The following is a 53,822-nucleotide window of genomic DNA, read 5'->3' as shown; positions in this document are numbered from 1 at the left end:
TTTGCTACAGGCGAGACCGTCAAGTTTTTCTATATCTTGTATAGTTTTTGCGGCATCTGCTCTAGAAGGTCTGTAAATTGGAAATTTAATTTTTGTCTTATATGTTCCTATCAGGAGAAAATCGACTAAATCAACATTGAGCAAACACTATAGACATGCAGGAGCATGTTAAGCCTAGTTCCAGGGAGGGGACTGCACTGTGCGTATATTTATACGAACCAATTGGAGCCACTTTTGACTCCTCATCATTCAAAAACTACTGTGCATTAACTCTTCAAATTTGGCTCATGTATTGAGACTTGCAAGATATACATCAGCTTTAAATTTCATAAATATACCTCAAACGGTTATTTAGGTATTGACGTTCAAAAATCGACATTTAGAACACTAAAATCTATCTATCACCTGTGAAATGTTAAAATTTACTGGTTTTTTATTTGTTCCTTTGTATTTACATAACTACCTTTCTGGATGCCAAATTTGAACCTTCGAGGTCATCTGGAAGTGGTTAGAATTTGTTATATAGGTCAGACATGTAGATTTTTGGACGTCAATACCTAAAGAACCGTTTGAGGCATATTTATGAAATTTGAAGCTGATGTATATCTTGCAAGTCTCAACACATGAGCCAAATTTGAAGTGTTAATGCACAGTAGTTTTTGAGTGATGAGGAGTCAATAGTGGCTCAAAGTGGTTCGTCTAAATATACGCACGGTGCAGTCCCCTCCCTGGAACTAGGCTTAACATGCTCCCGCATGTCTAGAATGATTGCTCAATGTTGATTTAGTCGATTTTCTCCTGATGGGAACATGTTAGACAAAAATAAAATTTCTAATATTACAGACCTTCTAGAGCAGATGCCGCGAAAACTATACAATTTAACAAAAAAGTTGACTATCTCACCTGTAGCAAATTGAATATGCTTTTTTTGGTTCATAGTAGTCATGTCACTAGGACGCATAGTTTCCGAGGATTAAAAGCGAAAAACCGAAAAGTGGCACCTTTAAACCCCCCTCTCCCCGCCGGCTCAAGGGCTAAGGACGGGGACTTTTGCTATGTTCACCTCCTAACTAGTCTAAATAAAGTCCTGAAGTCAGAAATTGTGTTCTACAGTTTTCCATCTATAATGCTTTATTGACTGGACTATAAGTTCAAAAGTTCTCTGATTAAAACAGCATTAAACGATAAATGAGGTGCACTGATATTTAATACATATCTACAATCTACAAGTATTGCATAGTAGAGTAAAAAAGTAAAAAGTAAAAGTAAAAAAGTATTTATTACTAAAAGATGTCACATTGTACAAATTATTCTGGCGGTCTCTGCACTCAGCAGGAAAGCTTATATCGCAGAATATTATCGTATTATGGCATCGATGGGTTAACCATGATCTTTTTGCAATGCGGTTCATCATTTTGTCTACCCTTTCCGGTAAACTAGGGCCAAATACCTAGAGTTAGCATAGCATAGCAGTTTAAATGGGACAAGTTAAAAACTTTCGTTCGTTTCAACCGAATGACGCCCACTGTTGTACAAAGGCCTCCCCCAGGGATTTCCACAAAGACTGATCCTGCGCCGCCCGCATCCAGGCACCTCCCGCGACCTTCACCAGATCGTCGGTCCACCTAGTGGGAGGCCTGCCGGCTCGTGCATGGTCGACAGCGACACTCGAGAACTTTTCTGCCCCAGCGGCCATCAGCTCTGTGCGAGCTGTGTGCCTATGTGTAAATAAATGTCATGATTTTTTATGGGACAAAGTCCCATCACCACACCATAGCTTATTGACCATAGTGTGGACAGTCATTATTATGTCAGAGGCTCTTGTGCAAAAATATGACGTACGAGTTGCACAAACGTCTCGATGATTGCGGACAAAAACCAGCGCGTGCGCGCCCTGAGGTAGTGAGGGGACATCGATGCAGTCGATGAAGTTATCGAGATATCGATGATCGGTGACAATGGTGAAAATATGATTGTGCATGTATGCCCAAAAGCAACGGCAACGATACCAGCATACTCGTTTGCCAGCAGTACAAAACAGATAAGGTAAACGGCTACTATGTAGTTCGTGATAGTACGTAAGTTCGTAAGTTTTTTTTCTAGCTCAAATTATAAGCAAATGGAATATTATTTATAAAAATTCTTCATTACTACAAAAACTCTATTATTTAACCTATCTAAAAAACCAAGTACCAACATTGTGTCTCCAAAAATGAGAGCAATACGAAGCTTCAAACTCACAGAGAGCCAAAAATAACCGTGCGGCGTGCAAAGGTTGCTCTCACCCTAAGGTTAGAACTCCAATTTCTTAAGCTTATAGAAAGGCGAAGGAACGCCCATTTGAATAAAACTTGTAATAGTGGTTTCATGTGTTCCTTGACAATTGATTTGGCTTAGAAAAAAGTTATAAAAAAAAGTAGAATTCCTTTAAAATTGCGATTAATTGACTCACGAAATAGCATACATATTATTTTTCGGGTGTCCCCTATTTCGTGACACTACCGAATCAAGGATATTATGGATAACATTTTGATGCTTGGTTTTTAAATAATTATTTATGATAATTTAAATGTAAGTTATGAAACAAATAATGCATTTATTTAAGTTTCTCATGATCTAAATTCGGTATATGTTTCGTTCACTAGAATTTATATGACACGAGTTTGAAGTTCACATAAATGACTAATTTTAAGATAAATTAGCATAAGTACTACCAGTGCAATTTTGGTTTTAATTCGATTTGTTTTATTTATCTTTGTTTATTTGTGTAATATATGGGATAGATAATAGTTAATTGACACAATTTGACAAAAATCCATGAATTTTACTTGTTGGAATAATCAATATCACGAAACAAGAAACCGTACCTATTAATGTTTCTTTTTTCCAAGTTCGTGATATATAAATGTATAGTGTTAGGTACTTTTATGATACATACCATCAAAGAAATCGACATATTTTTTAGTTTTTTTTAATACTGACCTACCTAAAAAAATTATTAATTACTTACTTTTTATTATGAATCATTGGCGTATCTGGGGTTATTTTCAGGGGGGCTACCCTCACTTGAAGCAGCTGCAGAGATGGGATTAGGGGAAAGGGGGGGGGCAGCCCGCCCCTCCCCCCCTCCACATTTCTAATGGATTGTATAAATATTTTCACATACTTATCGTCAGAAATAACAAATAAAATTTCATGGGTACGAAGGGGGGGGGGGCAGTCCCCCCCCCCCACATTTCTAATGGTTATATAAATATTTTCACATATTGTTAGAATTAACAAATCAAAATTTTATACGTAGGTACGTACCTAGCTAGACTCACATTATTTCTCATAAATATTTCAGGTAAGTAATATCGTCAATTTCACACAATTCATTTATTCTAAATGTATATTTTCGTATTTAAATTTATTAAACCTTTAATCATTATTAAAATATCCTAACTCGATCCATAAAACCTTATCCCGAAATAGGGGACATGAGTTCACGAACTTAGAATTAGAGCAAAATTTTATCACGAAACAGGATCCAAACAAGAGGTCCACAGAACATTAATATTTAAAAAAGTTCAAACTATATAACTTTTATTTATGTATTAAGTTACTGTCAAAAGACCAAAGTTTAGCACACAAAAGCTTTCATACTGATATCATGCTTGGTTATTTTTAAATAAAATGTTAAAGTCGTAAGTGCCTTAATATACCGAAGTAGGGGGCACTTACCTTAATCGTGTTTTTATTCTAACTTTGTAAATTATGTACTCGCATTTAGATTTATGTATTTTATCACCTTGCGCCTATGTGTCTAATTAACCAAGTCGTTAACCTGATCTACTCTACGTATTCCGTACTAACTGCTCTAATCTCCTGCAGTAACCATTGTTTCCGGAATTATCTTCTGAAGTTGATCTTCCTGTCGTTAGATACTTTTTGTCCTAAACCCTATTTCTGTTCCCAAACCCTTTTTATACGTGCGGTTCTTTAGCCATTCTTATTGATGCCAGCAATTTTCCATCTTTCATGTCATGGACAAACTCGTTGAAAAATAACGTAATACCATCACTACAGCAATTTCGCAACCTCACTCGATGCATCACAGCAGTCAAACGGTCGCCCGAGAGAAAACGAACGTTCGACTCGAGGCACTTTCCCCGCACTAGCCGCGTTTAAATTTTAAATTTTCATAAATAGAACTGAACTTTATGGTGCAATTCAAAATAATAGCGCACTTCCGCATCAATTTAGTGTTTTATTGATTTCTGTTTTTGTGTTGTCGATCAGTTATTAAAACCTGTTAGTTGTGAAAATGTGATCGATTTTTTTTAACAGTATTGTGTAATCGTTAAGACAATGTGAAAGTGAAATCCGTGGTTTTAAGAAAGGTAGGTGCTTAACGTGTTAACCAGTCAGTACTTAGTACTTGGTAGTACTGAGAACTTCTCCCACATGCCACATTTTAAAAAACGTGCTTGTGCTTTATCCAGTCGTTTGTCAATAAAGGCTCGGTTTGTTTGACCCAGACTGGAATCGAACTAGTGTCCACACATAAGGTGGCGCCCGCGCCGTTTCCGCGAACTTTCTTTATGTGTGCATTTACTAAGAACATACATTACTTCATGTTAACATCATCTTTTTTTTTTTTTTTCGTCGAAAATACATTGATTTGTATACCCACCAGCCGCGGGGGCGGTTAGTGGGTTATGTGGGGTTCTCCCTGCCAGAAGGGCAGGGCCTACCCACTAAAAACCTGACGTTGCCCTCGGTAGCCATATGAGTCGGGAACGCGGGCCATCACTATCGGCATTTTGCCTCAAGCATTCGTCCGCGTTCCCTGCTCGGCATTTCACTCGCTTAAACCAAGCCCAGCCCAACCAAGGCGTTATTACGCCTTCAACCTCCTGCGAGCGGCACGCAGGACACGTGCTGCGCCGTCGCGGCCTCTTTAGACGCCACCAGACACCCCCGTATCTGATGGCCGAGGCCTATTAGGAAGGGGCAGATGGAGGTCATAGAGCCTCCTTCTTTGCCCATGACGTCGGCGGCGGGCAATGGGTGCGTCGGGTGATGCTTCCCGCTCCCTCTCCGCCGCTTCCTTCTGTGAAATGACTGCTTCACAGAAGGTGAGAACTCCACGCCACGCCTCCTCTCCGTTGGTCATATGGTGGACTAAGACCGGTAGAGAGAGGTTATTTCCTATACATATATTGAGGGCCGCACGCTCATCCGCCCAAGCTGGGCATTCTTGGAGCGTGTGCTCAGCTGTATCCACAGTGTCAAGGTTGCAGTGATGGCAGCCTGGTACCTCTTCTCGGCCTATTCTGTGAAGGAAGGCCCCGAAACACCCGTGGCCTGTCAGTAGCTGGGTCATCCGGTAGGTTAGACGACCATGCCGACGTCGCAGCCACTCCGCTAGGACAGGCAGAAGTGCCTGCACAGTGCGACGCCCGACTTGACTAACGGCCAAGCGTCCTCTCCAGCATTCTAGGGCCATCTCCTCCAGCTCTTCTTTTTTAGCCTCATGTTAACATCATCCCTGAGGGAGGCCTTTGTCCAGCAGTGGACATCATTTGGCTGGAACGAATGAATGAATAGGTGTAAGCTCCTGGAGCCTGGAGCTTTTCGGCCTGACACGCATAATTCGTTCATATTTCCATGACAAAAAATGCTTTTTCAAGTTACTCCTTAACACATATAGCCAGGATACAGAAAGTCCCACCAATATCGGTACAGCCGTTTCGGATTACGAACATAAACACGGAGAAAATAGAGATAAATAGTATTTTTACAGAACTCCAGTAAACATGTTCCCACTATGCTCTCCACCAGTTTATAGCTTTTTTAGTAAAAGTAATGCAATGCAATCCATTTCAATTACTCGTCGTCCAAAAAAGGACATCTACTTACTTAGAAATCAGCAATCTAGAGTTTCCGTAACACTGCATTCCATAATTAATTAAATTGGATTCAAATACGTAAATATTAAGGAGAAATGGGACATTTATTGCCTTCTTTAGAAACTCGTGCGTGTAAAACTATTCGGACCATCCTGTACCTACTTGCACATAAAGGCACATATTATTATTATATCTTCAATTGATTTTGAGGCTTATACTGCTATGTCAAAAGGTTCAAAAGACATTGGGGAATACCACAATTATGTGACAGTTGACCTGCAGCCGACAGTAACATACTTAGTTAGGCACTTGTAACACCATTCCTTATCGCAATCACTAAACTGTTTTTGAGTAAGTTTAAAGTAACTTTCAATAACTTAAAAGCTTTGTGATAACGTTATTTGTTTTAATTCAGCTATCGCAGACTGACCAAATACCTAACCTATGCATTTTTGGTCTGTAAATAATTGAAAATCCAGTTCAACAGTTAATTAAAATTCAATAGTTATTCTGCCTGAAGTAAGTACCCCTACTAACACATTAAGTACCTACATAAACTAAGTTCTTTTTTTATAATAAAAGGAGACCGGTTTTATAAATAGTATAACTATAATAGAGTGATAATTAGGTTTTTGCTCGAATTATACAGGTTGAATGCATTTTGGAATGTTAAAAATATACATTTTAAATCGTTATTATTTGCATTACACATTTAAGGTGTAGTAATTAACTGGATAATTAACTACTGGAGATTTAATTGTGCATATACATAAAATGCAGAATTAACAAAATAAATATAACCTAATAAGCGACGATAGCCGAACGGTGAAGGTGTCGGACTAGCCGACTCGTGATCCGAGTCTATTCCGCTTTGACTAGCTAAGTAAGTTGTAGAATAATAAATAATAATAATAATAAATAAATCTTTGGACAATTTCACACAGCGCCAGCTAGCCCCAAAGTAAGCAACTTAATGCTTGAGTTATGGGTGCTAGCTTAACGGATATACTACTTATATACTTTTTTTTTTTTTTTTAAGTAGAAGCAATAAAGAACTTCATTTATTTATTTGATCACCTGGATTTGATCACCCGGGTGATCAAAGTGGACTTTGATCGCTTGAGTGATCAAATCCAGGTGATCAAAGTGGAATAGACCGCATATTTACTCGTAGCATACCACGAAGGGTTAACGGGACTATTAGGAATTTGTGCTACAAATTCTTAAAAAAAATTTAGATAACAGATCCCAGTAAAATTTTTAGAAAAGGAAACAAGCAAAAGATGCAGTTAGCAATCTTGTAAAGTAATTTATCTGTCAGCGATTTGTGATTTGCATAGGTACCTACAATTTGTTCAATCACCTTGCCCCGTGCCTTCGGGCGGATCTATTGTTTTATCATTTTTACTACATTAATAACCGTGTAATTATCTAATTACATGATTGCAAATACCTAGAAATGGCTTGCTTTATTGCAATCATCATCTTAGTACTTGTTGTGAACGCCGATTTTCAGTGTCATTATTACACAAAAAAAAGTTTGCGTTCACTTCATTGTACTATTTGTTAAAATATTTATCAAATACCTAGTTTATGCAGTACATAGGCCCTGTCCAGTAGTGTCCAGACAACTTACACGTCCCAAATATGTATTATAGCTTGCCCTTCCACCACTTCGGGACTTTTGCGCTTTTGACATTTTGCGCCTAAACCACAGCATTTTAAAAGGGCTGGTGCTGAGAAGAAGTGGCGGAAGAAACCAAAAGATAATACACATAAAAAATAAAGTAGAATTTGGGCAGTTGATATTTTTAAGGAACAAACACTTTAAGGAACAAATTCCATGAAAACTCTTCATTTTAAACCTGAAAATATTAGATTAGATAAATCTAAGATGAAAACCCAATTAATATTCAGTTAATAACAGTAAAATTAAATTATTTAATTTTTGAAATAAAATACACCGTAAAGTTCCTATCAGTCATGATAAGTAAGTCATTTGAATATTTTTTGAGTACTCAGTTGTTAACGTAAATTAAATATTGAAATAAAAATTTACCGTTTGTCCAACAATGGAACTCGTTGTTAATGTAGGAGTTACTTAGCGGTTTTTCTACTCTTCAAAGCGTGTTTGCTGTCAAATAAAAAAAGAATTACTTACAAAGCCGCCATTGGCCAGTTATAAAATCTATGTATCTATCTATCTTCTATAAATAAAAATGAATTGATGTTCGTTAGTCTGATTAAAACTCGAGAACGGCTGGGCCGATTGAGCTGATTTTGGTTTTAAAATGTTTGTCGTAGTCCAGGGTAGGTCTAAACGGTGAGCAAATACGCGCGCGATATTGTTTTTCTGTGACAGACAAAATTCCACGCGGGCGAAGCCGCAGCGGGCGGAAAGCTAGTAAAAAATAAAAACATGATTTCCGTATCTGAGAAAAATATAATAATTTATAGAATTTTGCTGTTTTAACCGTTTTAACAATAGCCCTATGAAATATTAATTAGGTATCTACTTTATAGTGAAAAAATAAGCACTTCTAGGTGCCAAAAAGTATCTGACGATATTACATACAAGTAATCGTTTTCTAATTTCCTACTGCGTGAAATTATTTCAGTAAACAATTATAATGATTTCCTTATAAACACAAACTTAGCATTTCCCATAATACTACGTGCCGGAATGTAAGCTAGTTAAAATTGACAAACTTACCAAGACCCCTTGTTGGGAACATCCGCCTTAGAAACCAGAGGTCATCTTAGGCGGAATCCGCCCAAATTAAATTAAAGTATGAATATGTCATTCGTGGGCAGAGACCTTTTGTAATTGGATCCAGTATAAATAGATCTTCATGCTTTAAAAGCTTCATACATTTGACAGGTCTTATAAGTTTGGAAGTGTTCACCAGTATAGTTGGAGCTGTGCTTCAAAACAGTTTCATACAAAATGAAGGCCAATTGGAATTGGTTTGAAACCTATCACCAATGTCAAGGTTACTATGAGGAAAAAAAATTGCAGCTTAAAACCGTGATCGCAGAACGTAAATGGTTTAGTCTACAGTCAGTTCTGTATGAACAAAGTTAAAATAACTAAATAAATAAATATTAATTAAAGTTGAGTAGTGCCAATAAAGTGCCTGTGCTAGTGATCAAAAGGTGTATTTTTATTTGGTGAGATGCGAACTTTTAATTATTTAATTAGTAACATATGAAAGAGTTAATTTTAATTCAGGCTTTTATTTTTAATTACATTCTAAATTAAAGTTTTCATTTAAATTTGAAAGAAATTAAACATTAGGAAATCTACATAAATATTTATCATTTTATGTAGGTACAATAATTTAGTTTATAATAAAGCATGTTAATAGGTAGGTACCTAATTTTATTTCTACCAAAAATATTTTAAGCTTCAAGAAAAACTTTCATTCATAAGAATTCTAAATGAATTAGGTAATAATTAATTCAGAGTAGCCGCATTTGAGCAATTACAAGTCGATAGAATTTATCTTAACCCATTACTTCCCAATCATCGAAAACTTTGGATTTTTTAATCAAATTTTGAAACTAAGTTCATAATAAGCTAAGAAAAAATATATAAATACAAACAAAAAAATAAAAAAGTACCTTTAATGCTGAGTCAGCCTGTCCTATAAATATGACAGTGGGGACATGTGATCAGAAGTAATAAAAGATAACAATTAGGTAGATACATAATAAGAAAAAGAGCTGACCTATTCAAAAATTTGTCCGTAAACAAAACAGTCTTAAACATAAAGTTTTAGGAACTTATTTTGTATGGTAAGGTATAAAACAAGAGTATAAGGTATAAAATAATAGCGCAAAAAGTAAGAGTTTTTTTTACAATCTTGTCCCTGGCAAAGCCTCTATTTGTCCCTCTTCGATTTTAGTTTACATTCGTGTTGTGGATGTAAATACTTCTCAATCAGCTAGGCCTAGTATTCATCTAATAATAATAAAAAATCAGGCATGTAAGTTGACTATTCGCGAATCGCGCCACAGTGACCAAATTAGCACAGAAATTTAAAACAATCATAACTCGAAAACTATAAAAAATCGCGGAACATACATGGATGGGGATGATTTAGATAGCCCTAGTGATGCTCTACCTCTGGGCTTGGGCTTGACACTACTTTTTGGGACACCCTGTATGTATAGTGAAGTGATCAATATTGTCAAACCTGACAGGTTGTAAAAGGCGTTCTGATGTACTGGGTGTAGGTTTGCCTGCCTTGCCTTCCGATTTTTTCATCCAAGAAACACAAAACCCTACGCATGAAATCTAGAATAGGGATGGTCCATCTTTATTTACCTCGTTGTAAATAATCCATGCATTCAGTAGGGACATGGCTAAAACACGAATGGCTGAGGCCAATACCAATTTTTGCCTTTGAAGCGGATCGTCATCGTCGATCGTCTTCCTCGTCCTCATCACATAACGTCGTTGACGAGTGAAAACCTCGTAAGTCGAATTTTTACCAAAAACATTTTAATGTTCAAGTAAGAAAACCTTACATAGCTCGTAGAGACGATGACCGTTGGGGCAGGCCTCCTACTAGGTGGACCGACGATCTGGTAAAGGTCGCGGGAAGAGCCTGGATGCGGGCAGCGCAGGACCGTGCATTGTGGAAAACCTTGGAGGAGGCCTTTGTCCAGCAGTGGACGTCATTTGGCTGAAACGAACGAACGAAGAAAACCTCTCTAACGCACATTTCGAGCTCACCTTTAATCGAAAGGAATGATTGATTGATTATAGTGCCATCTATTGCGTTCAATGAAAACCTTATAAAAATATTCAGGGAACGGTTTTTTGTCTCTTCTGAAAAATTTTGTTTTTGGTACTCCCGAGCTTTTCACTCATCAACGACGATAAAAAGTTCTCGAATATCGATAGAACGAAGATTTTCCGTCCAACTGCGTACTTAATCATCTTTTCCGTGTTTTGCGGAATAAAAGTAATTAATAAGGCAATAACCCATGCGCAAAAATGCTGTAATACAGTTCTGTGTGCTAAAGGTATTGTTATTCATATTTGTAGATGTCATAATAAATAAGCGTACACCTGCATGTTTTCAGAGATGCAAATGAAAACACAGCTGCACAGTAATGATGTCATTTTGTTACCAACTTGTTCGCCAACTGCTGGCTACATTTTCGGGGTAATCTATATATATAAAAATGAAACCCGTTTCGCGTTGTCACGGCATCACGTGTGAACGGCTGAACCGATTTCGATAATTCTTTGTTTTAAATGTTTGTGGAAGTCCAAGGATGGTTCTTACGGAAAAAAATATTAAGAAAATCTCTACGCTAAGGCGGTACGAAGTTCGCCGGGTCAGCTAGTTTTATATATTTTCTCAAATAAGCAGTTGGACAAAAGTTTAGCTATCTTACATAAAAAATGGAATAAAATGCCAAGCCGTTAACCGTATGATACCTAAAAATTTTCCGTTTATAATGCATGCATGTGACTGTGACCGACCTAAAAGCTGTAATTTATTGTTCGTTAAATTTCCAGATCGAGAAGCGTAATTTTTTAAATTGTGCTTCATCAAATTCTAAGTTGAAAAGAATTTGCTTAAATTAACCAGTGCTTCTCAAAGTTTTTCATTAATTTCAGTACCAATACCTACCCATCATTTTAGCTACAAGACGTCTACTGCTGAACATAGGCCTCCCCCAATGATCACATCGCCCGGGGTTGGTATATCTATCCAATCATTTAAAATTCAATCATTGGAAAGCTAATTTCATTGACATGGATTTATTGGAAGACTAGCTGTGCCCGCGACTTCGTATGCGTGGAAATCAAATCGTAATTTTACCATTTTTTCTCACCGCTTAAACCTTCCCTGGACTACAACAATTATTTAAAAACCAAAATCAGCGATATCGATCCAGCCATTCTCGAGTTTTAGCGAGACTAACGAACTGCAATTCATTTTTATTATACAGAAGATTTACAGAAATTCGGAAATCTTTGAATGCAGTTTTCTTTCTGTTAAAAAATGAAGGGATGTTTTCTTTAAGTATTCTATCTACAGTATTAAGAGTACTTACTTTCCCTAATGGTAGCATTACAAAATTCCACCCTGTATAGCTTAGTACGAAGGGTTAATAGGATTGTTAGTAATTAGTGCAATACAAGGTTGTTAGTTATTATTGTAAAGAAAACGTAATAACTTTTAAACTAAGCGGTATATCCTGATAAAATAAAAACAGTAATAATGCAAAATAACAGGCGATACTAAAAAAATACATGAAATATACAAAAAATGCCAACAAATAATAAAAAATTGTACTTTTTGAAAAAAATCTGCTTTTAAATTCGTGTTTTTTTGGTTATTTGATAAANCAAGACTGAATAGATGGCAAATATTACAGTTGGACCAAAGATGCTAGTGGCTTGGACTGAATATTGGAATGCTACGTGAATTAGTAAAAACCGAGGGAGAGAATTTACTGGAATACCCCTCCTCATGAACACAAACAAAAAAAGCAAGACAAAACATCTGATTATGACCTAAGTCGATTGCAGATATAAAAAGGGGAAAAAAAAAACTTCTAGCACGGTCTGTGAGCACGTAGAATTTTGTCCAATGACCCCAAGCTACCCATCCTTATCGGTCGCGCGTAATAGACATGTTGACACCACCACTCAATGAGGGCTATCGTTTTTATACTTAACAGTTGGCACCCCTGGCGATTGACAGGACCTCACTCTACAGTGGCGCCATCTTGATGAGTGCAAATGCGATAGTCCTCCTACCACTTTAGCGCTCACCAGCCGGCGCCACTGTCTTCGCTACTAGCAAGTGACAGGACCTTACTCTACAGTGGCGCCAACTGGTGAGCGCTAAAACGATAGCCCTCATTGACGTACTTTTTAAAACTGTCAAAACGAAACTCTCCCATAGATTTTGTATGGCATTACAAGCAAGTGACGTCACTATTTTGTCAACTCAATCAAACTACTCTTTTCAATTACAATGCGAACAAAAATCGTAATTTACAGGTAATTTAAGATGAATTAAGTTTTTAAGACCTGAATGTAAGGTCTTTTTAAAACAGTTGTGGTTCAGAATTATTGGGGTATGGTGTCAAACTGTCTATTATACAGTGTGAGTCACGTTAAAGTGTACATATGAAAATAGATGAAACTAGACCTATTTTTATCGACAAAAAAGAGGTCAAAAATTTTTTGAGATTTTTTTTTAATTTTTTATAGAATTTTTTTTCTTTGAATTACTTATTGTAAAGAAAACGTAATAACTTTTAAACGAAGCGGTATATCCTGATAAAATAAAAACAGTAATAATGCTAAATAACAGGCAATACTAAAAAAATACATAAAATACACAAAAAATGCCAACAAATAATAAAAAATGATACTTTTTGAAAAAAATCTGCTTAAAAATTCGTGTTTTTTTGGTTATTTTATAAATTTCTCCAAAAAATGCCCCTATAACCGGTGGTTTTTATTACTTTGTATTATTTTCTATCGTATTATCTTTGTAAAACCAAAAATAACATGTCTCTATACCTATCACAACATTTGTTATGATCGTTTGAACAAAGGCCTGCCACAACATTATTCTCCGCTACAGGTAGAGACAATTTAAATTTTAACTAAAATGCTTATTTTACTTCGAAATCTTTTGTTTTTATTTGAAATCTAACTTGTATTTATCAAAATCACAAATGTAGAGCCATTTTCAGTTTCGAAGCTTTGAATGGCGCGCCCGGAAAGGCTTAGTTCAAACGATCATTGCAAACGTTGTGATAGGGATAGAGACATGCGATTTTTGGTTTTACGAAGGTAATACGATAGAGAATAATACAAAGTAATAAAAACCACCGGTTATAGGGGCATTATAGGGGCAGACATAACCAAAAAAAACACGAATTTAAAAGCAGATTTTTTTCAAAAAGTATCATTTTTTATTATTTGTTGGCCTTTTTTGTTGTGTATTTTATGTATTTTTTTTGTATCGCCTGTTATTTAGCATTATTACTGTTTTTATTTTATCAGGATATACCGCTTAGTTTAACAGTTATTACGTTTTATTTACAATAAGTAATTGGAAGAAAAAAAATTATATAATTTTTTTTTAAAAAATCTCAAATTTTTTTTACCTCTTTTTTGTCTATAAAAATAGGTCTAGTTTCATCTATTTTGATATGTACACTTTAACGTGACTCACACTGTATGTAAATGTGATGTCGCTCTGTTTGTCAAATAAAAAATTGTTTACTTTTACTTTTACTTTTACAATACAAATCACTAATAAATATTTTAAATTAATAAAGTATTTTCCTATAAATCAACACCAGCGTGTAGTGGTGAAGTGGCCCTATACGTCACTACATTGTGCTAGAACAATTAATATTAATTATCGAGTAGCAAAAGGTCCGGTTTCTGAATTGAGATTTTTGACTGAAACGTGCTCTTCTTTATGTGGATTATTATCACTCAGATGAAGAAAGTGGATTTTTTAGTGTTCTCATTTCACCTCGGAACCATTTCACCCAGCTTCATTGTAACTACAGATGATAGAGTCAACTAAACGGTCACCTTTGTTCACCTTGAACAGATGCGAAGACCTGGATGAATTAATTACTAGGTGAACAAAGGTAATCTATAGTCGAGTCAATTTACCTGGGTGATATCACCTGGGAGAAATGGTTCCGAGGTTAAATGGGGACACTAAAAATTCCACTTCTTTCACCCAGATGAACAAAGCATATTTGAGTATTAAACTCAAATTATTGATTTATTTGCATGGTAAGTGACAGTAAGTATTTGAACTTTTCTAAATTCAACTTTCAGTAGACACCATTCTCATACCCTCCGTTTATTTAACTTAACTTTTTGCACTAATTTTTTGCCAATGCCAATAAAGAATGCATTATCTACCAGTCAACTACAGTTTACCGAGATTTGCAAGGACCTAGCAAATGTCCAACCGCTTCTAGAACAAAAGCAAATGAAATTCTACGCAAAGCTGCAAGCTATAATATAATTATTATTTATGGAAGCCATTGTTGCAGCCGTGACTTGAGACAATTATTGAGTGATTTATCAAGGATACTGAAGTTATAACGCGAATAAACCAACAGCTAATTAACTAGGTAAATAAAGTTATTTTAAAATTTGAGTTCCTTGTCAGGACTACGGAACCCTAAAAAGCACATCGTCAAACTTGAAAGTTTTTAAACGAAATCAATGATCCCTTAAATAAACAACTTGAAATAATCGAACTAAGTACCTAAGGCGGGACTCGAACCCACGATTTTTCCTGGAATATCCTGGAAATATTTTTCAGGATGAAAACTATTCGATAATTATTATCCCCCGAGGGGGTGAAGAGGGGGTGTGACATGTGACATGTTCATATGGAGAAACAATATTTGCTTAAGTAAGGTATAAAATATCAAAATTGCTCTAATTTTGTAATTAAATTCATTTTATGCTAAACCTCAAGGAAGGTTCGAGGAAGGATTATGCTATAACATAAATATGTAGCGAAGACAAACGATTTATAATGCAGAAAAATTTAAATACTTACATAATAGGTATTAGTACGTAGTACTTATTATTATTCTGTGGTATTAGGTACATTCTAGATATGCATAATAAGTATATGAATAGCGTTAAAAATTAGTTTAGTCAGACTTAAAATGATATCAATACAGAAAATATAAAAGAAAGAAAAATAATATTTTATCTGTTTAAAATTATAATCTGTAGCGTGCAAAAACGTGAATAATTTATGTAAATAGGTACTTTATTTAATGAGCTAGTGTTACTTAAATTTCATAAAATCATTATATTTTAGCACCACGTAAGTACCTACCTAACTTACACAGAGTTTATCTGAACAATCGAGTTTATAAAACATGCAATTTTTCGTATTTCTGAATCAACGCAGCACTGGAAATGCGCACGCTACATTTACATTAATATTTCTTATCTTATGCGTTACTTAAGATTATACTTGTGTTAGTTATATTTTATCTTTTTAGAGTTCCATTATCTTCCAAAAACATGTTTATACAGTTATGAAAATTTCTAGCGTTAAGAGTTGCATCTCTTTAGTTCGATTTTTTTTAGTTTTTAACTTCATTTTAATATGATACTGAAAATACTTATCATACGGAACCGTATTTATGCGAGTTACAGTTACCACTTGGTCGGTTTTTGGTTTATAATTACCACAGTAACACCCAGTTGCAGAAACAGACTTTAAATTTTAATGATTTCATTAAACTCTAATGAATCATTAACTTGTTGCACAAACCAACATTAACAAAGATTTTAATGCCTCATTAAATTTTAGTAATGAAGTGTCAATCTTGCACATTAGCTTTGCGTTGCACAAAACGTCATTAGCGCTAAATGAGCGTCTATTTTGACAGTTTGTTCAATTTATTATTCTAACAATAGAAAAGAAACAAAAATATCCACAAAGATTTAACCCTTATTCAACCGCCTCTGTGGTCTAGTGGTAAGACCACCTGCTTCAGATGCAGAGGTCCCTGGTTCGATTCCCAGTGGGGGCAGATTTTTCTGTTCGGTTTGGTTGGTGGTAGGGCTTGTTCTAAGTTCGCCTGGCTAGCTACTACCATTTTACCTAAGTCTGTCGCCATAACAACAATGTTAACAGCATTGTTGTGTTCCGGCAGTTAGAGGTAAGATAGCCAGTTCCTCCGTGGTTGAGGATTCCGGGTGAAGCTCGCTTCCTGTCCACCTTCGGCCTGATCGTCACTTACCATCAGGTGAAATACAGGTCAGCTTCCTCGTTGTGGGTAAAAAAAAATGCGAGCTGGCTGGTATGCATTTTTTTTACAAAGTTGAAGTGGATTTTGGGTAATTGTGGGTCACTTATTTCATATTTTTGATCAAAATTAATAAAAAATAGGGGACGGGGTAGTTTTTTGGGTGGTAAATAATTTACCATTACACTGGTCAACAGTGGTTTTGGTGCCAAGGAACTGTATATATTTTTTGATTGAGGACCTTATGCTGGTTGCTTTAGTAGCAAATTTGTTGATTTCCTACGTGTGGTTTTCTAGATTTTGACGTGTATAGAAAAATACAAAATTTCACCAAAATCAGCGTTTATAATATTTTGAAATGCTTAAAAACTTTATTTTTCACGACTTTTGTGAATGAGGTGTAATGGAACTATCACGTTACATCCTCCAGCAGTAATCAGCCATCATATACCGATCCCATCTGCCTTGGTACCTCTCTTCTAATGGTTTTTAGGTCTTGACAGCATCGCTCTCCCTATTCTTAGCTATAGCATGCTATAGTGACCCAAGTCAAGCATGCTATAGGTAAAGATGACTGTGGAGGTAGTGCTCTTTGATAAAAATTATGACATCCTGAGTTTTTAAGGCATGTCTCACAATTTCAGAGTAGTTACTGGACTAGTGATTTCCGAAAAAAATTTTTTAATTTCAATTAACAAAATCTATGCAAATCGTTCCAAATAGTCCATCGAACTTAAGAAATCAGAATCTTTTATTAATATTGTTATTTATGGACCATTAAAAATTACTTAAAAAATTAATACTAACTTCCTGCCCCGTACAACCAAACTGTGGAATGGACTGTCATCTGCGGTGTTTCCGGACGGATACGACCTGCAAGCTTTCAAGAGGAGAGCGTATCTTTACCTTAAAGGCCGGCAACGCACCTGTAACGCCCCTGGGTCTGCGGGTGTCTATGGGCGACGGTAATCACTTACCATCAGGTGATCCGTCTGCTCGTTTGCCTCCTGTCACATAAAAAAAAAATTAAAAAAAAAATATGCTCAAACTAGGATTTTTTTTGTTCTTTCCTCACTTTCTCCACTCTGAACTTCATGTTACGGCTTCTTTGACCATTGTAACATTGCCTTAAGTATTCACAGAAGATTATAAAAACAATTTTGGGTATCCATGGCTTGAATACAACCACAATTTCCGACTGAAAGTAAGAAAAATAAGCACTTTTAATAAAATCTTGCCTGAATTTTTGAACTTTTTAACTGTGTACACACCACCAATGTAACAAAAATACATTTTGATTATTGAGACAACTTCTTGGCAATGTAGAGTTGTAGACATGATATTAAAATAAATGCATTTATAAAAATGTACCGAGAACACTACAAACTGTGCAACCAAAGTACCGATTAAAGCTAAATTTTAAAACTGAGGGTAGATCCAAAACTACACGTAGGAAAAAAAAAAGAAAAATATTTTTATTATTACTAATACACACTTAATAATAAACTATCAACAGAATCTCGGCACCATTTTCATTTTGATTTTTTGTTGACCAGTGTTATCCATTCATGACTACCAATTATTAAATGTTGGTGGTAAAATAGTTACCAGTGTCGATCTTGGTTTGTTTTTGGTTCTTGACTAGTGACTTTCTCTTGGTTCTACCTATATCTTACTAAATATTTTGGGAATTAAAAAATATTAATATTAGTTATTATGCTTACAATTATTATGCTTACCTTGATTCTGAAGCTAACAATTCACTAATTACGTAACGTCAAAACGTTATGTAAATAGTTATAAGAAAAAATTCTCCAAATATTTATTTAGTTTTATTTGTGCACATACAAAAAACAACAGTTTTTTATATCATGAAACTTTTGTCATGACGGGATTTGGACAGTGGTAAACTATTTACCACTTCTTTAAAATGTCTAAATTATATGAATAAATCAATTGCAGACGCTGTCTATGAGTGAGATTATGCAATAAATGTTATAGTTTAGGAATTTGAATCGAAAAAACACTTATCAGAATTTTCGTTGAACAAAGTTTCAAAAATACCAAAAACGCGCGGTAAGAACTTGTTCACACCAAAACCGTTTGGTTGACTTTGACATTACCTGACAGTGACAAATGACGTTGAAAAGTTGTAAAATGGCATAGATAAGTAAAAAAATATATTTAAAATTTTAACCCTTTTCTTGGCATTGTGCATTTAAAGATACGTTGACCAAAACAAAAATATGGGGGAGAAACCAAAAAATATTTTCAAATGTTTTTTTAATATAATGTTAGCCCAAATACTACAGATTGTGTTACACAGTATACAGGGTGACAGGTAAAGCGATACATTCCTTGAAAGGGGTTAAAGTAGAGCTTATTTGCAGTCATTTAAGTCATATGACACCATGTCCGAAACTTGTTCATTTCCAAGTTATTCAAGATTTAAGTATTTTTAAAAAAATCTCCAGTTTTTATGTTAAAATGTACCCTTGTAATGAAGAATACGGAATAATGTTAACTTTTTTGTTGTATTCGTATAGCTAAATAATAAGATTGACATTTTAAATTAAAATTTGCAAGAAAGAATCGTCATTGCTCAAGTAAAAGCTAAAAAACCATGTATTATCAACCGACTTCAAAAAAGGAGGAGGTTCTCAATTCGACCCGTATGTTTTTTTTTTTTCTATGTTTGTTACGCGATAACTCCGCCAATTATGAACCGATTTGAACAAATCTTTTTTCGGCGTATAGGTAATACCTCAAGGGTGGTCCCATTTAAATTTAATAATAAAAAAAACAACCCCCAAGGGTGGAAAATTGGGGATGAACTTTTTTATACGCAATATCTCCGCCGATTTGAAACCAATTTGAACGATTATTTTTTTGTTGAATAGGTATTATCAAAAGGGTGGTTTCATGCAAATTTGAAGAAAATATTTCACCCCCAAGGGTGGAAAATTGGGGATGAACTTTTTTATACGCAATATCTCCGCCGATTATGAACCAATTTTTTTTGGTCTCAGTGTACTGCCTACCTTCAGTGGTAACATCAAGGTAATAATTAGTTAACTAAAAAGCAAGAAATAAGTAAAATTTTATAAAAAAAAATAAAACCGACTCCAAAAAACCTACACTAAAACGTAGAAAATAATTACTAATTACCTACTTATTTATTAGGACGAATTATTAATATTTATGTAGGTATACCATGATTGATACTTCTGGAGTCGGTGCCAAGATTATGAAACATGTAAAGTTTGTCGGCACCGACTCCAGAAGTATCAATCATGGTATACCTACATAAATATTAATAATTCGTCCTAATAAATAAGTAGGTAATTAGTAATTATTTTCTACGTTTTAGTGTAGGTTTTTTGGAGTCGGTTTTATTTTTTTTTATAAAATTTTACTTATTTCTTGCTTTTTAGTTAACTAATTATTACCTTGATGTTACCACTGAAGGTAGGCAGTACACTGAGACCAAAAAAAATTGGTTCATAATCGGCGGAGATATTGCGTATAAAAAAGTTCATCCCCAATTTTCCACCCTTGGGGGTGAAATATTTTCTTCAAATTTGCATGAAACCACCCTTTTGATAATACCTATTCAACAAAAAAATAATCGTTCAAATTGGTTTCAAATCGGCGGAGATATTGCGTATAAAAAAGTTCATCCCCAATTTTCCACCCTTGGGGGTTGTTTTTTTTATTATTAAATTTAAATGGGACCACCCTTGAGGTATTACCTATACGCCGAAAAAAGATTTGTTCAAATCGGTTCATAATTGGCGGAGTTATCGCGTAACAAACATAGAAAAAAAAAAAACATACGGGTCGAATTGAGAACCTCCTCCTTTTTTGAAGTCGGTTGATAATACATGGTTTTTTAGCTTTTACTTGAGCAATGACGATTCTTTCTTGCAAATTTTAATTTAAAATGTCAATCTTATTATTTAGCTATACGAATACAACAAAAAAGTTAACATTATTCCGTATTCTTCATTACAAGGGTACATTTTAACATAAAAACTGGAGATTTTTTTAAAAATACTTAAATCTTGAATAACTTGGAAATGAACAAATTTCGGACATGGTGTCATATGACTTAAATGACTGCAAATAAGCTCTACTTTAACCCCTTTCAAGGAATGTATCGCTTTACCTGTCACCCTGTAGAATCTCTACAGGCTGCACAGATTTAACAGTAATATGCAAAATGTCAGACCGTTGACAAGCGCCTACGCACCGGCTGATAATTTTTATTATTTTCGGTGTTTTTTTTAAGGAATATTGATGATTATTTGCAGTAATATGCATAGTAAATAAATGTTTCTTGACGATAGTGCTGTTTTCTCATCCCAAAACTTGTATAATTATTCTTGACGATGCGGATTATCCGAATGTATCTCTAAATGCACATTGTCAGATACGTAATAATTTACTTTCAATTTTGAATGTATCTTTAAAGACACCTTGCCAGATTCTCGTTGACTTTATATTATTATTTTTTCATAGATTTTATCGCATTTTATAAGAACCCTTGTAACCTTTGTTCATACACAATAAAGACTTTATTACTTACTTACTTTATTACTTATAAAAAAGGGATATGTTATTAGTTAATAATATTTAAAGCTGTAAAATATAATATGCTGATGTGAGTTTTAATAAAGAATCGTTGTTTTTTGGACAACTTAGTGCTGCAGCAACAAAATCAGGCGCGCAAAATGCTGCTTATGGTTCCAAAATCTCGAACCAGGTCGAAAGTCAGTAGCGGTGACACTTCAGCTGATGAATTAGAAGCCGCACTTAGCCTTCTGATTCTCTTGGGTGGTTATCTTCCTACTCCAACCAACCCAAATCACCCCTAAAAGCAAGCAGCCTGTCCAGGCTGCTGCATGCTTCTGGTTATAAAGCTGGTGATTGAAGAATTTTAGCCAGTTCGACTGCTGCATAGTTTCCCTGAGAGTTCCAGAGATCCATTTCCGCTATCTTGCATTTCCACTATAAGTTGGACATCTAATTATCTTCAATCAAAGACGTGAACACAGTTCGGTACCAGTTGGCATCAATACCCCTCGTATTTCTTTAATGGTCTTGCAAGATTCCCATGGTGTTCTATCTGCATTTGCTTCTCCTGGATGGTAAGAGGGGTCTGAGTTTCAGGAGGTACTCCAACGATGCTTATGGAGTGGTTCTCATACATCCAAATGCAGCTATACTTGCAAGGCGTTACAGACTTTGAAGTGTTTTTTTTAATTTGTTTTCAGTTTTTTGTAAAAGATATTTATTTTTAATTTATCAAATAAGTAATAGCTTAAGGTTTTGTAACTAGTAATTTGCATTAAATGCTTAATTTTAATTTTAAATAACTAATTTCTACTAACAAATAAACCATTTTTTAATTTACTACAAAGCTGGCAATGTGCACTTAAAGATACATACTATATTTCCATAACTACATACCTAAGATTTTTTTTCGTAATTTTTACATGATTTTTACTCGTCATAAATCCAATATTTATAGTGTAAATCACAAATATTAACCAAAACCGTCGTTGCCAAGTATAGGGTTAAATAAGTGACCACAAATCTTTTAAGTATTACCATGGGATCCTTTTTTAAAAGTAAACGAAGTGGTAATATATCTACATTTATTTGATTAAGGGTTAAAGGCAGACGCACGCAGAACAGATGACAGGCAGCAGACGCGCCAAAATCACCACGGAATTTGACATTGACTATAGAACCTTGACGTTTGCGTACTGTGGGTCTAGTCAAAATGCCATCGCAAACCAATAGGAAGTTTTCACTAATGTCAGTCGCCGCGTCACCAGTAATTCGATTCGATCGGAAAATGGCAGCCAAAATGCACATTGAACCACCAACGACGCGGCGACATAAAAGTTCATTCAAAATCGAATAAAATTTAAAAAATGTCTATTACTTTGCGATTGTTTTTACTTTCTTTAGCTTTTTTTTTTAAATTAGTTTCTTCCTTCTTTCTGCTCTCTGTTTACGTCTATGCTTCGCTGTCAAATTAGCTGTCAAAACGACATCGCGATACGGATTTGTCAAACAAAACAGCCTTAGGGTGGGTTGCACCATCTTAGTTTAACTTTGACAAACGTCTAAAATCTGTCAAACTCCATACAAAAAACACCGGTTAACGTCATAGTTACGGTCAAAGTTAGGTGGTGCAACTCACCCTATTGGTTTTCGATATAATCGAAGCTTATCACCGGGGTTTAAGTAATCGCAATGAAAATGGCGGGTGTTGCGATTTGATTCGATTTTGATTGAGTCTTAAATGCATGTTGGCTAAGCCTTTGTATGGGAAATTTCAATCCAGTCTTTCGATTATCGATAGGTAGGGCTTTGCGATTCGATTTTTTGCCGTTTGACTAAGTCTTTTTTGTTATCGACCTCTTTTGCGATTTGTCTGTTTGTTTGCGACTGGTTTGCGATGGGTTTGCGATTTTAAAGTGCGTTTTGACTAGACCCACTGTTTCCATTGATTTTACATTAACAAAGTCAACATATAAGTGAACGAAACGCATATCATTCATTCATATCGTTCAATTTTAATTTTAGTGTTGGCAATACTTTTTAATGGCACCTTTAAATATTCCTTAACTAAAGGACCTTTATAAGGGACTGTTAATGTTTTGTGCAACGTCTTTATTTTAATGAACTAATTAGTAATGACTCATTAACTAATGATATTTTTAGGGACCGCTTTCTGCAACTAACTGGCTGTGAGATAGGTTGGGTTGGGACTGGTTTTTTAAAGGGCACCTGCCTTCAGTAATAGAATGTAGAGCAAACTTAAATAAAAGAGCACATTTATCCTGTTCTTGCTCTTTAAAACAGATAAGTACCTACATAGCACTTATCATTAATTTAAAAATAGTCAGCCCAAATAAAAAAAGAGGTTGAGAACGTCCTTTTTTGTGATCGGTAAAAAGTGGCTTAAAAATATACTACCTCAACACTATCCAATTAGAATTTGTTACTAGCTCTCTTGAATTTAAAGTTGTGCTCTACGAAGTACTTTAGGAAGGGAAGCGAGAAGTGCCTGGATGCGGGCAGCGCAATGGAGATCTTTGGGGGAGACCTTTGTCCAGCAGTGGACGTCATTTGGCTGAAACGAACGAATAAATAAATAAAGTTGTACTCGTAGATGTCTGGCACCTCGTACCATGTCGTGGTAGATACGCAATGACTCTAAAGTCAATAAAAAATCCAAAAGGGAATAAGTAATTGGTTGTTGATTTACGACGTTCGTCGTTCGTAAAGTTGCGCAGGCGCTTGCGACAACCCCATTGCCCATTGTGTCTGCGTCAATGATATAATATCATTGGTCTGCGTGCTGAGAATGTCTGGACTGATATTTGTATCAACTTTTTTAGGTACTTGAGCATAGGAACTACCTACGTACAAACAATACAGTTCAACATGCCTATAGCTGTTCTATAGGCCTAAGATGCGCGCCGTGATTACTTTTAGCGACGTCAAAATGTATGGGCAAAATCGATAAAATGGCGTGATAATCGCTTATTCGCGGAGCGCATCTTAGGCCTACTGTAGGTCTGATTTATTACAAATGCGAAAGAACTCTGTCTGTACGTTACGTTTCACGTCTAAACCGTTGAATTAAACCAGCTCTGTAAAATTTTGCAGGGTAAATTGGACTTTTGAGAAGGACATGACCTGCTAGGTATTTCATTTTGTCGTAGAATAGACCCAAGGGGATGAAACGATTTCATAAGAAATACTTAATATTGTAAAGTAAAGAGAGGTGCGATACCTAAAGCTTTTAAGCTAAAAGCTTTCTGAAATTGAATCCTAGCGGACAAAGCCGCTTGCAGAAGCTGAGCTTTATGAAATCACATCAGTTTATGATCATTATGATTATCCTAACGAACCTGAAAAATGTCTGAAAACACGAGAAGAAATCATAGATCATTATTTTCAGCAAAAAGGCTTTTAAAAAGCTCTTTTACACGTCCACGTACACTGCTTCGGGACATAAATAGGCCAGTGATGAAAAGATGAAAATTGGTGCCTGAAATGCTGTCTGAAAAATCACGACAAGAAATCGTAGATTTTTTTTCACCAAAAAGGCTTTTAAAAAGCTCTTTTACATGTCCCAGTATTAGTTAACCCTACCACTGCTTCGGGACATAAATAGGCCAGTGATGAAAAGATGAAAATTGGTTGTTGGTAGGGCTTGTTCTAAGTCCGCCTGGCTAGCTACTACCATCTTACCTAAGTTTGTCGCCATAACCACAATGTTAACAGCATTGTTGTGTTCCGGCAGTTAGAGGTAAGATAGCCAGTTCCTCTGTGGTTGAGGATTCCGGGTGAAGCTCGCTTTCACCTTCGGCCTGATCATCACTTACCATCAGGTGAGATACAGGCCAAGAGCTTCCTCGTTGTGTATAAAAAAAAGCAGAGCACTTGGGAAGTAAGAAAATTGAAGAAAAAGTGCTCTTCATTGTCAGAACTTTCGAGAACCAATAACAGCACGTGTTCTGGATTTCTCGTTTTAGAATTCAACGCTCAATCAATCGATATTTGATTTACTGTTGCGTGTTGCGCACGCGCTTGCGACAGCCACCATCGGCCATTGTATGCGTGCTGCGAATCAATAACATGGGAAATGCATCGGCAGTTGCACTTGTCAGCTGTTTTATAATTGCATTTCGTGATGGTGTCGTAACACCATCGGGCGTTACGACTTGATGAATCGTCAGTTCCTTATCGGGTCATCGCCTTGCCTCTAAAAATGATTAGAGGGTGGGAGTGACTCTCTCGACTGGGAGGTTCTGGGTTTGATTCCAAATTAGGACAACGCATAGAGTGTAAAAGCACCCAGTGTAGATATTTGTGCTCCATATAATTAAGATCCGTATACTTTATAGAAGCCTTCCCAAAGTGGGCGATAACGCCCTCTTGTGAGCGCTGCAGACCTAAATGATGGACGACCCAGAAAAAAATTAGGGCGTCGTGTACAGGTTTGGGGGGCGATTTGTAATTTCATCTACTAGGAGGACTCTTAGACACCGACTGGAGCACTCGACTACATCCCAAGTAGCATTTTACTCCATTTAAGAGTTCACATTTAGTTCCAATGTGTACTTAAAGCATTAGTACAGTTCACTCGTGATGTATAAGCTGTATTATTGCAATTAATTACACCTATACCTGTCTAAGGGACTTATAGGAGTGTAGACTAGTGTAGAGTTATACTTTTATACGATTGTTGGTGTTATAATACTCTAACAACTATCCTTTAGTCAGCCGTCTGACTAAGAGCATTATAGGAGGGTAGAGATACGGCAACCGCTGTTTAACGGCCTACTTGTACGATGTTATAGAGCTAGCATTTTAATAGAACGGTGACAGCCTACCTTTTGGTGATTCGTTTTGGAGTTGGTTTTAATTTTTGGTGAAAATTAATTTATTTCATGCCTTTAGTAGACTATAGGTACTCAATAGACCTTGTTGTTGCCACTGAAGATGCATAGGTACACAGTACATTGATACCATATTTTTCATGTTAAGAGCAAATAAACTTCCCTAAATTACCTAACCATGAAACGTACCTATAGGCTATAATAATTAAAAAGTTTATACGCGATAAAAACTGAAATCCTCTTATAAGATGATGAATTTTAGGAGCATGTCATGAAACTAAAATTATTAGCATACAAAAACTTGTTTTTAAAAAAAGGTTTTTCTTTTAATTTATTTTTTTATTTATGATGCGGAATTTGCTGCGGCGTAGTAGCAAAGATTTTTCGTTATGTTAGCTCGTAATAATTTCGAAGAATAGTGATGTTTCCTGGGTAAAGCAAGAGTTTGAATTAGTCCGTCGGTCAACTTACCAAAAAAATACTTTAAATGTATTTTTCACTTTTTTTAACTTATGAAAATTTAAAGAGATACAGCGCGCCAAAGTTCAGAAGAGGCCCATGACGTTAAGGCGTGCTTAAAATTGTTGCGATTTGTGACGTCACGCGGAATTTCATAGCATCATAACTTCGTAATTACTTGTTTGCAATATTTTTTCATAGTGTAATTGACGGACTAAAAGTGTTTTTTTAAGAAACTAGACTATTCCTACGGCCACATTCCAGCTTCATCATCAGACCCTGTTTGCCTTTGAGAATTGAAGTAGGTAGGTACTAGTGATTTTTAAAGTAGCTTACTTACATAATATTACTTACTTATATTTATATAAATAAATAAATACAAATCAAACGAGCCTAAACTCGATGGAATCGTTTAATCCCGGAGTTGCTATAGGGCCACTGGCATTCCAGCTCTATCATCAGATCGACTCCATGTCATCACAATATTGCATTGTCATCCGAATTACATGTAGGTATATCCAAAATTTTAACTCAATCAGTTGTTGAAGGATTTCTAATAAAAAGACGAGATTAAACACATTTTCAGTTTATTATTCATAAGTGACAATAGACAAAAGAAGAAACATTTGCTTTTTTAAACCATAGACAATACTACTATGTGTTCCAATACCTACAGTTGTCGTCAGGAAGTTGGTCTAACAAATTCAGCTTGCAAGATTCCACCCGAAGTTACCTACATAATATTACATGTTCAAATTTCGAGAACGGCTGAACCGACAAAAACATTAGAAAATTTACGAAAAAATTAAAAAAAAATATCCCGTACAAAATGTTCACGGATTGTGTAATTTTTTTAAATACCTTTACGCCGCGTTAAATGACATCGACATCAAGGTTCATCAATTCAAGTTTAAAATAATAGGCAGTAATGTCATGAAAAAAGAGCTTCTATTCTGTATCTACTTATGCCCGTGTAATTTTGATCGGTGTCAAATCGGAGTTTTCGTGCGGGGTGCGCGGGTGTCTCGCGCGGCTTGAAGGTCAAACGCCCAAGGTCATTGAGGACTCTAATCGCCTTAAGTCCGATGTTACTACTTAAACTGCTATTATAATGCTGTTATACTGCTAATGTACAGCCATAGTGAACTTAAGGCTGTCTAATTTGTGCCCAAACTGGTTCTATAAAAGCATTATAGCAAGCTATACAGCTCGTATACAGCTGACATACACAGCTTGTGGAGTACATGTGAACGACTAGACATACTATATAGAACCCCGAATGTTACTTGGGATGCGCTAAAAATAGATTATTCTCAAAGTAAGCAGTACACAAAATAAGTTTGGGAACCCCTGCTTTAGAGGGAAAGCTTTGTCTAGCAATTGACGTCATTTGGCTGAAACGAACGAACGATGCAATGGTTAGGGTATTTCAGGTTTTTTTTTTATGTGACAGGAGGCAAACGAGCAGAGGGATCACCTGATGGTAAGTGATTACCGTCGCCCATAGACACCCGCAAGGTAGGTTTGAAAGTAATTTCGAGCTTCGGAGGTCACGTTAAAGATTAGGTGCCATGTTAGATGACTATGGAGTTAATTAATTAACTGATACATTTTAATGCTTCTGTATTTATAATTACTTTTTGTTTCAGATTGCACCTGCATGAAGCGCTACCATGAACCCGTTTGTAAAACAGGTAATGTGTGCATGTTTCATAGTTTAATAACTAACCTAGCCATACAACGGTTATAAAAAAAACAAAATAATTTAATTGCAATTTGAATGTAAACAAAACTAATTATTCAGGTTCGTGATCACTGTTGTAATAATCAAGCATAAACTTTGGTAGACTGGCTTTTTATAATTCCAAGTATTATTATATTCAGCTTCAACAAGTATTTTTTGTTGGTCTACATTTATATCAAAAGAAATATCAGTTAGGTACTTATCAGGTTGATTCGCTATGGTCAAGGCGTTATGAAAAAGTTATAAATAAATTAATGATTATAATTATTCTGTTTCACAACAGTCACCACCACAACTCAGTGAGTCATACATAAATAAGTGTATGTGTGAATGGGGCCCAGTACTTCTAGTATAAAAGAATTTATCCATAACTCCATAAAAATACCCTAATGAAGCCTATTTACCTAATTAAATATTTTAAATTATTTGAGTTCTCGCTCAACTCACGGGGCAACCCCGTAAGCCATGGAGTTAAAATTGTTTACTTACTATGTTTGGACATCTTAAAATAATGGACTATTGACATCAAACATTCATTTCACTGTTAAATAACTTCAAAACCCAGCCGCATTTCACTGAATTTAACTACAGAAAACATGAGCCGGACGACGTAGTGTGGCCTGGCCTCCCACTAGGTGGACCGACGATCTGGTGAAGGTCGCGGGAGGTGCCTGGATGCGGGCGGCGCAGGACCGGTCTTTGTGGAAAACATTGGGGGAGGCCTTTGTCCAGCAGTGGACGTCTTTCGGCTGAAACGAACGAACGAACGAGAAAAACTTATTAATCAAAAAGCACAAGCACAAGCTATACCTACCAAACACTTGCCGAATCAAAACATTAGGTAGCGTAACATAAAAACCGTACATTGACTTAAAAAAATACCAACTGATAGAGTCCGTTTAATGTTTTTAATTATTGACATTTAACTTTAACATAGTAACAATTGACTGGCGCAGTTACCGGTCGTGATAAAATAAACGTGCAAGATTCGTATCGCGAATAAATAAATTCAATTTTTGCTATGTAATCGTTGGTATTTGCATAGATCATGACCGCGCACTGTTGCCAGCCAGGATGGCAGGTCTAAGAATCGGTAAGGCGGAACTAATGGAAAATGGTCAATTTGAACTGGACACTTTTGGGTGTCATACTCGTACAATAAAAAGAGTGTCAAAATTAAGCGACGATAGCGGAGAAGGTGTTGGACTGGCCGACTCGTGATCCGAGGAACACGGGTTCGATCCCCGCCGTCCCTCGACTGTAGTGTATGACACACCTCTAATGCAAGGCATATACTTATAATTCGATTGTACCTACCGCCAATAAGTACATTTTTTACATTTAAATTTGAGAAAACCAAATTAAAAGTTTTATGTAACATCATGTATTTTGTATGCAAACTGTGCAAATAATACCTAATGTGTTAAAGAAATAAATGCGAAATTAACCTAAATCTTTGAGAAAAAAAAAAAAACTTGTAACAAAATGTAAAGTGAAATATGTATTTTCAACCGACTTCAACAAAAAAAAGGAGGAGGTTCTCAATTCGACCCGTATGTTTTTTTTTTTTTNCAAGGGTGGTCCCATTTAAATTTAATAATAGAAAAAACAACCCCCAAGGGTGGAAAATTGGGGATGAACTTTTTTATACGCAATATCTCCGCCGATTATAAATCAATTTGAACGATTATTTTTTTGTTGAATAGGTATTATCAAAAGGGTGGTTTCATGCGAATTTGAAGAAAATATTTCACCCCCAAGGGTGGAAAATTGGGGATGAACTTTTTTATACGCAATATTTTTAATTTTTAGTTTTTTTTTGTGTTCACGCATTTGAAGTCGGTTTTATTTTTTTAAAAGTTAATTATGAACAGTACATTAGGTACTCCGATTTGTTCTATTTAATTGTATTAAATTCAAAATAAAAATGTATACTTAAAACAAACAATTGGAATCAATAACATAGTAATAGTTTTCTAAATTTTTATTCTATTAATTTAAAAAAAAAAATTATAACACATTTTTTTTTCTCAAAATTACGGGGGTGGTGTAGTGTATGACACACCTCTAATGCAAGGCATATACTTATAAGTTAGCTGTAAGTCATTTTAATAGTAGTATTAAACCGATCGTCGACGAATTAACATCTTTTATTCCATCTCCTTGGTCCCCACATTACACGATCATTGTGGTGAATCCACTCGTAACACAAGCATATTTAGCTTATCACGACGGGTTGACGGGATTATCAGTGATTTGTAGCCATGAAACTGGCAACTGACATGCGCTTAAAAGAGGGAGACCCAGGATGTTGGGCTACCGATTTGAAGATAATAGTTGATAGTTAACTCATGAGCTATGATACGAAAAAGAACCATAGATACGCCAATGGCCACTGACTCTCATGAAAATACAACTACTGCAAGCAAATAATACTTCGACCGACACACTACCTAAATATCACAGGTTTAACGGGACTATTCCCACCTCTCGTTCCCACCGTAGCAACTCCTGTGTAGCCAGGATCTATAGCTTGACCGCCATAAAAACCCAACGAATGAAGGTCAAGATTATCACATATTTCTCGTTCGTTCGTTCATTTCAGCCGAAAGACGTCCACTGCTGAACAAAGGCCTCCCCCAAGGATTTCCACAAAGAAATGCGCCGCTCGCATCCAGGCACCTCCCGCGACCTTCACCAGATCGTCGGTCCACCTAGAGGGAGGCCTGCCCACGCTACGTCTTCCGGCTCGTGGTCGCCACTCAAGAACTTTCCTGAACAGGTTTCTCATGAATACTTTAATATTTCCAGCTGTTCGTGGTGAGCGGGGCAGCGCTGAACATAGCGGGGCACGGCTGCGCACACGGCTTCCCAGCTGTGCTGTTCGCGCAGCTCGCTGTGAGCAAGGAGGTGGTGCTAACTGACCATGATACATCTTGGATAGGTAAAGAACACACACAGTTTTTACGGTAATTCATAAGACTCATGAGACTTACTTGACCTGAAAACGACGCTAGATATAAGGATAAAATTACTCGAGATTTCCGCTTAGTGTAAATCTTAAGCTAAGTAATTTTATATTTTCAACCGACTTCAAAAAAGGAGGAGGTTCTCAATTCGACCCGTATGTTTTTCTATGTTTGTTACGCGATAACTCCGCCAATTATGAACCGATTTGAACAAATCTTTTTTCGGCGTATAGATAATACCTCAAGGGTGGTCCCATTTAAATTTAATAATAGAAAAAACAACCCCCAAGGGTGGAAAATTGGGGATGAACTTTTTTATACGCAATATCTCCGCCGATTGATAAATCAATTTGAACGATTATTTTTTTGTTGAATAGGTATTATCATAAGGGTGGTTTCATGCGAATTTGAAGAAAATATTTCACCCCCAAGGGTGGAAAATTGGGGATGAACTTTTTATACGCAATATTTTTAATTTTTTAGATTTTTTTTGTGTTCACGCATTTGAAGTCGGTTTTATTTTTTTTAAAAGTTATTATTATTAATATCTAATTGTGGATTTCCGCTAAGTAACGCCTGATACTATTTATATGAAAACGACGTGTCGCATAAGTTAGCTTAGAAATATTACTTCCGTAGTGTGAAATTAAATAATGCCTAGATTTATCTTGTTAGATCATCGCTGTACTACAGTCGACATCAGACTATACATAGTTTCCGTTCCGTACATGATTTTGATAGGATTCACATAATTATAATCAAATGACGTAGTTTAATAAGAATTTAAATACACTGTGGAAACTTACCCTCTGTTGTTTCCAGCATCCGTCCTCGGCGCCATGGGGATCGTCGGCAACTTCATCTCTCCAGTCCTGATGACCCGCTTCGGCCGCCAAAGAGCACACCTCATCTCCACCGTCCCAGCTCTCTTGGGATGGATCTTCTTTTTCCTGGGAAACTCTGTCCCGCTCTTCATTATAGCCAGGCTATTACACGGCATGGCCCTCGGACTCAGAACTCCTCTAGCCGCCATATTAGTCGCTGAATACACCGATCCCAAATACCGAGGAGCATTTCTTGGGACCTTCGCCATTTCTTTAGGATTAGGAATATTTTTGTCACATGTTTGGGGAGCACATTTAACATGGCGAGCGACCGCTGGAGTCTGCGCTTTGTTCCCACTAATATCCATGGTAATTATAAGCCTATCACCGGAATCTGCCAGTTGGTTAGTGTCCAAGGGAAAATTTGAAGAAGCTAAGAAGGCCTTCAGATGGGTAAGAGGCGAAGGCGAGGTACAAAACGCGGAATTGGAAGCCATGATCACGGCCCAAAAGGAAGAAATGAAAGCAGAAATCCAGAGGAAGGACGCAAAGAAGTTCACATGCAACGGCATGTTCAAAGCAGTCGTTGATGGCATCAAAGATGCCTTGAGGATATTCAAAAGGAAGGAGTTTTATAAGCCGGCTTTTATTGCTATTAGTATGCTGGTGGTCTTCGAGTTCGGTGGAGCACACATGTTTGCTGCCTACGGGAACATAATACTCTGTGCTGTTCTCGACAAGAAGAACGTCGAAGACGTGGCTTGGCAGTTCCAACTGATGGACCTTCTGAGGACAGTTTGCGCATTGGCTGCCATATTTCTGCTCAAATTCTTCAAACGAAGGACCATTCTGTTCACAAGCGGTGCTCTGACTGTGCTGTCACTATCGTCTATTTCTGTTTTTATTTACATGAGAAAGGCGGGTCTTATCTTATCGCCATGGGTTTTAGACACAGTTCCATTAATATTAATGATAGTGTATGTTGTAGTTTTTTGTTTAGGTTTAGTCCCGTTGAACTGGGTGATATGTGGCGAAGTGTTTCCTTTAGCGTACAGAAGTTTAGGATCAACGTTGTCCACGTTGTTTTTAACGCCATCGTTCATGATATCTATGAAGACTGCTCCTCATTTGTTTTCTTCTGTGGGTGTAGAAGGAGCCTTTCTAGTGTACTCAGCTACCTTAATTGTATTCCTATTAGTAATTTACGCGTTATTACCAGAAACTAAAGATAGAACGTTACAAGAAATAGAAGACAGTTTCAAAGGCAAAAAGAAAGTTGATCAAGAAGTACAAATGACGTTAATTAATAAAGAGGATATTGTAGTTATGAAATGATAATAAAGTGTAGATACTCATAACAATTTTATATTTAGTATAACATTTAACATTATTCTGTGATAGATAGGTACAATAATAATTATACATAATATAGGTGGGTAATTAGACACATATTATTTTCAAGTAATAGACAATAACACTAATACTTTGTAAGACTAGTCTTCAATGACTTTTACCTATAAAACATACTTTAAGTAAATCTTAGAATATAATAAGGCATACATATAAGTATTATCAGGCACTTAATGACGACCTAAAGATATAAAATTGTATGATTTGAATTATCAAACATAAATGAGAATAAACTTTCCTTTGATTTTATTCTATTTTGAGTAACACAGTTCCAATGAAGGCATTACATACATAATTACATACATAAATAAGTACCAAAAGACAATTAAAATACAATTATAAAAATATTTTTGGTTTTATTTTATCATTTTTCCTCATTAGAAGCTCCTACTTATCTCTTACTTAGCAATAAAATTACTTTGGTAGCATTCAATAATTCTAGATTTTATAATAACCCTCATGGTTTCACAGTTATGGCAGAATAAAATGCATATAAAATGTCACTATAACACGATACATATTACTTATTATTTTTATCTAAAACTATAACACAAAAAGCTTTAAATTAACATTCATAACTTTGAACTTATACTAGTTAATGAGATTCTGGAATTCTGTAGTTATGTTAGTAGTAATAAATCAATATGATTTTGTAAAACCTAAATTATAGGTAAAAAGTATTATAATTTACTCTGGTATGGCTTTCCAAATGGTATTTATCTTATCGAGGTTCAGATCTGGTGGCCCAAACAGAAACTGACCAACAGAGTCAGGGCCAAACATGGTCAACAGATTAGTACGATGTTTATTGAGAATGAGTGAAGAAAGAGGCGTCCGGGCCACTCCAATCATCTGAGCGCAGATTCCGGTGATGTGAACGTCATCGATCCAGAAGTACGGTAAGCTTTGGGCAGTGGCCAGCAAGCGTGGCACTACATCTTGAGAATACAGGATCGCCCAACCTGGAATAAATGACAATCATACAGTTAATAATTATACTTGTAATGCAAATAAAGTAGTAGACTACAAGGCAAATAAAGTAGTTGTTTAAGGCAAAAATGTTTATGTAATTTCAATACTCATTTACCTGCACAATATGTTGGATAATACTGAGCAGAAAACTCAGTTAGTGACACCCTCCATTTGGACTTGTTTGAACGCTGTGCCTGAGCATGTTCTAGCACTTGGCATGTTATCAATCCCTTCGTGCCCCACGGAGACAGCTCCTTAGCCAGAAACCTCCTCAGCTCATGCGAATTGACCACCATATCATCGTCAGTCTTCAAAATATACTTAGCAGTCGGGCAGTGATGCACCACCCACTTCAAGGCCATAACGTGCTTGTATGTCATATTCCGATATGCGTCGGCAAAGTTCCCCTGCACAATATCTCCGTACATTTGACTCTCGTTCCTAATTTGCTGCTCTATCTTCGGTTTGTTTGTCTCTCCCATCAAAAACACAACTTTAGTGGAATCCACTGATCTTCCCCACGTGCTGCGTATAACCATCCTGTTCTTAAAGTTCGTAGGCCTCGAAGCTACCAGCACTACCAACAGTAACCCTGCTGGATAGTCTCTACATGTCTGAGGATTGATTTTAAACGAAAAGTTTCTGATATCTATCAACTGATCGTAAGTGTCGTTTACGACGATTTCGTTAACACTATCAGGCCCAAGAATAGAAAATTTAGGATCACGAATACGTACAACAACCGGCGTTGTGGTGTGATAGTAATCGTAAAGAAACATACACCCGAAAATGCAAATCAATACCTTGTGAAGAGTCAACATGTCGAATTTTTCTCGTTGAAACTCGGTCATATTTCAATACCACAGACAGTTATGTGTTTCACACTACGACGTGAAGTACACTGAACATTGTAGCCATCTATTTGGGATTATACAACAGGAAATTCAGATAAAAACACGATAACAAACTCCACCAACCAAGCCAATGTTTTGGTTTTTTGACATTTCTCTGACTGACATTATTGACAAGACGTTTTCGTTCGAAAATCTTAAAAAAAATTTTTTTTATTCGTTATAATAATGTTCGAAATAATAGTTTTCGTAAAAAAATATTCTCTTATGAAGATTCCAACTCGAGTTTATTTGTTTGTTTTACCCTTAGTTTTACTTAGTAATGGTAAGTTTCTCGTTTCAGAATAAATTGTTTCAGAACGCAGGTAGTAAAATAAGTAAAGGGAGGGGTTTTCCCTTGACGTAGATGGCCACTGGCCAGCAAACTATACCAACAAATCAGCAAAAGCCCGTGGCAAAATTTAAAGGGCAGTGTATCGTTTCTAAATGTTGACGATGATTAACCCGGCCGAATACGGCTATGGCGAATACGACTCCTAACTGTCTTGGCGGCGCTGGTGCGCCCAAAGATGATTAAGCCTCAGATCATAGAAGATCTTCTTCGTGGAGTAATATTGTACGCTAGTACTCCTCGAACTTTTTTTTTATCCACAACGAGGAAGCAAGAGCTTGTATCTCACCTTATGGTAAATGATGATCAGGCCGAAGGTGGAAGCGAGCTTCACCCGGAATCCTCAACCACGGAGGAACTGGCTATCTTACCTCTCTCTAACTGCCGGAACACAACAATGCTGTTAACATTGTTGTTATGGCGACAGACTTAGGTAAGATGGTGGTAGCTAGCCTTAGAACCAGCCCTACCTACTACCTATTGCAACTCTAGAACTTGCCTCTTCGCAATCTCTCCAGGCACTGTGCTGTGCTGTCTAACTTTCTCGTTGAGAGGGCTCAATATTGCATCTTTGCATGGTGCTTATGGACATGTTTGTACATCAAAAATATACCCATTATAATGCACGATGCAGGAGCCAAGTTACCTAAAGATAGTGCTGAACTTTTGAACTTTAGCGTGTCGAGCAGCCCGATGTTGATTCGCCGACGCGGCGCTTCGAGCCCTATTATTGGCGATCGGCCACGCGGCTTGCGGCCACTTGAGCACGCCCGCTTTGTAGCCACAGCAGCATAGATATAAAGATGATAAAACCTTTTTTATCTTTATAAATCTATAAAACGATCTATGTATGGCGAAGTAATGGCCTCCCAAGTCCCAACGCCTTCTTTTGCAATAATACCTGCGGCATCATAATGAGCCACCTAAAATCCTCACTGTTAAAAATAATTCTTAGCTTGTATAGCGCTAGCACCCAGAGTTATGTGCACGATCGAGGAGTTTAAACCCTGAAACCACTTTATGACCGTAGCCTATGCCAAAGCGAAGCGTCCTGAGACCAAAAACCTGTACAAAACGGTTCTACTTGCGGACATTAGGGTTCCCCTTTAGTCCTCCACCTCCTCGATCAACAAACTCCCCACTCCACTGACTAGTTACGTTCCTCCCGCCGAAACCTTATCGTCGGATGAACAACCATGATCTTTTATGATCCTTTTAGAAGGCCCCTACTTCAAGCTCCTCTGCCAGTACAATGGAAGACCTTGCTAGGGATACGGGAAAACTGATAATGGATGCACAGTTTTTTGTGGTGGTCTAGTGCCGTTGTCAGGAAAAAAGAAGTGAGTACACACAAAACGTATAAATTCAGAAGTACCGACGGACATAGTCTTACAAAGTATGGACTGGTGTAAACAGCTCTGTATAGATGCTGAGCGGCCGTGCTCAAGGGCCGACCTCAAACACGGCCGAAGCCGATGCTGCGACTCCGCACTACTTATTAACCTCATTGCTGGAAATTAGGACGTCTATACTTAGCACAGGTTTAAATCTCATTTGCACGTTAGGTCATAAAATAGATAGCGTACAAACCTACATGAATTTTAAATGTGACTACTGCGGGCAGTTTTGGTTGGTTGTTAAAGTCATCTCTAAAGTGTTTTTATCCATTCGTCAGATTTCATGAAACATGGCCACACAGCCAAGTTTGATTGGATCGTCCATTAACTGTGGGAACTGGGAACGACCATCGGCGAAGCGTACAAATACCTACCATCTATCTACATCTTTTGTCCTCGGAAAATATAATTTTAAACCTGCAATGTCCTCTACAGACCGAAAACTATTCATCCGTTATTCAGTCTGCATTATAGGAGCACGACCGGACCCCAAGTGGAAAATGGAAGATTTGGTTCACTCCGAAAGACTCCAAAATTGACGGACGCGTAATTTATCTTGAGGAAATGATTCATAACATAAAAAAAGTTATTAGTGATAATTTATCTTTGGGCCTAATTAAAAGTGACCATAAGTTTTCCAACAGTATTTTAAACATTTTTTTACTACGGAACCCTAAAAATGCTGAATGCTTGATGTCTGCAGTATGGCCGTTTCATCTTGTCATAATTTTTATTGCGCATGTCAGGGGAACGGAACGCATCGGTCAAGTTTGAACTTTGGCTGTCCGTCATTACGTTTCCCGCGTTTGGCCGGCCGCTGTCAAAGTTGGCGCGCTTTTGTTGGGCGCGAATTTATTGTATACTTTTTATTAAACATTTTAAAAACAAAACAAAAGTCTCTATTTAGAATAAGTAAAGTTTCGACAAAATTATGTAATGCACATTATTTTAATTTTCATTCAAAGCTATGAAAATGGCAATGGATGCTTGCTATATTTTTTTCGTAAATTTTAAATAAGTAAATTAAGGGATTATTCACACACTTACTTAAGGGATGATTTATACACATCATTCACATAAAAGTTAATGATGTGTGATTCCTATTAAAATTATGTAAAATAATCAAAATCAAAATGGCGGCTCAAAAATTATTGTGGCTGACGACGGTGCTCCTGCGGCTGTGGCTGGGTGCGACGGACCTGTGTTATGCCCAGTAAGTATTTTAAACTTTAATGTAGTAAATCAACTACCTCTTTTACAACCATTATAATGTTAACTCATTCTTAGCATCTGCTAAAAAGTTTAATCCTGTAGCTTTTTCTTCTGCGTGTAACTTTGCTAGTATTTTCTACTAGGAGATTTAAAATGCCTTAAAACAGTACAGCCTAATGCCTTAGAGCCTACCTACTAGTATGTACCTACCTAACTAGTTATTCTGTAATTAAAATAGCTTGAATTTTGTTGAATTTCTTAACGCGGTAACGACCCTTCTCTTGTCGGGCGACTACTCTGACTCTCTGGGGTTCGATTCCCATCTTGGGAAATTTTGTGATTTGTGAAGTTGGTTATTAAAAATTTAGTTTGAGATGCAACTACACGCTAAAAAAATTAACTCTACTACGTAGGTAAATAAATAATAAACTAAAATGTTCGAAAATAAAAAATGCAATGAGATTGTTTAATATAATTACTTTGTAACATGTTATTTGATGCAGCAGTAGTAAATAATCCTATCAGTTTCTAAAGTAAGAAGCTCACTTTAAAACATTGTGTAGGCATTTTTATTCCAAAAATAAGACATTTCCAAAACGAAACAACAGCTTATTGTTATTTTGAAAACAATTCAATTATTGTTATGGTCGTAATGGTGAACTGATCATGAAAAATTAATAACCCACAAATCTACATAGAGACATACGACGACCGAGGCGCTTTTGTTCCAGCTCAAATGTTGACATACTGTGCAAGGGCCCTCGTCTGAATGGCCCTTGGCTTCTAATGTGCGCTTTGAGGGATCGAGTATTTGTAGGTCGAGACCCAAACGTGTATACAATTGAAAAGAAAGAAAGAAAGAAAAAATGTTTATTCAGTATCATCGACAATACACTTACAATACTTATTATTTATTATTATATTCAACTAGCTTTCCGCGTTTCCGCCCGCGGCTTCGCCCGCGTGGAATTTTGTCTGTCACAGAAAAACAATATCGCGCGCGTATTTGCTCACCGTTTAGACCTACCCTGGACTACAACAAACATTTTAAAACTAAAATCAGCTCAATCGGCCCAGCCGTTCTCGAGTTTTAATCAGACTAACGAACATCAATTCATTTTTATTTACCTATATAGATTGTACACAAATACGCGCTTTATTTATTTACTCAATGACCCTGACTCTAGATAAATAAAATGCCTTAGTCTTTGCTTTAAACCTCATGTTTTTAGAGATTTGTAAGTTCTGGAAATCGAAGATGGAATAGTAATCTTAAAAGACCCCGCTTAAATTATGCCCGATATCTAGGTATGGCTCCATTGAGTTCTGGCTGAAAATTTTGAACTCAGGAAACTGAAATAAATCAGATTCAGATCAGAAGACAAAATTGGCCAAGTGCGTGTCGTGCCACGCATAGTGTAGGGTTCCGTAGTAGTCCGTGTTAACACAATATATTTCAGAAGCAAGCTTTGATATTTATGTTACCCCACTAGTTCCCCACAATTCAAGTAAGATTCCAATTAATAAATGTAAAACTGGGTTTTAACTGAGGTCCGCTAAACACGAACAGCTCGAGCAGAGCTAGTGATCATCATAGTAAGTACACGGCGGAGCGCTCTTGCAGTCATGGTTAATTGAAATTTCACCATGCTGCCAACTGCCCGAAGCAGTGACAATACTGACATCTGCTCGAGCGGTATAAACTATACCGCTCGACAGTCGCAGCTTGAAGCTGTCGATTTTAGCTGTATGTTTAGTCAGCCTGTACACCGACTGGCCAGTCCCTCAAACACTCCCCTTTGCCACCAGATCCACCCTGCTGACCTTCCAAGACCTGCTGCCGGACGACCCGCGGCACTACGACAAGATGCGCCCGCCCAAGATCAACGACCAGCCCACCATCGTCAACTTCCACGTCACCGTCATGGGCTTGGACTCTATCGATGAGAACTCCATGGTAATGTTGTAGAAATAACGGAATTACCTATTCCGAAAAACGTTATCTGAAATTTTGAATGTTGCCAGAGATGCTAGCATGAGCGACGGTGACAGATAGATCCGAAACTACGTAAACAGCGTTTCGGAGTAGTCCTCCTGGTTCAGTGAATGCCAGCTGCCGTGTAGGTTTAGATTTTTTAACTTTAATAGTTTAGTAGCCCACCATAGTAAACGTTCACGTCACCGTCATGGGCCTGGACTCTATTGATGAGAACTGTATGGTAATATTAATGTTATAGAAAAGGCTTGGCAGTGATTGCAGATAAGTACCTACTGTGCAGGATTTTTTCTAAATTGTGGATTTTGAGGAAGAAACACTGAAATATTTTCAGGACCATATTTTTTTTTTCTGTGACACTAGGAGGCAAACGAACAAATTTTGCAAGAGCTTAGTTTTAAATTCGTTTTTAAATAATGAAATTAATTCATCGCGTTCATGTGTGTCTAAATACATAGCCCAATGTGTGTGTATAACGGCCATTCTCACGATTAGGCGTTCTCAGCCTAATTACCATATTATTTTTGAAATTTGGCTTAATTGACTTAAACGCATTTAAATATAAAACATATGAAAAGTACGAATTTAACAATCGTAAAGGCGTCAAATTATTCAAAACGGTTTTCGCGTAAATGAGATCCAAAAATTTTATGGTCACGGTAATTAGATAAGGCTAATACTTAATCTAACGGTAATTAGAAAATATATGTAAAATAGCAAAAATAACAACATCATGCATTGATAAATATGTACACAAATAATAGCGTCATATAAAAAGCTGTAGGTACCTACTCTTAATAGCCCTTTGCAAAAAGAAGAACACTAATTTCTATTATTTATTGTATCATTATATTTTCAGTATACTGCAAGAATCGAGGCTATAACAGGAACACTTAGTTTCAGCAAGAAGGGGCTATGTGTCACATTTAAAATGAGAGCATTTAGCTGAATCAGAATCTGAATTTTGCAATTTACTTTAAATGTGGTACAAACGATGGATACAAATAATGGATCAGGAAATTTGACTTTTTGGATATGCATAAATCGAAAAATGTATTAATGATATTAGTGTTTTTTCCTCTTTTTAATCTATCTGTGAGCAGCCATCACCCATTATCAGACTAAATTGAATTTGTAATAATGACAGTTCCAGCTCTGCATATCCCATGATTTGTCACCTCGATTCTTTTACAATAAGTTTTCAGATTGATGCTAATCGCTTTCTCCTGAGCCTGAATGCAGAATTCTCAGAATTTAGAAGGGATGCAGCAAATAGATTTCATGACGATCTAGTCTTTGTTTGTAAGCTTTACAGGATTTTTCTACATGCTCTTTGACGTTTGGTATCACTTCAGTGGACTTTGTAAACCGGTCGATGCCATAAATGTCTACATGGGTTTTAGGATGCATTTGTATTTTGTTTGTTCTCCAAGCTTCTTCTGCCCAGTATCCATTGCATATCACGAAGTTTTTTGCATAACAAAGCAGGTAGGATGCAGTCTAGGATGGTACAAAGTGCCTAAACACTCTCGTTTTAAAAAGGCCCATTGTCTGTTCATTTGTTCCCTTTTGTTCTTAATGTGATCACGCTAGGTAAGTGTTACTGTTGGACAATCTCATCTTCTTAGGGCAAAGTTAACATGGATAGATTTTAATGGTATTATATTAGAATTAATTAATGATTTAACATGTTAATATCAATTATATTAATAGTAAAAATAAATATCTGGTACGAGACATGTTTCACGCAGGGGACATCTCCTGGCCATCAGGAAGCCCCGATTTCACTCCAGCTAACTTTTTTTTGTGGGGTTACCTTAGGGGTTAAAATATACTCTAAAATCCAACAACCATGCAGCAACTGAAGCTGAACATTCGTCATGAAATCGAATCTATTTCGAGGTAACTATAACGAAAGCTTTTCAAAATTTTGATGTCAGATTGGAAGAAAAGTCCGTAAAGTTGTTATGCGAAAGTCTAGGTATTTTATAATCATACTTATTCAATAGTGAGTGCAATTTGTAGGTAATAACTTCATACAACGGTGATTATAAATATATGGTAATTAGTACATGGAAATTAGAAAACGATAGTTTTTCTTCAAAATTTCCAAAATCTGCAGGGTATGCAAATACTGTCTTACTATAACGTATGGAGGCCAAAATACTGATTCTATTTAAATCAACAACGTGGATCTACCTTCAAAAATCTAGTTTAAAAATAAGGACATGGTAAATAGAAAAATTGAAAACCAAAGATATGGTAATTATACTCTTACGCAATTCATCGACGGTACGCCAACGCAATAGACGTCTACTTGCTTACAGGTCATAGAACTAACTAAGGGCTCGCGCCGCGCGCGTAAATGATGTGTCAAATATTATTATTTAGGCTTGTGTGCCCAAAAACAAAAAACGTCACGGGAATTAGGATTTTCGCTCGGACAAGCAGTTTTTTAATTCTAATTATTTACAGAATGGTTCTATTGAATAGATATTTTGCCATGCATAAGACAATCTTTTATACTCTTTAAAATGTTGAATGGAGTAAACCAAATCTTTACGACATAAAAATTACAGCCAACTTTTAACATTAAGTCGGTGTGCGGACGCGTAACGGTAATTAGAGAACAGGGTTTCATGAAATTAATTTAGACACAAATACTTAAAATAGAGGCCTATGATTTAATGCACAACTGGATATGGTTGTTAAGTAACATATAAAAATACTTGCATGTCTCTAATTTGTCATTTTTAACGATTTAACAGCCCGGACACGCAAAAACTAGCTCATCTGAGAATGGCCGATAATTGGATATTCGAATTCGAAGGTCGGTAATTTATTTTGATCCTCGTTGAAATCAATTATTCATGAGAAGTACGTATCTAAGAAATTGATGACAAGCAAGAGGCAGGTCAAGAATTATTAATTTAAAGTAAGTAACTACTAGGATTGGATCATGTTAACCATTAATTTCTTCTTGTACCCAGACCTATGCTGCGGACATATTCTTCGCGCAGACATGGAAGGACTTCCGGTTGCGGCTGCCTGAAAACATGACGTCAGAATACAGGTAAGAAGGCCGTTTCAGGCTATTGGTATTTAAAGTAGGTAGCTTAACTAGGTAGGTATATTTTTACACAAGTTATAAGTACCTACTTGATAAAAAATGGTTTTCAGAATAACAAATTGCGCTTACTTGAAATCTCAGTGTTTCTAGATTGCCTATCAAGTTGGCCTTAATATTCGCGACAGACTTATAAATCACGTAAGTATTTGACCAAATCCTTGATAGATGACAGTGATTAATCGGCAACCTGTAACACATTTTGTTTTGATAGTTTTAAATGGAAAATACCTTTGCTTTGTTGTCTGTCTCGTTGGTTTAACGATTCTTTAATGAATCAAGATTCGAAGACCAGGAACTTACTTGTTTTCGGGAAAAGAATGTCACGTTTTTTGGTCATCATCTGTCATCCTATCCAACATTGAGTTGGAAACTAACGACTGGTTACTGATTTACATTTAGGCACAGAGCAACTCAATGTGTCTAGCAATGGACCTCGAAAGAATAAAGATTGATAATTATTATGATGATGACGAATAATCGAGTTCGGGACAATTTGGCATTTCAGTTCGGCTGAAGTTCTTGCAAACCTGTCATTTACAGCCTGTAATCATGTTTGGTTAATAACTCTCCCACAGTCTATCTATCCTTCTATCTATCCAATACTTTAAGTACCTAAGTAAGTACCTAGCTGCTTCTTATGCTCTTCTACAGACGAGAGCACATCAAGATTAACGCTGTTGTGCTTGTTGCAATTTAAGGTCTGCTTCTAATGTGCGGTCGACTGTAACTGTACATCCCGATACCAACTGATCGCCTAGATATGTAACTTAAACATTCGTGGCAGTTTAATTTCGAAATCACTTCGAATCATAATATTTTGAAGCGATTTCGGAATTAAAAATGCTAACTTTGTCTAGAAAGGCTGAATGTTTGTAATCCTCGCAGGCTGATCGACCTGGACTGGCTGAAGCACATGTGGCGGCCGGACTCCTTCTTCAAGAATGCCAAGTCTGTTACCTTCCAGACCATGACCATCCCCAACCATTACGTGTGGCTGTACAAGGTATCTACCTACCATAGTATACAGTTTTAGATGTTATACATTGGCTGTCTTTCTTTTGTTTATCTAAGATGAAGAAATGATTTAGTCCGGGCATTTTCAAGGCGAGAGTGAATAGGCACTTACAGGGCAGATTTATGTACCATCGTAGACTGCATCTCACTTAACACCAGATCAAATATCTGCCTTGTCTTGCATAAAAAAGTAAGAATAAGTCAAGTGCCCTTATTATAACCTGTATAACTAAGCCAGTTCCTTTGCTTGAATTGATGTCTAGATTAATATTAGGTCTTCATTATTATAAAATACCTACGCAGCGCAAGACCGGTTCGTAGAAATCCTTAGAGGGAGGCCTTTGTCCAGCACTGGGTGTCATTTGACTTTAGGAAAATTGTTTACAAGATGATTAAATCACTATTAATGTGAGCGACTTCAGAAAAGGAAAAAAAATACCATTGAAAAGATTTATGTATGATTTATATGCATGCATTAGCTTACCAACAACTTCCAAATGAATTCTTCAGTAACAGTCTAATTATTTATCAATTTCCTCAAAGTCACTTTCCCATGTCTCTTCCATGAACCCCCCAAATTACATAGGGTGTGTTCTTGAGCAGGACAAGACAATCCTGTACATGGTGAAACTGACGCTGAAGCTGTCGTGCGCCATGAACTTCCTCATCTACCCGCACGACACGCAGGAGTGCAAGCTGCAGATGGAAAGCTGTGAGTACACCTTCATCATCATTAGTTAGTAGGTCATTAATGCCCGTTTTCACCATCAGTTCCTAATTTTTCAGTGACCTCTTTGAAAACAAAATTCCTGTTATGTGTTACCATTGCGGTCACTTAAAAATTAGGGATTGATGGTGGAAACGGGCATCACTCTCCACTACAGGAACACGACCCTCTCTAATTTATCAGATTTACTTCACCACACTGGCCAGACGGATTGGGGAGGCATAGAGCTTTAAACGCACTGCATACTTGATGTTTAGCAGCGAAACAATCACGCGATCGTAAAAGGCACGTTGACCGTTTATTCCCGATGTCCCTATTTGTCCACCACTGGTGGACATTGAGAAAAAAGTGGCAATATCCACCAGTGGGGGACAGCGCTACTGAAATCTTCCCGTTGGGCCCTACTGGTGGACACTGAGAAGAAATGAGTTGCTCTGTCCCTCTGTGGTGGACATCGAAACCAAAAAAGTTCCATTGTCCCCCACTATTTGTTTTGTTTTCGTGATTATTAAAAAAAAATTTTTTTTAATTCGTATCAAATTTAATTCTCAGTTTTTTAACATTCCACCTTTCCTATTTATGTAAACTTTTTCAATTTGTCGTGAACTAGATCCTGCAATTTCCGACATTATTACAGATAATAAGTGCTAAATAGTAACATTACCGACACAATAATTTCTGATAACATGAACATTGTGGGTACTTGGAAAATTAAAAATGACAAAACCGTTCCGATTAACGCACACTTCCTAGGGGCGTCAGTATAAATAAGGATTGTTTTAAACTATAATAAAAATGCTTTAAAAATGTAGTATTATAATTACTAGTATAAGATTTATTTAACCCTACAGTGGTCGCGTGGATTACACCCGTAATCCACTCGTGCAAATTGTCGAATATTTTGAAATCGGTCAACGCGATCGTTTTGATACTTCGTGTACTTTAAGTTGCATAGTCGAAGATCACACTTAATGACATGTGAGCGCCAGGTCGCTTTTGGATGTGTCGCAGGAGCCCCATAAATGCCGATGGTCTACCCGTGTAATCCGCGCGACCAATTACGTAAGTATTTTTTAAGTTACCTTTTTTACTTAATGTGTTTGTTTTTGCATTATTAGAGTAAATTAATGCTTTATAATAAATAATTACGGCATAGGTATGTATTTACATTTGTGTTTTCAATAAAATAATTGTATTTCAGATAAAAATCATGAACAATAGACAAAAAGCACAAATTGCAGAATGGCTAGAAGTAATTGACAATGAAAGCGTATCTTCTGGCGAGTCTTCGGTTTCTAATGAAGAAGTGCACATTCTTCCACAAGAGAACAAGTTTCTCAGACCAGTGATTATCCATCTAATTCAGAACCATCACAGCGGAGTTTTTTAGGTCGCTACTTTTACTGCGGAAGAAAGCGAAATCAAAGTACTGGAAATACTTGTAATTCGTGCAACAAATTTATTTGTCCTTATCATTCCATGATGGCCTGTATCTCCTGTTCAAAATATAAATAATAAATAAGTGCAATTAGTACTGGATAATTTCTAAACTGCCAAAGTTGACATTTTCTTGATGAAAAATGATGATTTTTATGTTTTGGTTAATTTATAAAAACTGAGAAGAACTGCTCGTTTCTTTGTTTGATTATTTCATTAACTAATACATAACAATAAATATAAAAAATAAAAAAACATGTTTTTATAAAGATATGTCTTCTTTTTTTACTCCATAAAATGGCTTACGCATGTAATCCGCGCGACCATTAACGTAATATTTTAGAGCGCGACCACCGTAGGGTTAAAATGTTTGTATTCATGAACACAAATATATACAGTTGTCCGGGCTTGTAGTGATTAAACTTTAATGGCGTATTCTATGGACAATTTTATCGATGAAAATACTGCAAATTTGGGGCTTGACCCATTTGTCGCAAAATTACGAGGATTTAAGTTTTTAATTTTTAGTTTTCACCTCTTCCTTCAAAAACAAGTGAAAACGTGGGTAACTTAACATTAATAAGCGAATATTTGATATCATGCGATAGTCAATAAAATTATCTATTAGTAGAAGTAGAAAACGGACACAAGTTTCATACATTTTATGCGCTTCATAGCCGGTTCCATAGGTTGTGTGAAATGTTTCAGGCAGTGCATTTTCGCATGTTAGCAGCAGTATGGAACCGGCTGGGAAGGGGTATCTTTGTTCAACAATTACGTCGAAACCAATAATAATAAATAATAAATAATAATAAATAACTTTATTGTGTTTTTAACAATGCACATGGTATCTTAACGAAAAAATTACATTTAACAATAGGAGCTGTATTAACACCTTTGCTGCGGCAGTAACTTTCTAATGCTTTCCATTCCTACGGTACAAGGTCAGTAAACCTGGTATTAAAACTTACATTGTGGCGACACAAGGCTTAAAGACCTTGTAATATTTAAGATATATTAATTTTATTTTTGGCTTCATGTTAATAGATATGGTGTTTTTTTTCTTTGAATATTAATAATAATGCATTTATTGACATACACCTGAAGGCGTTCGTGAATAACTTGTTTAGTATAAAAATTATAGCTATATTCAAAATACAAGGCTTATGCACCCTGTGCCGCACTGAAGTAGGGAAGTCTGGTGGGTATTCTAGGGATGTGAAATACAAATATCGATAGTTTAAATTAAGTTTTAACAAAAATTTAAAAAAGTAACAAACAAAGATGTTTTAATAATGTAGTCTTAATATTTTACAAATAAGACATACGTTCATAAATACTCAAATAAGCTATATTTAAAGAAAACATATTATTTAATAACATTTAGTTACAACTTCAAATGTTTGTCACGAAAAACATTTTTTAAATTAGCAATAAATCGTGTAGCAAATTAAATTATAATCAANCGGAGTTCCACAGGGTAGTGTCCTAGGACCTACCCTGTTTTTAATCTATATTAATGGCCTATGCCAAATGACTTTACCAAATTGTAAAATCCTAACATACGCAGATGACACGGTTCTTCTTGTGCATGGGGATACTTGGAAGCATGCCCGTAAATTGACTGAAGGTGCCCTAAGTGCTGTTGCTCAATGGCTTAATAGAAACCTATTAACTCTAAACGTGAGCAAAACCAAGTATATTACCTTCTCTGCTTCTGTAACTTCACAACCAAAGGATCCTTTTGACGCGAAAATTCACACATGTGATGAACATGACCAAACCTGTTGCTGCCTATCACTGTCGCGTGCCAATGACATTAAGTACCTGGGTGTCCACCTTGACAGTACTCTCAGCTGGTCCACTCATATTGTTAATTTGACTTGCGCCTGCGAAAAGTCATGCCGATCCTGAGAAAATTGAGAAACTCAGCTGATATAAATACCAAAAAATGTACGAGCACTTGCACAAAATAGTTGTTACAACCAACCTTGTGTTGGGTCTAATTCTCGTCACTACACTGCACAACTTAAAATAATTACGTTTTTTGTCGGTAAAAACGTCCTGGTGACGTCACTTAAGCATTTTTCTTATACTGCGTGCGGTCGTTGCGCGTGCGCACAAAGGAATGAGACCGCTCGGACACCGAGCCCACAGCGTGGTAGGGGTGGGGTTGCCCGCTCTTTTGTTTTTTACTACTACTACGCTGAATATTGTGTGCGGATTGGCTTGTCGTACAGGGGTACTACACGGTAAAATAAATCTCGGAGGCGAAAACAGGATAATGTTTATTTTGTTGTAAAGGAATGAACAACGCACATAGTATTGTCTACTCGCAAGAGCAGTTCTATGAGGTACACTGTGACATACTCTGTGTGTCGTGCGCCGGTTTTGTAGGGTCACGTCTAAGGGAAGCGAGGAATGTTTGCGTAACATCAATTGAAGCACATAAAGCTGTCTCACTGAAAGGACCTGGCAATCCCAACTAATATTATAAATGCGAAAGTAACTCTGTCTGTCTGTCTGTCTGTTACGCTTTCCCGCTTAAACCTCGCAACCGATTTTGATGAAATTTGGCATAGAGATAGTTTGAGTCCCGAGAAAGAACATAGGATAGTTTTTATCCCGGTTTTTGAAACAGGGACGCGCGCGATAAAGTTTTTCTGTGACAGACAAAATTCCACGCGGGCGAAGCCGCGGGCGGAAAGCTAGTTAGCATATAATTGAGCAGTTGGATAACGGTATGGTTTCCCGGTCATAACTTTTAAGACAGTTCTCTNCAATACAATACCATGGACTGTGCTATTGCACAATAGACCATCCTGAGGGTATTTATATCAGCTGAGTTTCTCAATTTTCTCAGGATCGGCATGACTTTTCGCAGGCGCGAAGTCAAATTAACAATATGAGTGGACCAGCTGAGAGTACTGTCAATAGACGTAGACTAATAAATTTACATTCGTTTTGTAAGAATGCTTACTTCCATAAAATGTATGAAACTTGTGTCCGTTTTCTACTTCTACTAATAGATAATTTTATTGACTATCGCATGATATCAAATATACGCTTATTAATGTTAAGTTACCCACGTCTTCACTTGTTTTTGATAGAAGAGGTGAAAACTAAAAATTAAAAACTTGAATCCTCGTAATTTTGCGACAAATGGGTCAAGCCCCAAATTTGCAGTATTTTCATCGATAAAATTGTCCATAGATTACGCCATTAAAGTTTGATCACTACAAGCCCGGACACACTGTATAATAGTGGAGGACAACGAAACTTTTTTGGTTTCGATGTCCACCACTGAGGGACAGAGCAACTCATTTCTTCTCAGTGTCCACCAGTAAGGCCCAACGGGAAGATTTCAGTAGCGCTGTCCCCCACTGGTGGACATTGCAACTTTTTTTCTCGATTCCACATCGGGAATAAACGCGCCCACATATAAAATTTTATTCTGTTATTGATGCTGCAAACGCGAATTATGTTGTTATGAACAGTGCAAAACATTTCAAAATACAATAAAATTTTTCAGTTTCTTGTCACTAGCGAACAGGTAGGTCGCCAAAACCCATTTCTATTGGAAAACATGTTGTCATTTGGATTATAATCAAGATTATTTACACAAAAATGTTTTATAGCATCCAGCTTTGTCCTTAAGTTTTTTAAAGTTCAATCAAATCTTTGTCGCAGAATTCTTGAGTAGCCTATAGATAGGTAGGCTTCGACGTCCTTTGATGCAAGTTCGCGGCACTTATTAGGCACTTAAGACTCCCACTTAAGTCCTCAAGTGGTGGAAAAGTTAGGATTCTCCTAGTTCCATTGTTAAAGTAGAAAAGTACTTTAGTTTTTAGGATTCTTTGTCAACATTAAAGAATTTCTAAGTTCAACAGACCAGGTTTACTTAGTATTATTTTGCTATGTGCTAAAACATGGGTGGATTATGAGAGCAAAAAATGTGGTTTTACAGAGTGTACAGTAACAGGCCTTTTTTTAGTTTTTCTTATATTTGGTGCTCTGTGGAGTAATAAAAACAAATAAACAAAAAAATCAGCTCTCATAACTTGGAAAAGTTTGTTGACTTTGAATTTAAAGTTTTTCGCAATCTGGGCACAATGCTGTTGGCCAGATCTATTACGATATTTTTGTTATGTCCAAAGCGACTCTACTATGCTTTGTTGTCATAAAACTCCGTCATCCATTTTTCGTCTTAAACTTTTTATGAACTTGTGTAATTAAAAATTAAACCACCATCAAAAAAGTAGGTTAATGAGGATAACTACAGCTGTAAGTTTTATTGCGCAGATGATCACCCATTAAAGCATAAAGATCAAATTGCCGATTACAGTTTTCATCTCAAGTAAAGTATGACACTAGTATTATATTATCTGTGGTATGACGCTATAGATAGTGTTAAGATAATCATATTGCACTTTAATCGGTTTAAAACTATTACTGAACAAAAACCTTCAAGAATTAAGTTAGATTCGAGTATAGAAAGTGTCGAAAAACTGTATGGGTTTGGTAGTTTGGCAGTTTCGGCACACACTTGCAATAAATATATAAGCAAACTTATAGGTACAATGACAGGCAAATTCAGGCAATAGACTGTACTTAAGTAGGTACCTGGCTTTGGTATTTGTGAAAGTATCTGTACTCTTACGAAGGTATTTGTACATCAAAATAAAACCAACCCATCTCTACAATCACAAAGGGATCGTGCCTCCATCGCTGCACTCACCTTCAAGTCAGTGTCTTAGAACTGATTCCCCTGAATCTGTGACGAGTGACGACATCCTCTCACGCGACATCTTTGATCTCCGATATAGGGCAAACAGGGTGTCCCTCGGCGGCTCGAGTAGGGTTTATAATTAGAACGCTTTGGTCAGGGCTGCCACGGTTTTACTATTTGAAATATGTATTTTCTGACGACATAAAATACTTGAATCTTGACTGATCTTAACTGGTCAGGAGACAAGACAGTCTTTTGAGAGAGCCTTGCGGCAATTGGAATACAAAAAGTTCGTCCTGCTGCTTGACATCCTTTTAAGGCGAAGAAGGACATGTTGCACATTTATCACCATGCATGGTAGTCCACTACGTGTGCCCCTTACTCAATGGACTTATGTGTTCTAAATCTCTAGAAGATAGTTGCTTAGCTGGTTAGTTTAATAAATAGAGCGGAAAAAAGAGCTCTATCCGCTCCTGGAACCTTACGTGCATTTCCATTAGCTGAAATTATGAAAAAAACTTCAATCTAGAATCGAGTATCGACCTTCTAGGAAGCTTAGGAGGCTTGTTGACTCCTAGAGTCTTACGTGCTTCAAGCATCTCTATCTTTGAGCGCGCCTTCATCTATTTTTTCATGTCAGTTAGTAGGTAATGACGAGCATAACGGGCTTGCTGACTTCTAGAACCTGACGTGTATTACGCACCGCATTCACGCATTTCTATATTTGAGCACACTGTCCCCCCACTTTTATAATTTAGTTGAGGTTAGAGGGCTTGCTGTCTTCTAGAGCCTGACGTGTTCACACATTTCTTTCTTTGAACGCGCCATCTCTAGTTTGTTGTCAGTTAAGTAGTTGTACAAGTTCGCCGATGCCATCTCACATCATTCGTCGGTTAACTATCGCCGAACACAGTCAGCCCTGGCTGTCGAGCGGCGTCGGCGCTACTCGAGAGCGGCACTCGCACAATGAATGGTAACGAGCCCTCGAGGGCGCTCCACAGGATATTTTTGTGGCCACACCACTCCGCTCGAGTGATAGCGGATTTTGTAGGTATTGCTAGGTAGATGTACCGCGGTATTTGCCTATGTACTATTTATGTGCTGAGCAAATTTATATCTTGTATCTTAGTTAAGTTCTTCAAATGCTCATGAATTCATGATAGAGCTTAACGGTTACAACTAGGTAACCAAAGTTTAATAAACAGTTGAAAATACTAAGGTAAATAGGAACTTAGTGGGAGGCCCGTGCTGCTGAACTTTGTCCATGAAACGAAATAGGTAGAGATAAACTTAAGTGCTGATCTACTTGGCCCCAAACCCCAAGTCCACAACCTTAATGTAGGAGGCCTGTGTTTGGTGTGTGGTGTACTTAGCCTACTTTTCAGTGTTGAGGAGAGGTAGTTGAAGTAAAACTCAATTGCTGGTTCAGAAGGGAATAATTTATTGCCGATACAAAGCCAATTTTATTTACAATGTTTATGTATGAGACTACTTAAGCGACCATACATTTTGGCCAATTGCCGTTTGATGTTTCATACTTACACTCATTAAATCTGACGATGACCACATCAAGCGCCAGTGGAACAGTTTCAGCCCAATTTTCAGGACTTAAGTCGATAAAAACAGTGTTATAGAAGAATTTGACCCAGAATTTTAAACCAGAAGGTTTAAAGCCGCGTAAGTCGTCGATAATGTCTAACTAAAGGCTGCTTAAGGGTGTAGAAAGGTAACAGCCTACCCTTAAACCTTTGTGTCACTCGTCACAGCCAAGCACATGATTGGCCCGGCCCCAACTCTCGATACCGATGTAGGCCAAGTGGCCAAGTGGGCCAAGTGGCCGGTGTCAGCGCAATTTTATCGGAACTTGTGATAAAAATAGAGCGGGTTGATGAGGCACTCGTCCTGGAGGTCTAAGTTTGATTCTCGCATGGTGCATATAAAAATTACTAACTATTATTGGTGAGTGTACTAAAAATATGTTTGGATAGTATACAGGGCAGGTGTATGGACCACATTCAGCATCGCATCCCAATGTATCACATAAATTGCGGTTTTAAATGAACTAAGGGACTTTTACCCTTAGTTATTGCAAATTTTTATGGATTAATTGCTTTATTTTTTAGTTCGTTCGTTCGTTCGTTTCAGCCAAATGACGTCCACTGCTGGACAAAGGCCTTTTTTTATTAGAAACATAAATTTTTGATTTGTTTAAAATCTACAAAAAACGCGTAATCCATTAAAAACTTTAATTATAGCGTTGCCATCAACTACCCACTTGAGACTCGCTAACGAGTTCATCTTTTAGTAAACTACCCGTCAACACGACAGATTTTGAACCTTGTGGTGATAAAAGTAATGTGCGTATGTCGCACTGAAAATTGCGTTTATTACGCTGGTTCAGGGAATTTGATTTGAAAGTGGACTGTATAGGTTTTTTATGA

General features: G+C 36.7%; 3 protein-coding genes across 5 annotated transcripts; 2 read left to right on the top strand and 1 right to left on the bottom strand.

The window, feature by feature from the left end:
• The first annotated feature begins 4,111 nt into the window (after positions 1-4,111).
• LOC114365899 (facilitated trehalose transporter Tret1) lies at positions 4,112-33,629 on the top strand. 3 transcript variants are annotated; one of them, XM_028322603.1, is made up of 4 exons: positions 4,112-4,382; positions 28,228-28,272; positions 31,134-31,266; positions 32,114-33,629. In XM_028322603.1, the coding sequence occupies exons 2-4, from the start codon at positions 28,252-28,254 to the stop codon at positions 33,448-33,450; spliced, it is 1,491 nt and encodes a 496-aa protein (XP_028178404.1). In that variant the 5' UTR covers positions 4,112-4,382; positions 28,228-28,251; the 3' UTR covers positions 33,451-33,629. The 3 variants fall into 3 exon arrangements, with proteins under 3 accessions (XP_028178404.1, XP_028178405.1, XP_028178406.1); XM_028322604.1 differs by lacking the exon at positions 4,112-4,382 and adding an exon at positions 8,974-9,065; XM_028322605.1 differs by lacking the exon at positions 4,112-4,382 and adding an exon at positions 28,052-28,061.
• A 47-nt stretch (positions 33,630-33,676) lies between these two features.
• On the bottom strand, positions 33,677-35,497 carry _Bre2 (glycosyltransferase). Its single transcript, XM_028322606.1, has 2 exons — positions 34,613-35,497; positions 33,677-34,487 (listed from the first exon to the last, which is right to left on the bottom strand). Exons 1-2 carry the CDS (start codon positions 35,346-35,348, stop codon positions 34,213-34,215), a joined length of 1,011 nt encoding a protein of 336 aa, XP_028178407.1. The 5' UTR covers positions 35,349-35,497; the 3' UTR covers positions 33,677-34,212.
• A 2,772-nt stretch (positions 35,498-38,269) lies between these two features.
• Positions 38,270-45,229, top strand: LOC114365929 (glycine receptor subunit beta-like). The gene is made up of 5 exons (XM_028322656.1): positions 38,270-38,349; positions 40,158-40,305; positions 43,335-43,417; positions 44,360-44,477; positions 45,092-45,229. Exons 1-5 carry the CDS (start codon positions 38,270-38,272, stop codon positions 45,227-45,229), a joined length of 567 nt encoding a protein of 188 aa, XP_028178457.1.
• The last annotated feature ends 8,593 nt before the right edge of the window (positions 45,230-53,822 follow it).

The sequence above is a fragment of the Ostrinia furnacalis genome, unplaced genomic scaffold (assembly GCF_004193835.3).
Source record: "Ostrinia furnacalis isolate ACB-3 unplaced genomic scaffold, ASM419383v2 OfSCF7680, whole genome shotgun sequence".
Lineage (NCBI taxonomy): Eukaryota > Metazoa > Arthropoda > Insecta > Lepidoptera > Crambidae > Ostrinia > Ostrinia furnacalis.
The sequence above is the reverse complement of the archived record's forward strand: the minus strand, read 5'-3'. Positions and strand labels throughout refer to the sequence as shown.

Bases quoted from the DNA above. Each gene is read 5' to 3' on its own strand.
- LOC114365899 (XM_028322603.1), top strand. From the start codon at position 28,252: ATGAACCCGTTTGTAAAACAG. The intron at 28,273-31,133 runs GTAATGTGTGCA...TAATATTTCCAG, and splicing joins TGAACCCGTTTGTAAAACAG to CTGTTCGTGGTGAGCGGGGC. The intron at 31,267-32,113 runs GTAAAGAACACA...TGTTGTTTCCAG, and splicing joins CCATGATACATCTTGGATAG to CATCCGTCCTCGGCGCCATG.
- _Bre2 (XM_028322606.1), bottom strand. From the start codon at position 35,348: ATGACCGAGTTTCAACGAGAAAAATTCGACATGTTGACTCTTCACAAG. The intron at 34,488-34,612 runs GTAAATGAGTAT...CATTTATTCCAG, and splicing joins TTATCCAACATATTGTGCAG to GTTGGGCGATCCTGTATTCT.
- LOC114365929 (XM_028322656.1), top strand. From the start codon at position 38,270: ATGGCGGCTCAAAAATTATTGTGGCTGACGACGGTGCTCCTGCGGCTG. The intron at 38,350-40,157 runs GTAAGTATTTTA...CTTTGCCACCAG, and splicing joins ACGGACCTGTGTTATGCCCA to ATCCACCCTGCTGACCTTCC. The intron at 44,478-45,091 runs GTATCTACCTAC...GTTCTTGAGCAG, and splicing joins ATTACGTGTGGCTGTACAAG to GACAAGACAATCCTGTACAT.